General features: G+C 47.5%; 1 protein-coding gene and 1 pseudogene across 2 annotated transcripts; one reads left to right on the forward strand and one right to left on the reverse strand.

The window, feature by feature from the left end:
• Positions 1-2,743: 2,743 nt before the first annotated feature.
• Positions 2,744-41,933, forward strand: ST8SIA2 (ST8 alpha-N-acetyl-neuraminide alpha-2,8-sialyltransferase 2). 2 transcript variants are annotated; one of them, XM_077828540.1, is made up of 6 exons: positions 2,744-2,844; positions 19,239-19,301; positions 21,511-21,636; positions 22,234-22,491; positions 28,889-29,182; positions 41,648-41,933. In XM_077828540.1, the coding sequence occupies exons 1-6, from the start codon at positions 2,744-2,746 to the stop codon at positions 41,931-41,933; spliced, it is 1,128 nt and encodes a 375-aa protein (XP_077684666.1). The 2 variants fall into 2 exon arrangements, with proteins under 2 accessions (XP_077684666.1, XP_077684667.1); XM_077828541.1 differs by lacking the exon at positions 19,239-19,301.
• Positions 41,934-52,266: 10,333 nt separating this feature from the next.
• LOC144271025 (F-actin-capping protein subunit alpha-1 pseudogene) lies at positions 52,267-53,136 on the reverse strand (annotated as a pseudogene).
• Positions 53,137-71,751: the final 18,615 nt, after the last annotated feature.

The following is a 71,751-nucleotide window of genomic DNA, read 5'->3' on the forward strand; positions in this document are numbered from 1 at the left end:
AAGGGACTGAAGCACCATCTGGGGTGGAGCAGGCAGGGACCCTGAGGAGCAGAACTTCTGTACCACTAGAGATTCACATAGCAGGGGAAAGTGCCGATTGTGTGGTGTTCCCAAGAGTCACAGGATGAGAGCGCCACTCCTCTTCCTCCTAGGAATCCCAGATGCCAGCCATCACACTATCCAGCCTCCTTCTCAAAGCCCTTCCTCACCGCACGCTCTACAGCCTATTCGTGAGGCTGGCCACACTGCCCATTTCCTGTGGAGCCTCAAGATGTGGTGGGCAGAGAAGCTGAGGAAATGGAAATTGGAAGGAAAACAAGCCTTTTTTTCTGGATTACTGCAGAGGGGAAATTATGGAGCTGTTTCCACTTCCACAATATCTAATTAAACCCAAAGCTCTTGCTATGCTCCATTCTGAATACTGTATACAGACTCTAAATCTACTGGATATGCTCTAGTATATACAGAGGCACAGTGTAATTGTACTGGACTGGCCTATGCTGTATTTTAACCTATAAATTCACAGTACCTGATGGTTTGTTTCCCCTATTTACAATTATATTAAATTTCAAAAACCCAGCTCCCACAGGAGGCTATGAAAGGGCAACAGGTACAAAAGACCCCCGCACCTCTTTCATATTGGCATCTAGTACTAGGGGAACACACCACACCACACCCCTGGCTACCCACAAAAAATTGTGCCACTTTAACTATACTGGTGTAGTTATATTGGTACAACTCTCCACATACACTCAGTGTGGGTGCAGTTATAGTGGTAGACGTGTTTTATCAGTGTATCTCAGTCCCATATAACTGCATCCACATCTGGATTTGTACCAGAATATCTATAATAATAAAAAATCACACCCCTACTCAACATAGCTATACCAGTACAAAACTGAGTGTAGAATAGAAAATGGCAGTTCTCCAAGTGGCCCATTTAATAGCCCTGTTTTGCTTAATAGTCCGCCTATTCAGGCTAAAGATGCTGTTTTAAATATGTAAGCAATTAGTCTCTCTCTCTCCCTCCCTTCCCCTCCCATCCCATCTGTGCCTCTCCTATCTGCTGCATTATAATCCACTGCATACCTCTCCAGTTTGGTGGCATGTATAACACCAGATAATTCACTGTTCTGTCCAGCAACCTTTAGCTCAATTGTAACAAGCCTGGGTTTGGACACAGCAGGCCAGCTTGGCCTTGGCTAACCCCATTGCATTATTGGCCCTTTATCTCCATGGCAGGATCCATCCTGGAATCATAGCCTCATCAATGATAAGGCTGGAAGGCAAGAACCTCCTGGGTCATTCTCTGGTCCAACCCCTCCTCCTTTTTCCCTCCTCCCACCCTGTCACACACACACACACACACCATCACAACCCTGCCAGTGAAAGAAATTGCAGCTCTGACCCCAGCAGCCATTTCTCTCCAGCATAGAAACTAAGATTCTGGCTGTAGCTCGCAGCAAGTTACTGGGGCTAGGAGTGTGACAGGTCTCTGGGAAGTAAGACTATTGTGTGCCTTTGCTGGTAAACACAATGGGCCAAATTAATCCCTGATGTAACTCTAGTGAGATTGAGTCACAGCAGGACAATATTTTATTATTACAAAAGCAGCATCCCAATTTTCAAATACTTATTTTCCCCATGTTATATATTAATACTAATAAGGAATGTTAACAATTAATCTTATATTATTTATTTTTATATAGTGCTTTCTACCCCAAAGGACCCCATTTAATGTATACATTATACAAGAAGTGGAAAGGTACAATCACTACTGTAAGCAATGTGATTATAATAATCATCATTATTAAGAGTATGTTTTGTTCGTAGAGGGACAAACCTGCTACCAGCTGGCACTCCCTCCAATACATGCATAAGCAATTGACCTGCAAAAATTCCTCCAACACTTGTATTTACGTGTGCAGATTGTGTACACAGGAAGGCTGGGGCACACATCATTTTGTAGGTGCAAAATACTTCCATGGGCATTTTTGCCAGTACAAATCTAGAGGGCTTGGCTATAAAATTTGGACCCCTGTGCAATGGGGTGCTGGTCCATGACATATAGCGCCTTTCATCTGAGGATCTCCTAGCACTTAGCAGACATTAATAAATGAAGGTTCACCACACCCCCTGGGCAGGGGTAAGTTTTAATCATACTAAGTCCATCTTCTGCACATGGTAGATCTCACATGGGTCCATAAGGAGAGGCCAAAGGTTCTGCCTATGCCAGGGTATAGCACCTCCGATGTCATAGGAGGAGTGTGCCCAGTGCTGGCAATGGATCTGCCCCACACTTGAGAAGGGGGGGATGTTACAAAGCATTTGCCTCTGCCCACCTGCCCTTGTCTGTGTGAGGGGAGTGCAGGCAGGAGCTGCTCCCACTGCTGTCCCCAGGTGCCGGTCTGTGTGTCAGACAAACTTTGAGGGGGGGAGGGAGGGAGGAGGGGGATACATTTCCCAGCCTCTGTCTCCTTCCCTCCCTCCTTCTCTCAGTGTCAGGGAGGGTGGAAAAAGCTCTCTCCTGCTCCTTTGCAAAGAGGGGACCGGGCTCTGCCAGCAGCCCCTGCCCACCCCCGGGCTGCGGGGAAGGGCGAAGAAGGAGCGAACCCGGCGAGTCGGGCAGCGGGTGGGGGCGTTTCTCGGGAGAGCCCCCGAGCTGCTGGCCCTCCCGGGGGGCTCCGCCCAGGACCCCAGCGCGGCTCCCCAGCCAGCCGCCCCCCGCCCCCGGCCAGGAGCCATGCAGCTGCCGTGCCGGAGCTGGGCGCTGGCGCTGCTCACCCTGCTCGTGGGCTTCCTCATCTTCGTGGACATCTCGGAGCTCGAGGAGGAGGAGACCGGGTAAGCAGCTCCGCGCTCTGCCCCGCTCCCCGCCGCCTGCCGCCGGGGAGCGGGCTCCGGGACGGGCGCTCGGGAGGCACGGGTGGGCGCTGGGCTGCTTGCAGGGGGGTCGACTGCCCGGCGGAAAGGGGGTGCTCCTTGCTGGAGGGGACAGGGTGCCGGGGTGGGTGCTAGGAGTGGAGAGGGGTGCCAGGGGTGGGTGGTGGGTGCTGTGGGGAGGAGAGAGGTGGGTGCTGGGGGAGGAGAGGGGTTCCGGGGTGGGTGGTGGGTGCTGTGGGGAGGAGAGAGGTGGGTGCTGGGGGAGGAGAGGGGTGCCGGGGTGGGTGGTGGGTGCTGTGGGGAGGAGAGAGGTGGGTGCTGGGGGAGGAGAGGGGTTCCGGGGTGGGTGGTGGGTGCTGTGGGGAGGAGAGAGGTGGGTGCTGGGGGAGGAGAGGGGTTCCGGGGTGGGTGGTGGGTGCTTTCGGGAGGAGAGAGATGGGTGCTGGGGGAGGAGAGGGGTTCCGGGGTGGGTGGTGGGTGCTGTGGGGAGGAGAGAGGTGGGTGCTGGGGGAGGAGAGGGGTTCCGGGGTGGGTGGTGGGTGCTGTGGGGAGGAGAGAGGTGGGTGCTGGGGGAGGAGAGGGGTGCCGGGGTGGGTGGTGGGTGCTGTGGGGAGGAGAGAGGTGGGTGCTGGGGGAGGAGAGGGGTGCCGGGGTGGGTGGTGGGTGCTGTGGGGAGGAGAGAGGTGGGTGCTGGGGGAGGAGAGGGGTGCCGGGGTGGGTTGGGAGGTGGGTGCCGGGGAGAGGAGATGATGGAGGAGAGAGGAAGGAGGGGCGGGGGGTTCAGGAGAGTTTCTTTGTCTGGCTCTCCGGGTCTCTTGCCTTTGCCGATGTGGGAAGGGGGCGTGTTTCGCTCTCTCCGCTCAGGGGCTGAGCATTGAGCAAGTGGGGAACGAGGGTCTCTGAGAGGCGAACAGGGGGTGCGGGGAGCAGGAACAGGCCCGACTAGCGATGGGGGAAGCCGGCACCGGTCCCGGTCCCGGCGGGATGGGGAGCAGGTACGATCCCGATGTGATGGGAGGAGCAGATGCCGGTCCGGGTGGGGATAGCAGTGGCAGGTACAGGTCCGGATGGGTATGGAGGAGCAGGTTCCGGTCCGGATGGGGATAGAGGGAGCCGGTACCGGCCCGGATGGGGACGGGGAACTCGTACCGGTCCGGGTGGAGACGCGGGGAGCCGGTACCGGTCCGGATGGGATGGGATGGGATGGGATGGGATGGGAGTGGAGAGAGCCCAGTCTGAAATGTGCAGGGGTTTCCACGAGGTGGGGCTGGGGTTCTGTGATTAACTCCCTGTGCGCCCCCTCCGCTCCCCCCCCGTCCCCAGCTCCCCCTTCTGCTGCGCTTGGCCCTCCCTCCTCCCCTGGAGCCCTCTGTGTCTTGCTCCGAAGGCTCCTACCTCCTCTACTCCAGCCCCAGGCTGAGCCAAGCCTAGCAGCTATCTGCGGTGGGGCTGGGCATGACTCCATCCCATAATAACCTACTCCTAGGGGCCGCTTGGCATTAAAAGGCCAAGCATTCTATAGGGGCACAGAGTGGGGATGGACGGGGCACGTTATAAACAGCGCGGGATTTCTGTTAACCTGCGGAACTCACTGCTGCAGGCAGCATGGAGGCAAAAGATCTGACGTTTCTATGAATCAGAGTCGCGCTAACACTATCCAGGCTAAAACGACAAGGGTCCCCTCACTCCTGTTAAGAGCAGGGAAAGATTTCCCCTCCTCCTTCCCAGCACAATGAGTGCCTAGCACACAGCTGGCACCATAAAATAAATTCATTAATCCTCTTCATGGTTTTATTATTACATTATACTGGGTGCATTTCCTGGTGCTGAGGGCAGGAGGGGTTACAGAGGGCAATAACTTTCCTTTGAATCACCAAGAGACAGGGACACTGACCTAGGTGGACCATTGCTCTGGTCTGGTTTGGCAGCTCCTATGAAATAATAAAGCTGTTACAATGTATTTAAAAGGTGGCTTCTCTTCCCTGCCCCATTTCCATCAGTCAGACAGCTCTAATGGCCCTTGGAGGTTCAGCTGCACAGTTGTCCTTAGAGTGTAAATGCTACAGGGCAGGAACCGGCTCTTTGTTACATGTTTGTACAGTGCCTTGTGCAAAGAGGTCCTGATCCCTGATTGTTGCCCCGAGATGCTACCACAATACAAATAAATAGGAATAATAATCTACTCAGGGGTGCCTCCTTGTTAGGGTTAAGGGGCATTGGTGGGGCAATGGAGCCAAGTTGCTACTGTCTTTTCTGCACCTGTTCTGGGGATATAATCTTGGCTTTTTGACTCGGGGCTGTGTGATTCCAGCATCTTTTGGAGACACTATGGGTATTTCTACCTTTCAATTAAACACCCATGGCTGGCCCATGTCAACTGGCTCAGGCTCGCAGGGCTTGGGCTATGGGGCTGTTTAATTATGGTGTAGACCAGGAGTTCTCATCTGGGAGTCGTGACCCTTCTAGGGGGTCACGAGGTTATTACATGTGGGTCATGAGCTGTTAGCCTACACCCCCAACCTCGCTTCGCCTCCAGCATTTACAATAGGGTTAAATATTTAAAAATGTGTTTTTAATTTAGAATGGGGATCATGCTCAGAGGCTTGCTGTGTGAAAGGGGTCACCAGTACAAAAGTTTGAGAACCACTGGTGTAAACATTCAGGCTTCGGCTGTCTACACAGCAATTAAACAGCCCCATAGCCTGAGCCCCACAAGCCTGAGTCAGCTGACATGGGCCAGCTGCAGGTGTTTAATTGCAGTGTAGACATACCCTAAATGCTTATGAACAGGAGAAAGTAGCTGCATAATGTGCAAAAGAGAAGGGGGACAGCATAGAGAAACAGAACTTTTCAAAGTTTTCCAACAGTTCTTAATGTATCTTTGAGAGCAAAGTCGCTCTAAATTAGAGATGGCAGGAAGCTGGATTTGCATCCAGATCTGCATTTCAGCCCCCCAAATTCAAGAATGCTCAGATCCCAGGTTATGTTTCAGCCCCCCTTCTCTGCTCTCAATCCCCTCCTTTCTCTTCGCTCAGCTTTCTTGGCCTATTGAAATGAAAGCACAGTCTGTCATGTGTCCTCTGGAAGGACCAAGTAACCAACCGGGGCTGGGAATCAGGACTGGCTCTATTCCCCTCATGTCTTTCCTTGGCTCAGACATGCCCCTTGGTTATTGTAAGGAGAAGAACAGCTTGCCCGCTTTTACACATGCCCTTCCCCCCAGCTCTGGAGTCGGACGCTGGGGCCATGCATCCTGTCCAGAAGAAGATGGCTCGTATGCGAAGGGCGTTGGGTGGGAGGGGAACAACCTGCTTTTCTCACCCTCAAACACCGGGAAGTCTCAAGCATCCCAGTAAAAGCACAAATGGATAAAATGCTCATTAAATGCAAAGTGAAGGGTGTGAATATAATTGGCCGGGTGTCAAAAACAATCAGGCTGTTTTCAAGGACAATAAGTCCTCAGCATCACAGTCTAAAGAGTGGTTTCAGAGGAGCAGCCGGGTTAGTCTGTATCCGCAAAAACGAAGAGGAGGACTTGTGGCACCTTAGAGACTCACCAATTTATTTGAGCATAAGCTTTGGTGAGCTACAGCTCAGTTCGTCGGATGCATAAAGTGGAAAATGCAGTGAGGATGTTTTATACACACAGACCATGAAAAAATGGGTGTTTATCACTTCAAAAGATTTTCTCTCCCCCCACCCCACTCTGCTGCTGGTAATAGGTTATCCAAAGTGATCACTCTCCTTACAATGTGTATGATAATCAAGGTGGGCCATTTCCAGCACAAATCCAGTGTTTAACAAGAACGTCTAAGGAACAGTGGGGGGAGAGGGGTAGGAAAAAACAAGGGGAAATAGGTTACCTTGCATAATGACTTAGCCACTCCCAGTCTCTATAGTGAGAGCTAAGGAGGCTGTAGCTACTGAAGTGTGACAGATGTTTCAGAGAAAGCCAGTCATTTAGTTTGTTTGTTTCTCAAGCAATCCTTCTTGCTGCTCCACGTATTATTAGCCGCCCCCACTTTGCTGCAGATGGGGGCAAACTGAGGCAAAGAATTAAAACAGAGGCCAGCTTTAGAATTCAAGAACTACTCACCTGCCAGGGCTGTGCTCTGACCTCCACCCCAGCCCTCTCTTTCTGCTCCGCGTGACCTGTGCACTGTTTTTGTAGCTGTATAACTATGTCCATTAGGGGTAGGATTTGTGCCAACAAGTTATTTTGATTCAACCCCTACCGTGGACACCAGATCATCTATTTAGTGAGTTATAATAGTTTCCCTTCTTGTATGTGAATAAGCTACGCCTTTATAGTGTCCACATTAGCTGGGTTGTGCCACTTTGGCTGTATGGGCATCGTAAAAGAAGTGTGGGTAGGCAAGTCCATTCACCTCTCTCTGGTATGTTGCACTGGCATTTCGAATGACATTGGTACTTAGTTTTCAAAGACTCGCCTGATTCCAGGCTACTGAAACTTTAATCTTGTGGAGACTTCCTCTGCGTAGGTCCCTCTATGCTGTGTCCTTTGTTTCCCCTGAAATACTCAGAGCAAAGTTCCCTTGTAAGGCTTCCCTCTAGAACACACCTTAGGGAAGCTGTGACATGAGCGTGGCTGTTTTCTTATTCACCGTAGCCAGTGTAGCGTAATGGGAAATAATTGCCCTGCCCCTCTGCCTCTCACTGCAGGGAGAGACTAAGGCTGCAGTGACTGGGGGAATAACTATTGTCAGTTACTGAGAGTAAAAATGTGGTTCTCTTTGTGAAGTTTAAAGGGACAGCGTCCCCTAGCAAGTTCTGCAGGGATCCCTCCCTACCCTGATGATCCATCACAGACATTAAGGGAGCCCGTGCCCTTGCTGTCACCAGGTGACTTCGTCAATAAGCCATCCTGGTGCACACTTGACATTGAGTCATGCTTAATATGTATTAACGCTTTCTCTGCTGGACTAGACTGCATGCCTCTCAGCCTCCGTTCTAGAGAAAATATATACTGCTCTTTCAAATGAATGGTATTGCCAGTGATTTTTGGCCAGCTTGGAAAACTGGGGATGGCATGCTACCCTTTGCTAGTGTGGCTTAAAAGTCCCATTGAATCCCTCACTTCATCTGGATGTGCACAGAATAACAACAGCCTGTGGTGACCATTTCCAGGAGACTGTGGCCTTTCCTCTCAGGCATAAAGCTGGCCTCTCCCAGCCATGCCTCCTGGCTGGATTATTGTAAACCTGCCGTTGATCCAGCTTCTGAAAGCTGTAGTGGCTGCAGAACACAGTGGCACCTCACCCTTCGAGTGGTGTGGGTTTCTACGGTCACTCACCAGGTCTGTACTCTCTTTTGGCTACTTCTTCAGTTGAAAGTGCAACGCAAGGTGTTGCTGGTGAAAATGTTTGAACCCTGGGACCCCGTTACTGTCTCCTTATAGGCAGACGTGTGTCTGCTGCCACTGTCTAGAACTCAGCTTTCCCTGTTCAGTGGCAGACGGTTCTCAGTTGAGAGTCCCCCTCACAGTGCAACAGATCCTCAGCCTGGCCAGCTTCAGATCCCACTGCAGGGCTGTGTCTGGCTTCTGAGTGCTCACTGAGCATTAGCTGGTGCTTTGTCAGTGCTTTTGCTTTTGTTTCCTGTTTGCGGCTGTGAGGCAGAAGAAACAACAGGGGGTGGCTTCGGGGGTCAGTTATGATGGCTGAATGCTTGTATGCTTTAACTTGATTGTGTTGACAAGTCTGGAGTGACAACTTGAATTTATAACACTTCTGGCCCAGAGGATCTCTCCCTGTGGTCCACGGAGCACTCATGGTCTGCTTACGTCTTTCAGGCACTCTGATCTGCGGCTTCTGTCTCAGAGGTGAAGCACCTGTCAGTTTTAGAGTGATTTTTCTTCCAGTCCTGTCCAAGTCTCTCTTAGGGTTTTCAGGGGATTTTTTTACCCAAGTAAACTAAAAAAAACCCAAAATAACCCGAGTCTCTCTCTGAACTCTGTGTGGTTGCTTCTTGTCTTCCTTTGCTGGGTGTTTCATTAGTGTAAATTCAGCTGGGATGAAGTAAGAGCAAATCGGGGGGGGGGGGGGGGGGCAGGCAGAAGTGTTCTGTGCCAAAAGGAGCCAATGCTACCATTGAAAGAGCTGCTGTGGGATAAATGAGGAATACCCCTTTGGCTGTACACATAGATGCATGGTGATGTGAAATGTGTGGATAATCCCACTTCCTGACGCATGCTACTGTTTTTACTGTAAAACAAGAGTAATAATGACTGATAAATCATGCCCCATTGCCGTTATATTGGGCGTGTGTGGATCTGAAACCTGACACTTCAGAGATGCCTCCTTTTTTATCCATCTATCTCATTGTTTTAAGACAAGTTAAAGAGACAGTAAGATAGTTTTAGAAAGAGAAAGAGTCAAAAACCTAGAACCAAGATCACCTGGGGCTGGGTGCTCAATAAACAGGGTGACCATCCATCCCATTTTTAAAGGGACAATCCTGGTTTTTGGGACTTTTTCTTATATTGGCACCTTTTTACGCCCACTCCCTGTCCCATTTTTTCACAGTTGCTACCTGGTAACCTTACCCATAAACAGCAAGACAGATACCAAAGGAGACTGAGATAACACATGACAAGTGCTGATCTGGTTGCACCAAGTGCCATTTTCCCATCTGTTGGTTCTTTGGGTTGCATGTTTGAAAGCAACGGAAAGGGGTTTCCCATCACCATCAGTGAAAATAGATCCCAGCATCATGTCCTTGTGAAAGGCAGTTTGACAATTCCCTCTCATTGCCTCACTTTAGGCTACCTCAGAAGGCTACTTCTGTGTTTAGATTTGTTCCTTTCATACTGATTCTTCACTGATTTTCCCATGTCAGCACTCCAACGTAATTCGCTTTTCCTCTCCCAGGCACTAGGCTAGGGTCTCGGTTCCTGTGTCTTCAGGTTACACTTGCAATGAGACAAACACGTATTTGTGACAAGGCATAAAACTGAGGGCCAAATTCTGCTCTCGTTTACACTGAGGCAGACCTGGAGTGGCTCCACTGAAGTCAGTATCTGAATGACGTAGCCATGTCTGCATGGAGACTTGTAGAGCATTCTCCCACCACTGGTCTAGCACCAGTGCACCTCCATTGATGCAAGCAAAGTTGGGAGATATAGCACAGTTCAGAAGTCAGCATTTTTACCACTGTGTCTTGTAGACCTGCTCTAGACCTCATCAGTGGCTCATCTCCACCAGCACTCCCCTTGGTGCTAGCCCTGTTGGAGCTGCATCAGCCCTACAGCAAGGGTGAGGGAATTTCCCTGAAATGCTCAGCATGGACGCGGTCTCTAGAATTCAGTCTCATGACATTAGCAGGAATTAAGCTCACAGCTATAAAAATAGCATCTGATATTTAGGAAGGTTTTAACACTGAGGCTGTCAAGCTGTGACAACGCAAACAAGTGAGATTTTAAACATTTGTAAGCGAGATTTCAAATGTTTCATTGAGACACATTGCCAGGTCCTTCATCCCAGCAGAGAAATGCATTCACAATTTCCTAATCCCAAAAGAGAGAACCTCACTTGCCATGAGAGTGGGAGTTGACAGGTCTCTCTAATGGCCCCCACTCCAATGTCCTCTCAATCTTGGTCTTTTTCATACCCTGCAGTGACAAGTGCACCCCCTGTCCCGATTTTTCACATTTGCTGTCTGGTCACCCTATGAGAACCAGGCATACTGCAGGCCAGCACCCAACAAGCTCTGCAAATCACCTCAACCAGCCTGACCTGCAGAACCCGCTGCTGTCCCAGTCCTAGGCTACGCACAATTCTGCCGGTGCACCTCACTTCACTTCTGATGCCCACTGCTAGTCCATTCCTGGCTCCCCCGTTGTTCTGTCCATTCGGTTCACTCCTCATGCACAGCACCCACTGCTGTTCCACAGCTCGCCTTGTCTTGAGCCAGCTGTGCTGTATTGCAATATGCTCCAATGGAGAACAGGGTGAGACAAACCAAATTAATTTTCAAGCCAGAATCACATGTCCAGAAGAAAGGTTCATGTATAAACTGAAGCCCAGCTGAACCATCCACAGTCAGGCTTGCTGGACTCAGGCCAAACTTTCACCAAACAGCATCACACCTGGGCATTGTCCCAACGCAAAATCACAGATCCAAGCACCTACACATTTTGGGGTGCAGATGGGGATTTCATACTTTAAACCCAAATCTTACAGTTGGCTCCTATCTCTGTAAAGAGCCAAGCCAAAACCCCAAATCTACAGCTAGTCAGAAAAACATCAGTGAAACATTTTTGGTAGGAATTTGCCAATTCACCAATATCAAAAGGCTTTGCAAAGATGGTCTGATTTCAATGAAAACTTATCAAAGAACCCTGCTATTCATAATGGGGTGTTTACCACTAGTACCAATTCCTGTATGCAATGCCCAGCATCTCAGCTAAATTAATTTCATTCTCTGGGGTAACAGAAAGGCCATTTTTTTTTCTGATGTGGATTCAACCCATTCCAACAGGTGGATCTGATTTGTCATTTGTGATGGGGTATGTCGGGGTGGGGGGTGGTATCTGGTTGTGTTAGCAACTGTGAGCAGGACTGTGTTTGCTGTCTGTATAAAATCTCTGTGTGAACCTGAGCCTGTGTCTGTCTGAGAATCTGTGTGTTTTCTGTTTGTGTGTGTGTCTGTGTGTGTATATCTATGTGTCTGCATATTGAGTCTCTGTGTGTGTGTGTGTATGTAGGTGTGTCTGTGTATGCATGTGTTTGTGTGTCTGTCTGTAAGTCTGTGTATGAGTTTATGGCTCTGTTTGTGTAAATCTGTGCCTGAGTGTTTGTGTGTATAAGTTTCAGAGTAACAGCCGTGTTAGTCTGTATTCGCAGAAAGAAAAGGAGTACTTGTGGCACCTTAGAGACTAACGAATTTATTTGAGCATGAGCTTTCGTGAGCTACAGCTCACTTCATCAGATGCATACCGTGGAAACTGCAGCAGACTTTATATATACACAGAGAATATGAAACAATACCTCCTCCCACCCCACTGTCCTGCTGGTAATAGCTTATCTAAAAGCCATTTCCAGCACAAATCCAGGTTTTCTCACCCTCCACCCCCCCACACAAATTCACTCTCCTGCTGGTGATAGCCCACCCTATACCGGAAACCTACTGACCGCTATTCCTACCTGCATGCCTCCAGCTTTCACCCTGACCACACCACACGATCCATCGTCTACAGCCAAGCTCTGCGATACAACCGCATTTGCTCCAACCCCTCAGACAGAGACAAACACCTACAAGATCTCTGTCAAGCTTTCTTACAACTACAATACCCACCTGCGGAAGTAAAGAAACAGATTGATAGAGCCAGAAGAGTTCCCAGAAGTTACCTACTACAGGACAGGCCTAACAAAGAAAATAACAGAACGCCACTAGCCGTCACCTTCAGCCCCCAACTAAAACCCCTCCAACGCATTATTAAGGATCTACAACCTATCCTAAAGGATGACCCAACACTCTCACAAATCTTGGGAGACAGGCCAGTCCTTGCCTACAGACAGCCCCGCAACCTGAAGCAAATACTCACCAACAACCACATACCACACAACAGAACCACTAACCCAGGAACTTATCCTTGCAACAAAGCCCGTTGCCAATTGTGCCCACATATCTATTCAGGGGACACCATCACAGGGCCTAATAACATCAGCCACACTATCAGAGGCTCGTTCACCTGCACATCCACCAATGTGATTTATGCCATCATGTGCCAGCAATGCCCCTCTGCCATGTACATTGGTCAAACTGGACAGTCTCTACGTAAAAGAATAAATGGACACAAATCAGATGTCAAGAATTATAACATTCATAAACCAGTCGGAGAACACTTCAATCTCTCTGGTCACGCAATCACAGACATGAAGGTCGCTATCTTAAAACAAAAAAACTTCAAATCCAGACTCCAGCGAGAAACTGCTGAATTGGAATTCATTTGCAAATTGGATACTATTAATTTAGGCTTAAATAGAGACTGGGAGTGGCTAAGTCATTATGCAAGGTAGCCTATTTCCTCTTGTTTTTTCCTACCCCCCCCCCCCCGATGTTCTGGTTTAACTTGGATTTAAACTTGGAGAGTGGCCAGTTTGGATGAGCTATTACCAGCAGGAGAGTGAGTTTGTGTGTGTATGGGGGTGGGTTTTTGGAGGGGGGTGAGGGAGTGAGAGAACCTGGATTTGTGCAGGAAATGGCCTAACTTCATTATCATGCACATTGTGTAAAGAGTTGTCACTTTGGATGGGCTATCACCAGCAGGAGAGTGAATTTGTGTGGGGGGGTGGAGGGTGAGAAAACCTGGATTTGTGCTGGAAATGGCTTTTAGATAAGCTATTACCAGCAGGACAGTGGGGTGGGAGGAGGTATTGTTTCATATTCTCTGTGTATATATAGAGTCTGCTGCAGTTTCCACGGTATGCATCTGATGAAGTGAGCTGTAGCTCACGAAAGCTCATGCTCAAATAAATTCGTTAGTCTCTAAGGTGCCACAAGTACTCCTTTTCTTTCTGTGTGTATAAGTGTGTGTGAGTTTCTGTTCCTGCTTCTTACACTGTCTTCTTGGGTGACCATGGCCAAGTCACTTACCTTCCCTGCCCTATCTGTCATAGGGAGATGATCAAATGTACTTGGCTCAAAGGAGGGTGGTGGAACTTAATGAACCAGTATTTGAGATCATCACTTATAACCATGATACATTGTACCTTGATAGAACCTGTTTTCTGGGAATATCAAAGGGCTTGAATTTAGTTTAACAGTCCCCTACCGCCATGGACTATGTAGCTATGATTGTCTCCATTTTCCAAAGGGAAGAAACTGAGGGTCAGAGCTAAAATGACTTGCCCAAGGTCACTCAGGAAGTCTGTGGCAGAACTAGCTATAGAGCCACTAAAACGAGGTGAATATTGCAAAAACGATCATTGAGCTTTGTTTGTAATTTTTCAGCCAGTTCGCTTTTACTGTGCCCTTTTTGTATTCATTTTCCATGAATATTCTAGTGAATGAGCTGACTGGCAAGGATGTTTATGGCAACTGTGAATTGTAAGTGGATATTGGAGTATATTTCAAATTCGTAATCCTGAGAATTTGGTCCAGAAAACTGCCTCCAGAGTTCCACTCATCCTAATGTGCAACGTGACCTAGTTGTCCAATCAAAGCAGACTGGAACTCGCATGTTGAAAACTCACAACACATGGCTTGTGAATAAGCTACAGACTAAGAATGGTTCCCAAAGAAGAGTAAATAAATCATTTCAGAAAAAAAAGTGCCTTTGAGAAAAATCACAGGCTGGTCACAAACAAGTTGTGAATAGAAAATTCTTCAAATAAATTATTCATCGTAAACGATTCATTCTACTCTAGAGTCTGAACTATGGGACAATCTTTCCGCCCCATCCTGTGATATATAAATCATGTCACCTTACATTTGTATACAGCACTTCTTGGCCAACATAACACCTTCCATAGCCCAAATTCAGCTCCACCACCTCAAAGAGAAAATAAAAGGGCCTAGAGTACTCATCCATGATATAGAACTACCATACAGCTATGCTACTTGGTCACTGGGAAACCTCTCCAAACAGAAGTCAAAGGACCTGAGCTATGAGAATGGAATTGGGAAGCAGGTTAGTATGCTGTGGGGCTGACAGTAAGATCAAACTGATAACACTTAGATCAATAAGTGAATACAGCGATGCAGCATTAGGAAGCTTTTTACATCAACGTCTGTCCGTATAACTTTAATAGTGGTTGGTCTTTACCATGTGAGGCTGAGAGATTTAAGTCTGGATCAACTGAGCAAGAGTAAAATGGGCTGAATTTCTGATTATTCCTTTTAATTAGCACTGCCCACCTTTTAGTATTTTCCTCTCTGCAGGGCAGTGAAGTGGAGTGGCCCAGGGGTATTGCCCTGCATGTGTTGTCTGTGAGCATGACAAACCTGGAAAAATCTTTTTCCTGTCAGGATCACGGTGTCTAAACAGTAGATTTGCTTGGACAGTCATCACTGGAGAGCTGCCCAGTGACCCAACTGGGAAGAGACAAGCAGCCCTGCAGACCATGTTCATGCTGCATGATGACTTGAACTGTACACTGAGAGGAGATGTGGGGAAAGTATCCAAATGTTAGAGTGCAAAGAGGAAAAGGTGCAGAGTCCAATCATATTTTTAGTATTTATTCACTGGAGAGAAACAAGATTCCCCAGCTCACACCATTGATCCATCAAGCCTGATGTCATGCCAAACCAGTGGTCAACACCTGAGGCTTCAGATGATGGTGAAGAATAAATGAAATCAGCTCATGGCCTGGCGCAGTCACCCTGGGCAGCATTTCAGCTGCCCACCTAGTTCAAGAGAGTGCTACCCAGAATCCTTTATGCCAGCTGTGTGCCTGCTGCAGTGACCATGACTAGCATTGCAGATGTCCTCAAGTTGGGTACCTGCTGCATGTTTCAGCTGGGGAAATGAAACGTTTGCCTGAACTCCTTCCATCAGGCCACACCTTGTCCCTCATTTGAGATGCCACCAGGTTGGAGACATAGGGCATAGAGTTCTTCTGCGATTCCCTTATGTGAGAGCAGTCACCAGAACTGGTTTAGATACCCTCAGGCTAGAGATGTAAATGGGAGGATTCCTCTCCAACCCTGGATGGGCTTGGATGACTGGCATTCACATACCCTCCAGACTATGAGCTTTAAATCCACCCTCGGGAGAAAAACTTGACAAACGCTGATGAGAAAAAGGGGAAAGCAAGTACAAGAAATATTTACAGGCAGAACCATTGTTTGTTTTCTCCTGAAGTTATTCTCCTATTAGGTTATTAACCAGCGAGCACTGGAAATAGAACTCTGCACAAGTGGCTCGGGGTGATCATCTGCCATGGATCACATTTTACATTCCCTCTTGTCACATGACTGTAGGGTCAATACAGCTTTGTCCTTAGGGAGCTGGGTTCTTCCACTGACATCATTCCCACTGATTAACCATCTTCTCAGCTTGACACAGCCGCAGCCACAAGGGTCTTCTCCCTCTCCTAATTTCTCAGGATTCCCCTTTCCTGTGTGTTGCAGAGATTTTGGGCAACCATTTATTCGTTTCCCTTTCTAAGCCCTTAATCCAGTTCCTATCTGTATTACAGAGAGTGTGAGGGAGCGTGAATCCCATTTGGGTGGTTTCTTCAAAGGACCAAGTGTTTGAAAAGAATGCACAGATTGCACACTAATCTAGACTGCTCTCACACCCTGCGATGAACCCTATTAAAATGGATGCTTGATAAATGCTCTCTGAATGAATCAGCCCTGCCAACCCCTTGACGAGATGAAATAGCAGTTGATTCTCAGACTTGTCAAAGGAATGAAAAAGCTGTTACAGGAGGGATCCCTCCAGTCTGATAATATACAGTGTCCTATGGGAAGCAGGAAACTGCATATGGTGGCATGCTCCAAAGCAACATGTCCCAGATGAGCTGCTCAGAGGATTTGATATTAAGAGGGGGTAAGGATCCAGCTCAGATAAAACAAGGAACCTGTCTCTCAGTTCCCTGAGTTTTCACTCCCAACTTAAATTATTTCTGGAGGTACAGTACACTTTTCTTTTCTGTTGCTTATCCCCTTGGGACTGGTGCAGCTGGGCTGTGGGAGAAAAGAGGCCCGTAAGGGAATTTTTCATTAAAAAAAAATGTCCAGTTGAAAAGCTGAACATTTCAAACAAATCTTTTGAGCAGCTTTAGTACTTATAGAGCACAATCATCTAGTACCTAGGCCATGGGCACAGAAAACTAAGGACAAAAGATGTAAAGCTGTTATTTTGCAATAGGTCTAAGAGAGTTACATGCCCAACTCCTGTTGAGCATCAGTAGGAACTGGGGGCCAATTCCCTGAGAATGCCAGGCTAAAGAAGGAGTGAGCTCGGCAGTCAGCAGATTGGACACTTGTCCTGTTTTTTCCCCCTCTCCCCTGGTAGAATGTTGCATTCGCCTAGGAGCCAGCACGAGAAATGTCTTATCTCCTGCTCCCAAGAGTCTGACTTTGGGAAGATCTAGTTTCTGTGTCTCTGGTGAGTGCAGTGGTCTCAGGATTGTGACTGACAAGGCTTAATTTGGGTAATCTAGTCCAGCCCATAATAGGCTGTACCAAATAGTCCCCATGATTTCACTGAGACTATTTGTGGTAAGGTACCACAGTCTGACCCGAAGGTTTTCATAGACTAATACCAGGACCTTGAATTGGAGCCAGCCTTGGGCACAGGAAGCCAGTGGAGACTGTACTGGTGTGATGTGTTCTCCGTGACTCGCCCAGGAGGTGGGCTGCTGTCTGTTGGACAGGATGGAGATTTTTGGTTGGCCTTAACTGACAGCACAAGATAAAAGCAGTTGCAGGAGTCAAGTCTAGAAGTGGATCTTGTTTGCCACGTCCTCTTCGGAGAGGGAAGCGTGAAGTCTCCTGGCGACCTGGAGATAGAGGAAGGCATTCCTAGCCACCGCTGCTACCTAGTTCTTGAGAAGCAGAGATGTATTTAGTGTGACCCTTAGGCTGTGCACAGCTTTGATGATCTGGGAGCCAGACACCTGTGATGGTGGGTGAGGTTATTATTAATAGAGCTGGTTGGGAATTTTTCTGATGGAAAATGGAGTTTTGGAAAAATCAGAATTTTCTGGGGACAAATTTTGATTTTGCTGCAAATTTTTGATTTTCCATTGGGAAAACTGACATGACATATTTCCTTTCAGGTCAGTTTGAATGGTAATGTAATATTTTGGATTGTTGTACTGACCCAAAACATTTATTTTGAGTCAGTTTAACATTAAACTGCATTTCTCTATTGTGGCATGGTGCCTCATGGGAGCTGAAATTTGCGTTGCTTGATAACACCATTCTGTCCAGTGGGCTGGGCTCTCTGGCCAGACTACAGTTTCCATGATGCAGTGCAGTCCTCCCTCTGACTAAGCTGTGTGGTACATTGTAGGTGCATGATGGGAGGTGTAATCTAGCCAGGGGCCTAGTCAACATGCTGGTAGCAGAGTAGGCCATGGAATCTGACCATTTCTGCTGAAGTGCTCTTCTGTACATTGTAAAGGATGGGGGCCAGGGCTGACCACTGAGGCACTTAGCCTCTGAGGGCTGGGGAGGATAAAGAGCAGTTACTCATCACTCAGCTGGAATCTGCTGGAGAGAAATGATCAGGACCAGGTTGGAGCCATGCTGTCCACCCCAGCCAGGGCTTGTAAATGAGTCAGTGGGCCCTTGGGATCCACTGTCAAAGGCTGAGATTCGGCCTGTATCCATTGCCATGGGATGGTCATCCATCAGGGGCATCAAAGCTATTTTTGTGAATTATTTGTGGCAGTGGCAGACACCATGCAAAAACCTAGTGCTCTGGGCTGTTTTGATGTTAGTTTGAAACTCAGAGTATGAACCCACAGAAACAAACAACCAAAAAAGCACCCTCCTCCATTAAACTAGTCCTTCCCCTCGCCCACGCTGACAACATTCTAGGGACAGGACAGGATGGGATGGGGACTGAGGAAAAAGAGGACTCCAGTGTACGTTCTCAGCCTCTGGATCCCACCTGTAAAACTGGACTAACATGAAGTACTATGAAATCCTCCGGTGAAAGGGGCATCTACAGACACACACTTCTATTTGGAGACTGGCCCAAACCATGATATTCAGATCAGGATTCGGATCCAAATTTCCTCTCTATGAAGCTGTTTGGGTCTGGGATTCCAGCCCATCTGGAGATTTTTTGTTACTACATATGACCATTGGCTGGAAATTTAGCTCCTATGTGACTCTCACTTCTAGTCACTGTTATATGAGCATGGCCAGGTGAAAAAGGGTGTGACTAGGGAATCCTTGCTCCCCTCTGATCCGCAGCTGCCACATTGGGCCAGTCAAGTGTAAGTTAGAGGGGCATGCTGGGAACTGGGCTGGACTGACCCGTGGCCTACCTTAGGATCAGGGTAGCATAAAGGTGGTTTAAAGATCCTGTGCTGCTCATCCCCGTCTTGCTCCACGTGCAGCTTGTCAGCGTGAGAGGATCAGGCACTTTATTTGAAGCCTATGGCACTCTTAAGTGGTTAATGCACATGACTTTTAACTGATTCTTTGGACTACCAGAAGAGGGTTGCTCCCCACTTTTGGTTTAGTCACAATGGGGCACCACTTTGAAGAAGGGCATGAGAACCCCTCCCCAAGCGCCCCTAGATGTTGCCATTTTGGATGGTGTGAAGTGTGAGTGTTGTAGCAGCTTTGAGGATCTCTTGATTGTTGAACAATGCTTTGCAAAGAGGAGCTGGGTTTATAAATAATGCATTTCCTTTGTCTTGCAGGAATTCTGGAGGCAGAGGTACAATCAGATCAGCTGTGAACAGCTTACATAGCAAATCTAATAGGTTTGTAAATTAGATTTTGTGTTCATTTGTTTTTGCTCTAAGGCAGCTATTAATCTTCTTCTTCTTCTTCTTCTTCTTCTTTGCTGCATGGTACTCTTCCTATTTAGCAAATGTATCTGTTTCTTTTCCCTTCTGCTTTACATTTCTTAATCATTCTCCCCCCTCTATTCAATGCAATAATTATTTGCAAATGACCAAGGATCTGCAAGTTGCAGTGATTGAGAATATGGAAGAGAGTTACTTATTGTACAGAATAAGTCAGTGGGAAAGTTGCCACCTTTGCAATTTTCCACCATGGTATTACAAAAGGGATTTCTTTCTATGACATCAGACTGTCATTCTGTTGCATCATAATGGCACTCAATGACACGAGACATCACTCCATCACAAAGTCATTCTGTGACACTACAGGCATTCAGTGCCTTCTAAGTCATTTGCAAGATCATCCCATGTCATCACAATATTGTTATGTGCTATAATTGGGTAGCTTGGGTGTCATTGCACTGCATTGTGACATGGCGATGCCACACACTTCATCAAAATACGAAAAGCATCAAGCACAAAAAAAAATCAGTTATTGCTAGGAAGGTTTTCTCCACTCAGTTAACTTTGGCATTTTTTGCATTTTCTAAATTTGCCTTGCAGGAGATCAGATTATGTGGTGAAGTGCAAGATTGATAGCTAGCCTTGTTGGCAGTCTCCGCAGATCATACTTTGCTATTTTGTATATACACACACAGTGACAACTAGCATCTAGAAATATATTCAGCTTGCCTCCCTAAATATTAAGTAGCAGGAGTCCCAAAATATCCTCACATGTGCCTGAGATCTCCCGTCAATCATTCCCCATCTGTACCTGAAGCAAACAAGCCTCCTCTCAACTGGCAGTGAATTGCCAAGGTGGCCCACAGAGAGCAGCCATCATTCCAGGAGGAATGGAAGCAACACGGCACTGCTGTACCACACATTGCACCATTGTGAATGGACACAGCCTTATGTCATGATGCCCTCAGCAGCCGTAGCTCACTGTCAGGACAGTTTTACATGGTACATTCAAAAGCATCCCTTTCTATTCTCACCCCATGTCTCCTAGAGGTGCTCTCTAGAGGTAATTCCTCTCCCTCTGGGGTGTTTATCTGCCTGGTGTAAATCTCTTTATTTGCCAACTCTCTCCCTGCTGAGAGTGGCCTCTTGCAATGAGGAGGGACATTCTGCTTAGCTGGCAGCAAACACTCTGGCTGTGAATTTTTCAGTGTACTCTGGAGTGTGAAGGGTTTTTCTGGGCTGCACACACATGCTCTGCTTCCTGAGAAGCCTCTCGGTTATTCTTTTTGGAGGGAGGTTCGCAGACATAAAGCATGCAGTGGTTTCCATCATTTATGCCACTTGATGCAAATTGAATTGAAATGTTGGGGCCTTGATTGTTTTGCTGATTCAGTGATTAAATTTGGGGTCTCACAATGATCATCTCCAGAGCTGCAACACCTGGGTACCTGACTGCTCTCTGGCCCTCCCCGACCAGTCATTTGCCAGGGTCTGGTGCCCTAGCACAAAGTAGATGCCATGAAATTTCATTGTTCTCCTCTGAAGGGAACAAAAGTTATCAAAGAGCCCTGCTGTTTGTAATGGGGCATTTGCCAGTAGTACCGATCCCCAGCATCTCAGCTAAATTCATTTCTCTTGCTGGGGTGAAGTAAAGACCACGTTTTTCTGATGTGAATTTAACCCACCACAAGAGATGGATCTGATTTGTCATTTGTGAGACGGGCATGCCTATGGGTGGATGTGTATCTGGTTGTGTCATCGTCTGTAAGCATGACTGTGTTTGCTGTCTGTGTATAGAATCTCCGCGTGTGAATCCATGCCTGTGTCTGTCTAAGTCTCTCTGAGAATCTCTGTGTGTTTTTTGTTTGTGTGAGAGCCTGTGTGTCTGCCTGTTGAGTCTGTGTGTGTATCAGTCTGTCTGTGTTTGTGTGTCTGTCTGTAAATCTGTGTGTATTTGTGTAAGTCTGTGTCTGAGTTTGTGTCTGTGTTTGTATGTGTGTGTGTAGGAGAGAATAAATAGGCTTTCCTTCCCTGCTCAGGTAATAACCGCAATTTTGCTTTTCTACAGAAGTTTGAATCCCAGCCACCTCAGAGCGATTAGAGATGCCATTGGGAAGCTAACGGATCATGTCTCTCCCCCTCTCTCTGTCTCTCTTTTCTCTAGAGCTGAAGTAGTAATAAATGGCTCTTCATCTCCAGCTGTTGTTGACAGAAGTAATGAAAGCATTAAGCACATTAAACCAGCTTCATTCCGATGGAGACACAACCAGACACTCTCTTTGAAGATCAGGTACTGGTAATTACCTATAGGACAAGAGACAGATTTGGTCCTCCCCAGTGCAAGCTGGCAAATTGCCTCTGTATATCATCTAAAGAAGTCAAGAAAGAAATAAAATGTTTATCTCCTGCTGGGCTAGCCTTCATACCTGTAAGCGATCACTTGGAAACGAATTCCCAGCTCAGCCACGTGGCCTCGCGTTAACAGAGCAACACACGCTTGAGCCTCCGCTCTTGGAGACAAGCAGAGGCCAGAGGGCGCTGCAGATTCACCATGATCAGCCACTCATGGGGGGAAGGAAATCTGCCACCTTGTGCATAAATACAGTGACCCCTGCTGGCGGAGAGGAGACCGGCAGTGATGGACTTGTTAAGGACCTCCTCCGATGGAAAGGGGGGCATGGGAGATGCAGACATTAAGATGGGGCACCATTTTATAGCACACATGCGGTAGCAGGTGGGAAAAGGTGCCAAAGTCTGAGTTGCTCCTGAAGGCTGTCAGTCTCTCTGCAGCCAGGCTGTGGAGCATAAACAGGCAGGAGGAGGGAGCTTTGCAGTCATAGGCCGTGCTGCAAGCTTTCCCTATATCTGTTTTATTTCCTTTCCCAAGGAAACAGATCTTGAAGTTCCTGGATGCGGAGAAAGACATCTCGGTGCTGAAGGGGACCCTGAAGCCCGGGGACGTCATCCACTACGTCTTTGACCGGGACAGCACCATGAATGTCTCACAGAACCTCTATGAGCTGCTGCCAAGGACCTCGCCCCTGAAGGGCAAGCACTTCCGGACCTGCGCCATAGTGGGCAACTCAGGGATCCTGTTGAACAGTGGCTGCGGGAGAGAAATCGATGCTCACAGCTTCGTAATCAGGTAGTGAGGGGTCAGAGAGGCCAAGCCTTCCATACAGCAGGGCTCCTACTCCCTCCCACAAAACACACAGGGATCCAGGGATGGGACCCCCAGGCTCCAAGCCAGGCAACTGGGCCAGAGCCTTTCCTGTCACTGGGGGACCGACAAAGTGCTGCGTATTCCAACCCCCGCTCCTCCACCCTCGCTTCCCCTTTCTACGGTGTGCCCTAAGGAGTGCAGGGAGCCCCCTTGTCAGGACGGGAAGGATGGGCACTGAACAAAATCCAACGGGGAGTGTTTAATATGAGTTCAAAGAGCTGGAAACAGTCGGCAAAGGAGCCAGAGCTGTGATGTACCCAGAGTACTTCAGAAGGGGGCCTTGCACAACATCACAAGCCTGCCCGCCACAACCTGACGCACTCCACAAGCACGCACTGTCACACACACACTCCATCCACATAAACGCCCTTCAAGTCATGAACACCTCCACCATCACCCTCCCATACCCCCACAGACACACACGTCCTTCTCACACACCCACCACTCACACCCTACACACACTGTGCTCCGGCCACCCTACAAACCCACACATCTTCTCATATACACCACTCTCTTCCCACAACACGCTCTGCCCCCACACCTTGGCAGAGCACTGATGACACACACCCCAGCCAAACCGCCTGGATGCAAGCAAACCCTATCCTACACACCCCTACAGACACATACATAATTCCTATACAAACACCCTCTACCTTCTCCAGCTGTCACCTTCACACTCTCCACAGACACCTCAACTCAATCCTCCCTCACATGCATCACTCCCACCCCAATACACACTCTGTTCTTACGCATAAACACACTCACACATACACAAGCTACCATGCGCACACAGATGTACCACTCCCTCTGCCCCTCCAGAAACTCAGACCATCCCTACACAAACCAAACATTTACCATACCCTTGCCTCTCACACACACACACTAAATTGTCAAAATAATACCTGCAGTAGCAAAGAGAGAGAAGGAAAAGATCCTGCCTCTTTATCCCTCAAGCCTATGCAGATGTGTTAGCTGAGGAGCTGTGCATGTCTGCTGGTGATTTATGTCTGTGCAGACATTTGCTTTCTGGCAAGTCTATTATGGAGACAGCCCAATCTGTCAGTGGCTTATAAAGGCGTGGGAATGAAGATAATGCCACCTCTGCCCTCTGGATGAACACAGCCAACCCAACCTTTCTGTGGGTCAGAGTGGAACCCAGGGCCTCTCTCTGATCTTTGGGGAATGGTCCCCGGGTAGTTTGCTTGCAGCTTGAAATGAAACAAAAGCCAGCCTAGAAAACAAAGGCCGTCGTGGCCACAGTAAGGGTTAGGCCAGTGGTCTTATGGCAGTGACGGGGACAACTGTCTTAGGCAAGGTCTACACTAGGAACAAGTATAGTAAGGTTGACTGATGGGTTGATTTTTTTGCAACATTTCTATGACTAAAGTCCTAGTGTAGATGCAGTTACATAAAAGTGCTTTTGCCGTATAACTTATTTTGCTCAGGGAACCAGAATAAACTCTACTGGCAAAAGCTCTTTTCGCTGGAACAAACTGAATGTACACTAGGAGGGTTTGCCGGTACAACTAAACCGGCATAACCATGCCAGCCAGCCGTTTTCAATGTAGACTAGGCGTCAGCAGAGATGGTGACAAGGAGAGCTGGCTCCTGCATTCCTGGGCACACAGATTGCCAAGATCTTTGGCTTTCAGTCCCTGTATTTCCTTTGAGTTTATTAGCCATTAAGGCAGCATGTCCTAACGATTAGAGCAAGGACCTAGGAATCAGGACCCTTGTATCCTATTTCTCACTATGCATACCCTTGAGTAAGTCACTTAGACTGATAGACTTTAAGGTCAGAAGGGACCATTGTGATCATCTAGTCTGACCTCCTGCACATTGCAGGCCACAGAACCTCGCTCACCTACTCCTGTAATAGACCCCTAACCTCTGGCTGAGTTAGTGCAGTCCTCAAATCATGGTTTAAAGACCTTAAGTTACAGAGAATTCACCACTTACACTAGTTTAAACTGGAAGTGACTTGTACCCCATGCTGCAGAGGAAAGCAACAAAAACACAGGGTCTCTGCCAATCTGACCCAGGGAGAAATTCCTTACCAAGCCCAAATCTAGTGATCAGTTAGATAGGGAGCACGTGGGTAAGACCCACCAGGCAGATACCTGGGAAAGAATTCTCTGTAGTAACTCAGAGCCCTCCCCATCTAGTGTCCTGTCTTCAGCCATTGGGGATTTTTGCTACTGGTAGTTGCTGATGGGACACATGCCATTGTAGGCAGTTCCATCATTCCAGTCTCTCCATGAATTTATCAAGCTCATTCTTGAAGCCAGTTAGGTTTTTTGCCCCACTGCTCCCCTTGGAAACCTGTTCCAGAACTTCACTCCTCTGATTTGTTCTTGTGTCCACATTGGCACTTAACTTAAATAACTCCTCTCCCTCCCTTGTATTTATCCTGCTGATATATTTATAGAGAGCAATAATTTCTCCCCTCAGCCTCCTTTTGGTTAGGCTAAACAACAAGCTCATTGAGTCTCCTTTCATAAGGTAGGTTTCCAATTCCTCAGATCATCCTAGTAGCCCTTCTCTGCACCTGTTCCAGTTTGAATTCATCTTTCTTAAACATAGATTAGAATTGCACACAGTATTCCAGATGAGGTCTCACCAATGCCTTGGATAATGGTACTAACATTTCACTATCTCTTCTGGAAATACTTCACCTGATGCATCCTAGGACTATATAGCCTTTTTCACGGCCACATCACATTGACAGCTCATAGTCATCCTGTGATCAATCAATACACCCAGGTCTTTCTCCTCCTCTGTCACTCCCAACTGATAAGTCCCTAGGTTATAGTAAAATTCTTGTTGTTAATCCCTAAATGCATGACCTTGCACTTTGCACTATTAAATTTCATCCCATTTCTATTACTCTAGTTTACAAGGTCATTCAGATCTTCTTGTATGATATTCCGGTCCTCTTCCGTACTGGCAATATCTCCCAACTTTGTGTCATGCGCAAATTTTATTAGCACACTCCAACTTTATGTGCCAAGGTCAGTAATAAAAATGTTAAATAAGACTGGTCCCAAGACCCATCCCTCAGGAACTCCACTAGTAACCTCTCTCCAGCCAGACAGTTCACCTTTCAAGTCAACCTGTTGTAGTCTCCCCTTTAACCAATTCTTTATCCACCTTTCAATTCTCATAGTAATCCCCATCTTCTCCAATTTAACTAATTTTCCATGTGGAACTGTATCAAATGCCTTACTGAAATCCAAGTAGATTAGATGTACTGCATTTCCTTTGTCCAAAAATATCAATCTTCTCAAAGAAGGAGATCAGGTTGGTCTGGCATGATCTACCTTTTGTAAAACCATGTTGTATTTTATCCCAGTTACCGTGCACCTCTATGTCCTTAACTACTTTCTCTTTCAAAATTTGTTCCAAGACCTTGCATACAATTGAGGTCAAACTAACAGGCCTGTGGTTTCCTTGATCACTTTTTTCCCCTTTCTTAAAAATAGGAACTATATTAGCAATTCTCCAGGCATAGGGTACAACCGCCGTGTTTACAGCTTCATTAAAAATCCATGCTACTTGGCTTGCAATTTCATGTGCCAGTTCCTTTAATATTCTAGGATGGAGATTATCTGCCTCCCCACCCCCAATTTAGTCCCATTGAGCTGTTTGAGTTTGACTTCCACCTCGGATGTGGTAATTTCTACCTCTATATCTTCGTTGCCATTAGCTACCCTGCCACTACCCCTAAGTTCTTCATTAGCTTCGTGAAAAACTGAGGCAAAGTATTTGTTTAGGTGTTGGGCCATGCCTAGATAATCCTTAATCTCCACCCCATCCTCAGAGTTTAGTGGTCCCACTTCTTCTTTCCTTGCTTTCTTCTTATTGATACGGCTATAGAATTCTTTACTGTTGGTTTTAATTCCCTTTGCAAGATCCAACTCTGCTTGGCTTTTGGCAGTTCTCACTTTATCCCTACACCGTCTGACCTCCAAAAGATAGCATTCCTTGCTGATCCCTGCCGGCTTCCATTCCTTGCAGGCTTTCTGCTTTCACCTAATCTATCCGTGCCTCAGTTTCCCCCTCTGTAAAATGGGGATAATGATAATGATGTGCTGTAGGGATAGTTGGGAGGATTAATTCATCTATGTTCAGTACGTGCTTTGAGACCTTCAGTTGACAGGCAGACAGAAATGCATGTGATAGGCAGCGTAGGGTGCTCTGGGGTTTTCGGCACATTGTCAGGAGCATAGCAACCTTTCAGGGCCCTGTGAGGCCACATCAGTTGCTCACACACTCCATTCTGCCAGCACCAGGCTCTGGTGCACAGTATGGGTAAGTAGAGTCATCTGTCCAACACCCAAAGCGACAGAAATAAGTGACTTGGATTCCACCATCAGGAGCAACAGGGAAAGGGGGTGATCTTGTCCCAGCTCAATGCAAATGCAGCCCTCAGTCACAGTGCCTCACGGCTTTCCTTGCCCTTGCACGTGGGCTGGAATCACAGACAGAGTGAGTGTGAGGAGTTTCCAGAGCACCAGGAGTGAATTCCTTTTGTGTGTGCGCACGTGCATACGTCCCATTCTTGCATTGCACAAAGGTTTCCCAAAGTCGCAGCCCATAAGCAGCCTGGCCCTCTGGAGCCCACAATCGCAGATATCCCTGGCTTCCACCTCCTGCTGCTATCGCTATCATTGCTGGTACTGTGGGGTCTGCTGTTTAACACACAGTTGCCGGGCAGGGAAGAAGGGACTCGGGATAATATTACTCCAGCCAGGCTAGACTTAAGGACCGCAGGTGTCACACTGTCATTCCGGGCGAGACGGAAACTCTCTCACAGGATATCACTAGCCCTTCCAATTAGAGCAGCTCTCTGCATGCTCCGGTGCGGTAAGTTCCTTGGCGTGACTTGCCCAGTCACTAGAGATGGGTGTCTCAATGCACACACTCACAAGCATGCCCAGCCCCCTGGTGCACCCTCTGTTTTCGGTCAGGTTCTGCTCCAGCAGGAGGGCTCACTGGAAAGAGCCAGCCTTGGCCCACTCTGCTCCTCAGCCACTGCGGCTTTCCTGAGGCTACACGACCAGCTCTTCTCTCCCCCCCATGGGTGCTGCTCCTGCAAGCTGCAGGCTTTGTGTGTCTCCCCTTCCCCCTGGTGCACATACCATCATGAGAGGTAACAGTGGACTCTGTGCCCCTCACACCACTTGACAGTCAGAACCGGCTGTTGTGATACTGGTACAATGAGACACACAAGACCTCTATTGCAGAGCCAGTTTCCCGGCTCTGGAAGAATCACTTTGATTCAAATTTGTCATAGCAGTAACCATAGGTATTTTGTTACCTTGTGTTTGTTAACTGTGCACAAGTACAGATACATGTCGGTACAAGCATACATGTGTACCAAAAATTCATGCCCTGGGACATTTCTGAACATCCACGCAGAGACACGCATGCAAACTGACGGACATACTCACACACACATTCGCACATTCAAAAGCCAATGTAGGCCTGTATATGCAGATGTAGCCGTTCACCCAGCTGTGCAAACGTCTTTCTGAGTTTGCTCTGATCATAGCGTTTTTTTCTGTATTAAAACCATCGCCTTGACCTGAATGGCTACTATAACATTCTAGTACTGTGTGCTCTGAAGTCACATTCGCAACATAGTTAGGTGCCCAGGGGCCATTAGTTAGTCACTAATATTCCTAGCAGGCTCTTGATAAGTCATGTTCTAGGGAATTGGTAATGGGATGCAGAAGGTCTTTCCTCAAAGTATCTGCTATGAGTCTGACCTGGGGTTGTAGTGACTGAAAGGCATTTCATGTAGCTCGCTGAACAGACTCCGCCAATAGGCAGGTGTCCTCATCACATTAACATTCCCCTGTTCTTTATAAAACATTAAGCAATCCTCATAACATCCCTCTGGGATTGCTATCCCGACGTTCAGGCAGGGGACACCGTCTACGGGATTTGCCCAGGGTCACACAGGAAGTCAGTGGCAGAGCCAGGAGTCAAAGTGAGGCATTCCTGGTCCCTAGAACTGTGTTCCGCCACCACCCGAGACTGCCGCGTCACCACCACGCTGTTTGGCCCCTTTGCTGGTGGTCGCTGCGAAGAGAGGGCAAAGGCTGACGGAGCTCCGCTTTCGTCCTTCCGGGGCAGGATGGCAGCACGCTGCCACGGGGCGTTGCAAGGGAGCTTGCCCTGGCATTGCCTGTGCCATAGCTGTGCAGCCCCAGGCCTGGCAATCAGGCACCTTTCCCCAGTGCTAACATTCACCGACTAATGTGTGTCCTTCCCCTTCCCTGGAGCACCCTGTGATGCTCTCTCCTGTTTGCAGGTGTAATCTGGCCCCAGTTCAGGACTATGCCTGGGACGTGGGGATGAAGACGGACCTTGTGACTATGAATCCGTCTGTCATCCAGCGGGCCTTCGAGGACCTGGTGAACGAGACCTGGCGGGAGAAGCTGCTACAGCGCCTCCACAGCCTGAATGGCAGCATCCTCTGGATCCCGGCATTCATGGCCAAAGGGGGCAAGGAGCGCGTGGAGTGGGTCAACGAGCTCATCCTCAAGCACCGCGTCAACGTCCGCACCGCCTACCCCTCGCTGCGCTTGCTGCACGCCGTCCGAGGGTGAGAATTCCTGCCTGGCTCCCCATCCCTCTTGCTGGGCCGGGACACTGTGCTGGGGACTAGGCAGGCGCGTCTCAGTGACAAGGATGGGTTATGGGGACCTGTGGGGTTTTTTTTGGCTAATCTACTACCAGTTTTTGGCAGTTGGACACAGATGGGCTGCAGGCCCAACAAAGCAGAATGTTCCTGATATTGTTTTAGTAGCGGGTATCTCATGAACCTCTCGAGTGAGATGCTTTGTGCTGGAGCTGGCTTGAGCCAAACCCACTACAAGTCTCCCGGTGTTTCATTCTGCAGACCACCAGGAAGGGCTGGGTGTGCAATGGATGGTCCATAGACCAGAGATGGAGAACCCTCGCTTTAGATCATTTGCAAGCTGAGGCTCCCAGCTCTGGTCCCATTGCAGGAAGTGTTTGTGTATAGCCCTGGAATTTGGGGTGATAGCAAACCTTACACCGTGTCCCTGGTCCCTCAGGCTGTGAATGCTTTGTTGGCTCTAGGCTTGGATTTCCGATCAGCGTAACTTTCAGACCTGCAGTTTGACTGGTGTATTTGTTGTTTCCCTGTGAGGAATTTGTGCTGTGGTCAGCTTAGCTAGTGATTAATCTTCTTGCTCCTTCCCCATTCTTCTGTCTCAGTCACAGGCATGGTCCTTGCGGAGCTAGTTGGATCAGGAGATTGGGAATGGGCTACAAAGCCTTTCATTGATTCCAATCTAGCCTGGGTCAGGAATGAAGGAAAGTTGCTACCATCTGATGGCTGTGCCAGAGTAGCCCGTGTGAAATGACTTTGGTGGTTTCAGCCCCCTTCTTGGTGGGTATGCATTCACCTCATAAAACCCCATCACCGTAAGTGGCAACTTCATTGCTTGAGACTAGCTTTATGGGCTTTAACTTCCTTTTATGCCTCAGGGGGTTACGTCTAGGTGAGGGGAGCTTCTGGTCTACCTTCTCTGTGACTAGAGAGACTCGCAGGCTGTCAGTCTGGTTCTTCTCCCCAGGGTTAACAATACAGAATCCTTCTCCCCTTTTATTTCTGACTCTCTCTATTACATCCTCCTCCCCCTGGAAACACTGCTGGCTTAAGAGTGGTGAGGATGCGATGAAGTTCTTCTGCTCCCTGTTTTAATTGCATCAGATCCAAAACTGAAGTTGAAAGTCTGAGGGCTTCTACTAAAGCCTCCTGAGATCACAGGCTCACAGGAGATAAACAAGAACTTCCCTAGAACTGGCTTTCTTCTTCACAGAACCAGGAGGGAGCTGGCGTAACAGCTGAGGACTGTCCTCGTCTACCATTGTAACACTGCATGGAGATGCAACATCGTCAGGTTGTGGCAACGCTGAGGAATTGGTAATTGTCCTGCAGGCTGGGACGGGGTGGTTGGTCGTTGGCACGGCTATGAAATTCAGCACTGTTGTGTGGACTTGGCGTTGATCCTACTGCTCTGGCAGAGGAAGCCAAAGAGAAGGCTGGAGATGGTCAGTCGCGTCGTTTGTACAAGGTGCTCCGGTGCTGAGGGCCAGGTGTATAGATTAGCTTAATGATGGATGGATGGATGGATGGATGGATGGATGGATGGATGGATGGATGGATGGATGGAATGGAATGGAGGAGAAGGTGTTGCCCACTTTGACAGCGGAGCCTCAGGTGAGTGGGGGTTAGCCGTGAGATGTATGTGTTGTTCAGGTCAGATGAGTAGTGGTTTAGGCACCAAGAGAAAGGGGTTTATTAATGCAGGGTTGAGGTGTCCATGTAAACCAAAGAGGGAGAAAAGGAGAATCCACAGGGTAATGGGCAGCTGAGCCATGATCTGTCAGCTTGGACTATTAGAGATGATCCAAGCTTTGCTCTCTGAAGGGAGGTCAGCAGCAACCCCTTCCTTGCAGAGGTGTTTTTCCCCTGGGATGTGAATTGTGCACACACCTGTCTGCACGTGCACTCCCCTCCCACTGCCGCTTTGTGGCTTTGCCTCCCCCACGAACGTTGTTTTTCCTCCCAGAGCATTGTTGTCAGTTTCTGTACATTTGATCCATTGATCTGCGCTGCGTAGAGCCTTATCCCAGCCTGGGCGGGGCAGAACGGTCACCACCAAGTGTACACTCAGGGCAGCTCCTGGGAACACACCTGAGGGCCGGTGTGTATGTGAAGGGAGCAGGGGCTGGTTTTCAGCAGAAACAAACCCAAAGGACTATTGAGCACACGTTTGCACAAGTGTCTGACTCAGAGCACGGCCACCTGAGCAGACAGCAGCCTCCGAGGGGCCCTTTGGCCCGACAACACGGAGAGGGGGATCCTGTTGTCTGGACGAACCAGAAATTGGGCTCAAAATTAATACCTGTTTTCCCTTGGCAGGGTGGTGGTTTCCTTTGGGTCAGAGGACTCTCAGGCAGGAGAGTCACTATCCAAGGAAGTGGGGGAAGGATCCTACAGGACACAGGAAGCACAAAATATAGCCCAAACCTTGAGCTATTTCCAGCTGTAATTGACTTACTTTCATCTGTCAAAATAAAATTAAGCTCCTGTAATAAGCCCTTTAAATCAACAGGCTGCTAATCCTATGATTGCAGCACGTCCCTGTGCAAGAAACTCCCCACAGGAGACGCTGCATGAGATATTGGCAAGGTCCTCGTGATGTCTCCCGGTGGGAGGAGAGCAGGGCGAAGGAGGGGCTCCATGGGCCAGTCTGGTAATGGATCGTGCCTACTGATGCTGCAGCTCCTTCTCTGATTGGCCGGGCCCTGCAGAACGGCTCCCTGCGGCAGCAACCCATCAAGCCAGGCTGGAGGCCTCCGGCACACAGAGCAAGCCAAATGGAGGCCTGTCAGGGCTTGACAGGGAGCTGATGGATATTGTACTCTCCCGAGTGTCTCCCGAAATAAACCAGATGCAAGGCTGGCAAGAGGAGCTGCATGCGGCCTGTATGGTGCAGCTGCTAGAGAAGCGGGGCTGGCGATCCTGAGTGAATGAGGGGATGGAGGAGCCACAAAGCGTGAACGTCCCAGAACCCTGGGGCCTTGGAAGTGCCAGGCTCAGAAGTGCTACGGGCAGCCCCTAGGTGGCGTCTCTCGGTGCAATTGGGGATGCATTCCCAGGGCCTCTTTCCCTGCATGCTCCCTTGCTCTGGAATCGAGTTCCCTATCAGCAGATCTCGGTGACTATTCAGGACACGGAAAGTGACAGTGTAAAGAATCTGATGGGATCTGCTGGCAAGGGGGAACCACACTGGGACGCTAGGAAGGGACATCCTTCTCTCAGCCTTCTGACAATGTTTCCTGTGAGCGAGGGTGCCCAGCCAGACAGCACCAGTCAAACCAGGAGGCAGGTACACTGCCCAGTGTGAGGACAGATGCCCAGTAAGGCCATGGCACTGGTGCACTGCCCGGTGCTAGGATGGGTGCCCAGTAAGGCCATGGCACTGATGCATTGCCCAGAGCTAGGATGGGTGCCCAAGAAGGCCAGAGCACTGGTGCACAGGAGCCTTACAAATGGAAGCTGGATATATGTTGACCAGGCATAGACTACAGATCCTAAGTACCACGTTGGCTCCCATTCAGTGAGGCTCTGGGCTGCCATTAAACTCAAGGCAGACTGGTCTCCCCTTCCAGTTTCAGGCAGGCTCATGTGGCATGACTGGTCACAGCTACAGCAGAGGCCGCTGAGCTAGTTAAAGGCTTCAGGGGCCAGGACACGCAGCCAGTGAAGTGAGCGGCACAAGGGCAGAAACGCTGGCTCTTCCCGAGACTAGTCACGTCTGTAATGAGCATGGCAGCGAGGAGAGGGGACGAGGAGAGCTGGCAGCTGGTACAGAACAGAGCTAATTCAATTACAGGCACAGAGTGAGCTCGACCCCACCAAGAGGATCAGCCCTGCAGCCATGAAGGCGACAGACTGACCTGCCCTCCCGCTCTGGCTCTCGTCCCTATCAGTCCAGTGGCAGGAGAACAAGCTCACAAACTGAGAGCTAATGAATGACTAGTGGTGCATCATTGCAATCCTGACTCCCGGTCACCCTCAGGGACACAGGGCTGGGTATGGGCACTTCGGAGGGTTAGCCACTAGCTGGCTTGGAGAGCATCTGGAGAGAAGCTGGCGGGTGAATTTCCAGTATGACGACAATCGCTGCACTGAGGCTGGGTGAGAGGTGAGCTGCTTATGCAGCTGCACTAGCCCAGAAGCACGGCTGAGACTGCGCTCGTGATTAAACCTTCGCAGGGCCGGGGTCTGCGCACGATAGCAGGAATGTAGTGACCGTTCTGGAGGAATGTTCAGAACTGGCTGTTAGGGGGAAATATCTTTGGACTTGTGAGCTTTAAGCCATCTTGAGCTGAATGTCATCAAGACAGGGCCGGGGATTGTCTGCCAGCCAAGTAGCCCTGACGCTTGGAGTTACTAAAGATTCCACAGCACTCTTTGGAGAGAGAAAGTTGTGTCTTACAAGCTGTTTAGCTGTGCACTGGGTAGGATCGGAAGTGAGGATCTGGTGGAACCAGAGTAGGAATTTATTTACCATCGCTAGAATGTGGCTGTCTTCCACCCAGAGACGGCTGCATTTCAGTGGTGGCTGGAACAAGATCTCACCGGGTTGTTCAGAAAGCACTTTGGAATCCTTTGGAAGGAAAGGCGCTGTTGTAAATGTAAAATATTGGTTATTATTGTCCACCCTGATGGCAGCCGAAACATCGCTTCTCTGGCTAGGAATGCGCTTTAAATAGGCACCCTGAGGGCCATGCTGTGGAGTAGGGTATCGGAAATTCCAGATGATTTGTGGAACAGGCAAAGAGGGCGTCTTTATGCAGTCAGACACGACAAGCTGTGCATCCCTATGGTGTGGATGGGATTCCTTAGGGTGACCAGACAGCAAGTGTGAAAAATCGGGATGGGGGTTGGGGGGTAATAGGAGCCTATATAAGAAAAAGACCGAAAAATTGGGACTGTCCCTATAAAATCGGGACGTCTGGTCATCCTATTCTAAGGCAGGAGGCCAAAGGAGCATGAACATCTTGACATGAGGGACACAGGGAAGGGGAGGGGGAGACTATCGCAGTTCTAAAATGGTATTTCTACCTAGGAATAAGAATAGCCGCACCTAAAAACATGGGGTTTAATATTTCATCACACCTGCAGCCAGCACTCCAGGGCAGCCCTGGGGCCATGAGGTTCCTGGAATGCACAAGCACTTCTGAGTGATTCTGTAAAATGCCCCCTGAACAAGCTGGCAAGGGGCTTGCAGAATTGAGAGGTTCTCTCACAGGCTGGAAAGCAAGCAAGCCACCTGACAAGGCAGCTGTGAGTGGCTCCTAAGAGCCCTGTAATCTCATTGCCAAGCAGCTTGTGTTAGAGACGTACATTTGCAGGAGGTAGGAGAAAAGAATGGGGGGTGAAATTTAAATGTCTGTGTATGTGGAGGTTTGAGTGTAAGTGTTTGTATAGAAAGTTCATGCACACGTTTCAGTCTGCCTTCCATTGTCTATTCTGGCATTGTCACTATACCCCTCACCATGGCCTCCAGGCGCTGGACCATTTCTAATTTTATTGGCTTTTTATTAACACCCTCTGTTAAAAAAATGGATAAATCAATGTTAGCCTGAACCTACTGGACAGGGTCTCTTTTTGCGTTCAGCATCAGAATAGTGAGTACGAGTCATGTGAGCTCTCTGGGGCAGGGACTGGTCCCTGTGTTCTGCATTTGTACAGACGTAGCACCTAGGGGGCCTGGCCCAGGGCTGGAGCTGCTTGCACTACAGCAGCACAAATAATAATTAAACACTTGATCTTAGCCAAAAGGCCGAGCAATAATAATGGGTGACATTCATCCCTGTGAAGAGGGGGCCCTGCGCAAAGTCTGTGCACCACTGATGTCCTCAAAATAAGACTTAAAGTGGGATTGAAGTGGGGCCTAGGGTTTGCGCTGTCCCACCCGTAGCCTGGGGCTTTACAGGTGAGGTCCCAGCTTACAAGGTGAAGATAGAGTCAACAAATGACAAAAGAAACAGACAGGTGGGGGGGAGTGGAGAGGCAAAGGAAAGTAATAGGAGGGGGATATGCCCAGAGGGACATGTCTCCCCGCTTGGAGTGCGAGGAAAAGGCAGGCAGGCATATAGCTCTCTTGAGAGTCACTTTCACGCTCTCTCCTCTTTATGTTGTGAAAAGTACACAGCTGTCACTGCAAAGGGCTAAGGTGAGTTTCAAAGGAGAAGTTAGACCACAAGGAGTGAGCTGTAAGAAAGGATCTGAATTGGGAATGAAGAGAGAGCGGCTGATTGGCACATAACAGCTTCTGTGTACAGTAAAGGCTGCGCTGTTTACTTTCAAAGCAAGAGACACTGGTGATGTGTGAAGGCTTCTCTCCCCTCAACTTGATTTTATGTCTGATCGTTAGAGATGGGCCTAAGCCACACACTTTGAATGCCGTTGTGGATTCCAAACTCTGCACAGTGCAGGGGTTTGATCTGGCTTGTTATACAGTAAGGGCCAACTGTAAAATTCAGATCTTGATCCAGCTTTGGAATCTAAATTCCTGCCAAAGTTAAAGGGGCGTTAAGGTGATCTGGTCCCATTTCTACATTGACTAATGCAAGTTTGATTGTTTTATATGGCGTTCAGTTATTACATAGTTAAGCGTGGTAGATTAAGAACCTAGATTGACCGACAGAATAGGTCTGCCAGATGCTAGCCTGGTGGAAGGACGATCGTCCCTATATTTTAGGTGCATTCTGATTATGTATAGCAGCCACAGCATGCTAGGCGCTTAACAGATAATGGGCCAGATTCTGTTCTCAGCTACACCAACGTCAATCTGAAGTAACTGCAATAGATTTACTCCAGATTTCTACTAATGTAACTGGGAGTAGAATTTGACCCACTGATCTGACTGCTGTATAGAGGGCAGGCCTATAGCATGTTTCTGCCAGTGAGGGACCAGCTTCTCCAGAAGAGTGTGTTTGATTTTTTATCTCACTTTTATGAATAAGTTGGTTTAAAAAAGCCTGGAGTTACATACATACATACATAAATACATTTATTTATTGTGACGTTCATCACTGAAAAACAGCAGCTGATGCTTCTATAACCTAATTTCTTGGCTGACCTGGGTTTCTTATACTCACACTAGTGGCATTCTCCTATTACAGGATTTTTCTGTTCAACTCAAAGGGTACATGCAATCCAACCCAGGCTTTTGTAGGACCCATCAGCATGGGGATCAGACGTGATGTTTAGCTGAAAATCAGCTCTCTCTGTTATTGAAACGAACAGCTGGCAGTCCCACAATGTTGTCTGGCTGTGCAGAACTTTTCCGCACACTGAACTTTTCCACACAAATTATGGACAGGCTCTATGCAGAGTGATGCTAAGCAGAGATGAGTGGAAGGGAGACTTGTGAATCTTATTGATGTGCAGGGTGGAGGAACCGCCACCATCCTCAGTGGAGGCTACAGTTTCACGAAGGAGAATGACAGAGTGTTTTTCATCCTGGAGGCTCACAGGACTTACTTTACAATACAGAGGTACTGCACAGAGATCACTTCCTCCAGGATTAGGATACAACCACTTCTGGAGTGGAACATACCAAGCGTTGAACAGCACACACTAATGCTATGCAACACTTTAAGAGACAAGGTGAAAAGGAATACTGAGCCACTGGGAATTGTATTGGAAATTGACATCAGCCCAGTGTCCTGGTCAGCTTCTAACTGGGGCAGTTATATCTGGTCTACTTTTAGGGAAAAACCAGTTCCATGGGACCTTCCAGTGACCACGGGGCTCAGGATCTCTGTTTTAAGTCATCTACGAAAGATAGTCCCTCTAGCAATGCTACACAGGAACAATGTGTCCCAAGCAGCACAAGATTGCTGGGGCTTTATTTCTTGAAGCTATTGCCTTTTTTATTACAATCAAGTATCCGTTTAATAGGGAACAGGTCCATCATAAGCAGCTGCATCCTGTCCTTACAGGGGACAGACATGATGATCTAACTGGGTTTTTCATTGGTAACTATTGTGGATCCTGTACAAGAATTGCTTCAGACAGCTTTTGCCTGATGGTATTACAGTTTCTATTACTCACCCAGGCCCACCTAGACATCAGCCCGTTTCTCTGTGGCTGCTTCAGCCTCCGACGATTTATTTACATAAATGCCATACAGCTACCTTCTGAAGAAGGTCCAGACTGCCAGAATAGCTCAGGAAAGGGGCGTCTCAAGTTGCAGAGTTTCCTCTTAACTGTCTCCTTTAATTGCTGTCTGCTTCCGTAAAACATTACACTTAATAGTTATGGTGATTGGAGTAGCCAATTTGAAAAATAATTACTGCCTTCCTCAAGATTACCTTGCCTCCTAATTAAAATCCCGGACCTTGCATAGTAAAGGTGTGCTATTGACACAGCATCCCATGTGCGCCCAGACAGCCTCATTTGGGTTTGCAAAATTAATTAGTGTTTGTTTCAGTCCCCAGCTGTTCTCCCGAATTGGGAACAGCACATGCGCTGGCAATGTGGATGCTGTCTAAATTGACCAGAGCAGCGAAAGCGACAAGAGAGTGATTTGTTCCTGCATAACTCATGTGGCCGCTATGACAAGCTGCCCATTAAATAGCGCCCCCTGTGTCCTTTCCAGACATCACCGGAGGAGCTCTCGGTTCCCGCAAAGCAAGGACGAGATGCATTCAGCACAGTCGAGCCGGCGCCATAGCTCGAGCGCTTTACAATCCTTGAGCTCTTTCCTTTCACACATCCATCTTCTCTGTCTCCAGAAGGGCCCAGAGTTGGAGCCTCCCTCCCTCCCACCTCATCCCAAGTCTTCAGCACTAAGGCAGGAGGCACCTTTGCCAGCTGGCACTAGCAGATCCCTGGATGTTGAGAAGGGAAAATGTTTTGCTCATGTGCCGCCCAGAAGTACTTCAGGCTCAGTGTTCGGTGTCAGAATTTCGTATCTGCAATACAAGGAAATACAGGAGAAAGATGCATGGATTTTTATTGTAGGGTTACTCGTGAATATTGGGCTGCATGCATAAGTTTGTTTTTGTAGGGTTGCTCCTCTTGCTGGCACTGGGGTTTTTTTCTACCATTAAAACATTTTTTAAAATGACATGAAACATCAAGCATTACTCAGACTTTGTACATAGATGCAAGGAGGGACTGCAAGAGAGTGGCCGTATCTGTCTGGCATCCAGGTGGAGCCATGTCTTTCCCCCATTTCAGTACCTCCATTTCCTAGCAGTTGGGCAATTTGGCTTGCCAGCCAAATCAAAAGCTCTCCCTTTCCAGGGTACCCAAAAGTGCAAACCAGAAACCACACCTGCCAGGCCTTCTCCCCTCAGGGCAGGGGCTTTACAAATAGTCGTTCACCCCTTGCCTGCAGGGTTGTCCGATCTCCCCTTCCAGGAAATGCAGCTGAAGTGCAGGGGAGCTCATGCCCTCCTGCTACTGGGTACTCCAGCCCTAAGGCCCCAATTACTAAAACCCTTATGGTATAGCCACAATGCAAAAAGAACCTCAAAGCAGCAAGTCTCCAAGCCTAGGGTCAACTGGCTCCAGCTTGTGGGGACTCAAGCTATAGGGCTGAAAATAGAGCATAGACGTTCCCTGGCGCTGGAGCCCAGGCTCCAAAACCCAGCAAGGGGGAAGGTCTCAGACCCCAGGCTCCAGCCTGAGTGAGAACATCTGCACTGCTAATTTTAGCTCAGTAGCATGAGCCCCACATACCCAAGTCAGTTGACCTGGGCACTCAGATGTGCTGCCGTGGGGTTTGTTTTGCAGCGGAGACAGATCGAGTCTGTCTACTCTGCAGTCAGAAGTGGGACTTCCACACGTGTCCATTTACCTGTGCTAGCATGCATCTAGCTAGCTCACCTAACAGCAGTGAAGACATGGCAGCTCTGACTAGCTGCTGGAGGACATACCCAGGGTCCTGGGTGGGCTTGGACAGCCCATGCTGCCATGGGTTCACTGCTGTTGTCATTCGAGCTACCTAGATCAAAGCAAGCTCAGCTACATCTCCATGTATTGCGGTCACATCTCTGACTGCAATGTAGACTTACCGTTAACGGTTCAGCTGTCTCTATGACTGGGACATTGGGTATCCTTTCGGGCCTCCCATTCTTTGCAGTGGAACTTGAACAAGGCTGTGGTCCATACATAGGTTTCCTGGTATCTATAAACAAACAACCCCTGAAAAAAATACCTCTGATAGGTTGTGATGCAGCCAGTGTTCTGCTTTGTGGGGTTGTATGACGGCCCAAGGTGTGGCACAATATAAGATACTGTTAAAATGCCAGTGCTAGACTGGCAGCGGTAGCAGAGGGAATTTTGAGGCTGTTAAACTTTATGGGATAAATTCATCCCTGGTGTAACTCCACCAGCACGAACGAATGAATTTGGCTTTACAGGTATCTCCAGTGCAGCTGGATTACAGTAACTTCCCTGCTGAAGGACTTTCCCTGGCTTCTCAGTATTAAATGGCTGTAATAATAGCCCATGTCTCTCGTTGGCTGTATCGGTCTAATGGCTGTCCTCTGGGCTGCCGTGTGACATACACAGGCACAGCTGTTTCGCGGCCACCTGTGGGATAACCCTGTGCGGCTTTACAATAGCAAAGTTTGCTTTTCTCTTACGACAACATATGGGGCCGGGCTGAAGCTGCAGGGATAATGCCTCTGAGCAGGGATTTTCAGAGGCAGCTGCACATCACCATGTTTCTTTCCCTGGCAGACCCTGGAGCATCACCCCTCTCAAATGCTGTCTGGCGAGCAGGTGAGCCATTCGAAGGAGCACCATCTTACCAAGACATTCCTTCCAGAAAGGTCACAGCAGAGTGCTTTGCCGTAGCCACAGGCGTTCAGATAGCAGGTGATGTGAATGCTTAGCAGCCAGCAGTCACCACCACTAACCTACAGGAAAGCAGGACTGTGTTCCTAGCATGTCCTGAGAGTTCTACTCCAACTTAGCTACACTTACAAACTTCTACTCACCAGCTCACTCGGGGAGTGTCATTTTCCCCCCATCTAATCGAAGGCAGACAAGTAGGTTTTATACCTGGGCTACTAAATGTTCATGGCTCCTCGGCAAAGCTAATTTGCAGGGTTGAGGCTCAGCTCCTGCACAGGGATTCCGCTGAGTGGACACCTGCAAGGAGTCCCACAGAAGTCAGTGGGAATGCACGCAAGTGTAAAGGCCTGCACTGTGGAGTGGGACCTGTGAGGGCAAAATCAAAGTTCAGAATGCTGAGCAACCTCCCAGAAATGCTGCACAGAGCCGCCAAACCCTGCTCTGCATTTCCTATTGAAAGCCCAGTCAGCCTTGCAGAGTCTGAAACTAGGCTCTTTGAAATCCCAATTAACCATAATAATAATAACCATGGGCATCTAACGTGAACATACCCCATGGCAGGCGTTTGAACAGGCTGACTCTGGGGAAGTGCAAGCCAAGCATGATCACAGGCAAGCGGCAGCTGCGGGCACTACAGGCAGTTCGGTCTACAGCCAGGGATGTCAGGTGTAGAACATGGACAATATCAAATGTGATTCGGTAGGGAAAGGATACACCTGGGGGAGATTTTCCACCCTCCCCCCATTACAGTGCTCTCTGCTCAGGAAGGCAGACAGATGCTCCGTGCTGTCAAACTCCAGGAGCTAGTAACATTCTTTGTGACAATACAATATTACTGCAGTATTTTCTAGTCACAGCCCAAAACACCCCCACTTTCAACAGGGCTTCTGTTGTATCTTGACCCATTGCAACAGGATGCAACTTCCACCCATCTTCTCTGTCATCCTTCATGAAAAATAATATAGTATTTACCAGTGCTGGCCCCAAACCATCTCAGTAACACTAGTGCTTGCTCCTGCTCTATGCACGGTTACTCCAAAATGCTGTGGTATGTTCTGACAAGGGACCGCAGAGGTGAGCACTGGCTTTAATAGTCTGCAGTTCGGTGTTTCTCCAGCTTTTCAACTCAGCAACCCCTTATTCAAAGTCAAAAATGTTCACAACCCCATTACAGTTACTAGAGAGTCAAGACATCATGCATCAGTGATAACAATGAGCTGCTTATATAATGTACGTGGGAGTGTGTGTTTTGAGAGGTTGACAGAGACTACTTGACCTGTCTCTAGCGTTGGTCTTCTCTGCTGTAAGGAAGATGTTTATGGACTGAAATACTGTGGGCCACTACTGTAGGAGTTTTTTTTCATAAGGGATTGAAGAACGATAAAGCACTCAGATACCTCAGTGACAAGTGTGCTGTAAATTCCTAGACAGAGAGACAGCTGCTCAGTCATGAACCAAATGCAGCAGTAGATATTTCTTGGCCAGCAGAACTGCTACATCAATCAGCCATCTCTCACTACTGAATCTGTCTTTGATGTAGCGAGGGCAGAGGAAGGGAAGGGGACAGTATGTGACATGAAGGCTGCGCATGGCAAGTCTTGCTATGGCATGAATAACAGGATTTGGTTTTCTCCCCCTTTCCAGGTACTGGCTAACAAACAAAGTGCACATAAAACGACCAACCACCGGCCTGCTCATGTACACCCTGGCCACCCGCTTCTGCAACAGGATCTATCTCTATGGCTTCTGGCCTTTTCCCCGGGATCAGAACCAGAACCCCGTCAAATACCACTACTATGACAGCCTGAAGTACGGCTACACCTCCCAGGCCAGCCCCCACACCATGCCATTGGAGTTCAAAGCCCTAAAGACGCTGCACCAGGAAGGAGCCTTGAAACTGACTGTCGGAGAGTGCGATGGGGCCACGTAAGACAGGCTTCTGTGGCTCATGTTCCTGCAGGCTACACGCCATGGGAGGATGGGGGAGCGGGGGAAAAGGCTGAGCAGTGGCTAGTGGGGTTGGTTTTCTTTGTTAACGTGCAGAACAGTGACAAAAACATATATATACATGGTGCCTATATATATTGGCCTGAGTAGTATAACTATTTGGTGTTCCCCAAGGGAAGGACAGACGAGTTGCAGAAGAGTCTGAAGCTGCTGCCCGGGCTCGAGGCTTTGCCTTGGGCTGGTTAGGCTCAGAAAGAAGTTAGTTCTACAACGTCAAAAATGCTTGAAGGTCACCTTGGTTTTTCAGAGTACTTTAGGGTGACAGGTAAATGTTAGGCCATGTGTGTGACTGGTCCAAGGTGGGTAGTTAGGGTCTGTTTGGCCAAGAACACACGTGCTGGCACTTCCCAGTATATAGCGTTCTTGGCTTACTGCTAATAATGGGGTTGTGGGGGGAGCGGAGAGGGAGCCTTTGTTTGTGGCTAAAGAGCTGAGAGGTTGCCTGAATGACTGGACAGGAACTGAGAAACGCAGCAGGACCTAGCTGAGCACCGTGGTCCCTTCTCCGCAGCAGGACAACCATACTCTCTCCCGGTGAATGGCACGCAACATCGTCCAGATGGTTACCAGTTCAGAGCTATCCCACGTGGTTTGGTGAGAAGGGTGCCACCGTCAGAGCAGCCTGTTTGGAAAGGCCGCCGGACTCTGGACAGAGCCCTTGAGATGCAGCGTGAGACTCACCCTAGTGACTGTGACTCCAGGAGACACCGGACAGGGCCCTCAAAAGCAGGCTGATTTGAATGAAGTTTGCTGTCAAAGGAGACACAGGACCTTCCGGGAGCGGGAGACAACACAGGGGCTAGTGAAGATCAGACTGGGCTGACGGTCTCAGAAGGACGCTGTGTTTATGTTTTTTTATTCCTCTCCTAAAGAACTAACAGAAAAAGCAAAAACACTGGAACGTAGCAGGTGGGCTGCTGAAACCAATGCAGTCAGTGCTAAGTCTTACACTGTCAAAGGCACTCAGCATCTGCCAGAGCTTATGAAAACCATAAGCACATTGTAACTCCTGCTTCCCGATCACTGCCTGCTAAACAGCCCTTTCTTCTCCCTACTCCAAAATTAGTAACGGGCCTAAGTCTCAGCTAAGCAGAAATCTCAAAAGTGAGGGTGTAACAGGACCCTGTCAAAATTAAATCATACAGGTGACATTCACGTCTGAGCAGAGAACCACCATGAGGCCTGTGCACTACTTAAGACCTAGCTAATCTTTATGTTGAAGACTTAGGTAGGACTTAAGTGGTACTGTATATAGATATCAAGCTGGCCCTCCACACACGGGTGAATTTCACTCAGAGTTTAAATAAATCAGTCCCTTCCCTGCATTACTATTACTACTTACAGTAAAAAGAGTGAAGTCGTTCTTAAAAAAACAAATTTGCTTTCCACTTTTCTTGTTTGTTTGTCAGTGAGACTAGATTGATCTGGTTAGTCAATTTCACTTCCTGTTTCTATTCCAGTTTCCTTTCCTAACTCTCATTTGTCAGCAGAACGCAGTTGGGTTTGGGTTACAAAGAGTGCAGAAAGTTTAATTTAAACTACAACCGCAACAAATGGCATTACAGAATTTTGTCTTTAATTGTGAAAGAGGTCCTGTTAGTATTAGTTTTTTGTTATCTACATGCCTACATTGTGGGGTTAAACTACTTGAGACTGATCCTTTGAAATCTGAGTGCCGGCCTCCATAACTTTTAAAAGGTAAAACTGTATGTCATGTTTATGAACAAAAAATTGCCATGCCTGTAAGACCGTCTAATCTAATAATTAGCGTTCAACCTGATTCACATTAAGGAGCAGGTAACCATTATGGATTAACCTGCCTGTAGGAGAAGTTTCTTCCTAACCCAAGGAAATTATATCCCTTATTTTATTTTTTAGCCCAAGTTTTTAAATTCATCTTGATTTTCTGAGTATACATCCTACCTTGGACCTTGATATAATTACTTGTAATTTTTGAGAGATGGGAAGAGATTAAAAAGAAAGAAGCATCAAAAACCAAATCTGTTTTATGATCATGAGAGGCTTTACTCAATTGAGTAATGAATGGTCATTCAAGACAGACCATCTTCTCCGCCATTCATGCCCAGCTAGGAGGCGGTGGTGGCTAAAGGTGAAGCCACTGGATTCTTGACCTCAACTCCTTACCTTTAGCGAGTGGCCCTAGGCCAGGGAGCGATTTCTATGACCATAACTTTTTTCAGAAATAAAATAAATGGTGTGACTTTTATTTGTAAACCGATTAGAAAATAAAAAGCTACTACAGGGCCATAGCTGGTACCCTTGCACGTTCCATGTCCGTGGCAGGAGCACAGCCTAGTTTCCTTGCGGCGGAGATTGGGGGCCTCAGAAGAGAAAGCGATTGCTTGCCTTGCTAAAAGGGAGGTGTGGCTATTACTTAAAGGTCTTCCTGCAAGATATTTTAAAACACCTGCAAAGCCTCATGAGTTCTAGCCAAGGGCATTACGTAACAGGCAGCTTTTTCCCTTAAAAAAAAATGCATTTTTGTTTCCCTGGTTCACATGTGCCAGCTCCTGGGCTTGCTGTTTGATTGAATCAAAACACATGCCAGCTGTACACAAAGCAACTCAGCAGGCAGAGTATCCCAGTGACACTGCTGCTCCTGGAATGGACCCCAGGCATTCACTCTTGAAACAAAATGCATTAAACCAGGGATGATTTACTCAATGGCAAATCCCTCCATTCTCTTCAGTGGGATCAGGTTTGGTGGTTTAAAACAATGACTCTGCTTTACACAATAATCACCTGCAAAAATCATATTTAGGATCTGCCAGTTATAAGTTATTTGTGTGCACAAAAGCATCTGGAAAGAATCCCATTAGCTTTACTAGGTTTGGCCCTAAAGCCCCATCCTGTGAAACATTACTCAGCATGTTGCCACCTCTAGGCAGCTCTCACATGACATCTGGACAGCTGCCAGGCCTGCTCCAATGGACAGCGGTAGCCAATGAGTTGAAAAACTCACTGAAAACCTACATTACCATCCCTGCTTTACCTAAAGGGCTAGGCCAACTGGCACAATACACCCCAGCACTAACCCAGCATCTGAGCTTAGACAAGCCAATACAGCGGGTTGGCTTTTTGTTAGAGGATACGGGAGCCGCTGAATTTCACATTTTCCTTCCCCTCTGTAATGGCTGCTATTAGATGGATGCAGTTTGGATTTCTCAGTCAAATGGAGGTGGGGGGGAGGGTCTTAATAAATTCTTGCTGCTGCTGTCTGGAACTGTGCAGGAAGCCATCACACCAGATGTCACTGGGACCGACCTGCTCCAGGAGGCTGCTGCTTGATACATTTCTTCATGCCTAATTAAGGCTCCTCTTCCAAAGAGAATGAAACACAAAGTTTATTGATGCTGCTCAAATGGGAATTCAAGCACATGTGTTGCACTATGAATGTCTTTAATAACCCCCCAACTGACAGCAGCAGCTTCCCACACAGGCTGGCACACGCTCTCATTCTACTCCTGCCTGTCTTTTCCCTTTTTCTCTCTTCCTCTCTTGCTCTCCATCTCTGTCTGGTTCCATATGTGGGTCTGGCCCCCTTTTATCTCCCCCTCCCCCCCACATTAAAAAGGACATTTCAAACCTCACTGCAACTTATACCAGCATTTCCTATAGCAGCGACTGGCAACCTTTGGCATGCAGCCTGTCAGGGAAAGCCACTGACAGGCCGGGCTGGTTTGTTTACCTGCCGAGTCTGCAGGTTCGGTCGATCGCAGATCCCACTGGCCGCGGTTCACCATCCCAGGCCAATCGGGGCTGTGGGAAGGGCAGCCAGCACATCCCTCGGCCCATGCCACTTCCTACAGTCTCCATTGGCCTGGGACAGCGAACCACGGCCAGTGGGAGACGCGATCGGCTGAACCTGCAGATGCCGCAGATAAACAAACTGTCCCAGCCCGCCAGCAGCTTTCCCTGATGGGCCACATGCCAAAGGTTGCCGATCCCTGCCCTATAGTAACCTGGAGTGGGCTTCTTACTATTGCTAGTGTAAAACCGAACATGCTTTCTATGGACCAAAATAAAAAATGCAGAACAGCTGTTAAAATGGAACGGAAATGGCAGATGCAGAGTGGAGAGTTTGTTACTCTTTCTCTATGCTGGGAAATGGAACTGGTGGCTCGCCTTGAACTGGTGCTGAAGCATTAAGAACATAAGAATGGTCATACTGGGTCAGACCAAAGATCCATCTAGCCCAGTTTCCTGTCTTCTGACAGTGGTCAATGCCAGGTGCCCCAGAGGGAATGAACAGAACAGATAATCATCATGTGATCTATCCCCTGTTGCCCATTCCCAGCTTCTGGCAAACACAGGCTAGGGACACCATCCCCGCCCAACCTGGCTAATAGCCATTGATGGACCTATGCTCCCTGAATTTATCTAGATCTTTTTTGAACCCTGTTATAGTCTTGGCCTTCACAACATCCTCTGGCAAGGAGTTCCACAGGTTGACTGTGCGTTGTGTGAAAAAATACTTCCTTTTGTTTGTTTTAAACCTGCTGCCTATTAATTTCATTTGGTGGCCCCTAGTTCTTGTGTTATGAGAAGGCGTAAATAACACTTTCTTATTTACTTTCTCCACTCGAGTCATGATTTTATAGACCTCTATGATAGCCTATAAAAGCAATTTCACACACTGCTTGTGTAGCCAGGACTAAATCATTTTCAGCACTGTTACAGAAAGCTCAGCTGAGTGTTGGTTCCACCTGCACTAGAAACATTTCTCAGCCTCGGGGTGAATTGCTGAGATCAGCTCTTAGTAATGAGCTAGTCTCCCAGTGTAGATGGAGCGGGGCCTTAATGGTACAGAAGAGATACTCTCACACGTATCAGTGAATGGTGCCAGCCTCCGAGTGCTGGAACAGGAAGTTCTCAGTCACCGCGAGAGTGCAGCAACACAAGGCCAGAACTATCCTAGCCCTAACCTCTAGCAATGAGAGGAGACTTCGTTCTCTATAGTCGTTCCAGTCCTTGGTGTCTGAGTTGATGCCCCACAAGACAGCCAATCAGAGCCAGCTGTGGTGGTACGAGGAATTGAACTCACACCATCAAAATGGTTTTACATAGACTGCCAAAAGGCCAGCAAATGGTAACAACTTTTGGGCACTCCTGATCTAGGCTGGATTTGAACTTGTGATATAGAGGTGAAAGGTTCCATATCATTTAACTACACGCTTGAGTCATCCAGGCACCCTTAAAGAGGACTCTGGCATGCCAGCTGTGCAGGCTTCCATCTAACACTGCACCCCATGCTAGTCACTGCAAGATGTGGGAGCCGTGGAACATGCACTGGTCTACAAGAGAGACTGTGCAGCCAGCCCATTTCATGGTCTGATGGTGTGTCACCATCCAAAGCAACGGTTCCTTCTGGGAACTGCAAAACCAACCATGTGGATGGGTGTTGTATCATGAACATTATTGTGTGTCTTGCTGATTTTTCCTCTTGTTCCATACTTCGTGGTTCCCGTTTCCTCTGTCATCTGCGTCTCAGACAAGGACTGAAGGGATTTGGAAGCGGGACCACAAAGACCTTTTCCCTCTCCACATATTTGTCTTTCAGGCCTGTTGGTCCCTATCACAGGCTGCCTGGGCCTTTAAGGCAAGCTAGGCTCAGCCTGGCCTGTGACCTAGCAACCAAGTGATAATTGACCCTAGCTGGTGTTTCAGGGGAAAGAGTTAAGGAAGGACTATATAAGCAGAGCTGAGAATTCACTGCAGAGGTGGGGAAAGTTTGCAAGCCTTAGCAGAAGGCCAAGCCAAATACCTGTCCCCACCAAGTGGGAGACGGGCTGGGGAGACAGGTGTTTTGGAGGGCTGAAGGCAAAAATAGGCTGAATAGTACAGAAGTCACTCTGGACAATGAGGGAGAAGAAGCTAGGAATGAAGAATGGCTGCAAAGTTGGGAAAAGATGAGAAATATCAGAAGAAGCAGCAGGGGAGGGGAACAAAGAGTAGGATGGAATGCCAAAATATTGCAATTGTCAAATTGCTGGGTGAGGAAGTGAAGATAAGCATCATTAATCCTTTGCAAATAGCTACATGGATTAGGGAAAATGTTAGGGCTATATCAAGAGCTAGACTATTACGGGGTGGAGATTTATTGGTGGAGTGTATGGGTGAAGAACAGGCTGAGACACTGCTTAAAACTAAAATTCTTGGGAAAATAAAAATGGCTTGCCAGCCCCCCAAATTTCTGACAGAAACAACCGGGGTAATATATGGGATCCCACTGGAAATGATTGAGGATAAAATTTAAAAAGGTATAGGTAGGCCCAGGTGCTATTCATCAAGCAATTAATTAGAGGGGGAGAAAACAAACCATCAACAGGTGTGCAAACAACACTTAGAGGAAGGGTTTTACCTGACTGGGTAAAGCTAGGATACCCTATATTTTGGACTAACCCATACATTCCTCACCCTTTGAGATGTTACAAGTGCCAAAAATTTGGCCATGTGACAGATGTGTATAAAGGGGAAACACAAGATGTGGTAAATGTGTAGAGGAGCATTCATATGAAACCTGTGGGGATAAGAACAGTAGCTACCATGAATCCTCCATAAGCTAAACAGGCTAGGGAAATAAAAAGAACCAGGATTACCAACAAGCTATCTTATGCAGAAGCTGCTAAAAGGCATTCAAAGCGACAGGTGGGGAAGAAGGAGAAAACCAGTAAGGGAAAGGAACCATTGCTACAACACAGTGTTATAAAGGATATGGTAAATAATATAAGAGCAGTAGGGGAAGCCATATTTGCAGAGAAGATGGCATTTGTAGCATTTAGGGTAGAAGTAATAAACTGCGCTTCACAAACAGAAAGGAACAGAAAGAATACAGATAATAAAAGCTGCAGAAAAGTATTTGCATGTTAATGCAATTTTGTGTGAGGGCAATGCTGCAGTTTAACTAATATGGTGCTTAAATAAATTGTGGGAATGCACAACGCTTAATACCACATGGTCAGGAACTAAAGAAGACTATTTTTGAAATGTAATATGATGCTTTCTCGAATACTGACCTGCAGGGAGTTTCAGGATTTTATTAAAATTATATAATAGTATATAAGAAAAGGAGTAATTCCAGTAGAATGGAAGCATCTGGGGACAGTACCAATAAGGAAGCCAGCCAAGTTACTTATGAGAATTGATGCTTATAGACCAATTGTTATCATATCTTGTGTGGGTAAAGTTATGAGAAGAGAATGATAAATGAGAGGCTAGTTGCATAGTTGGAAAAAATGACATCTTAAATAATGTGCAAAGTGGTTTTAGGGGAGGGAGATCCATGATTGATCATATTGTCAAATTAGAAACAGAAATACAAAAAAGTATGAGGAACAAAGAGAGTATATAACTGTGTGGGTTTTGTGTGGACATTGAAAAAGCATGTGATATGTCATGAAGAGAGGGTTTGTTGTATAAGTTGGTCAAGGTAGGGATAAAAGGAAGAATATTTTGGTGAATAAGGTTTTTTGTTGTTGTTGTTGTGTTGGTTTTTTGGTTGGTTGGTTGGGTTTTTTGAGTGAGAGGACCCTACAGGTTAGAGTAAAGAAAGTCTTATCAGGTATCTATAGTATTGCCAATGGCACCGCTCAGTAGAGTGTTGCCAACCCTACCTTGCTTAACATTATGATAAATGATCTCCCAAAAAATGTAAGGCAGGAATGGGTATTATCTTATTTGTAGACGATTGTGCTATATGGTTAAACAGGAGAATTAAAGTGACTGGAGAAAGAATCCAATGAAGCCCTCAGGGAGGTCTCAAGCTGGGGAGATGCTTGGGGATTTAAAATTACAATCATTAAAACAAAGGGAATGATCTTTTCTAGAAGAAAAATGAAAGATGAGTGTAATTTATATTTTATGAAGGCGCATGTAGTTAACCATTGAAGTTTATGGATGTACTGTTAGTTTATCATCAAACTTGGGAGGGCCATATAGAAAATGTTACAAACAAACAAAAGGTAGGATTAATCTACTTTAAAGTATTGCTGGGATTAATTGGGGAGCAGATAAGGCAGTGGTGGCTATGCTGTATAGAGTGATTATAAGATCAGTCATAGATTGTGGATGTCGAGCCGTAAACTCTGCATACGTGTTGAAGCTTAAAAAGTTAGAATCAGTTCAAGCTCAAGCACTGTAAATCTGCATGTGGTGCTTATGATATGTCCTGTGTCACTCGTGGAGAAATACCTATCAATTTAAGAATGAAATGTTAGATCTGATATTTTGGGCTAAAGTCAAGGGAAACCGCACACAAAAGATAACTGGGCAATTGAATGTTGGGATTTAAGCAGACAAAATGTAGCCTGACACAATAAATTCCCTTATACTTTTAGGGTTAAAATGTGGGTAGAAGAGTTAGGTGAAAAGGAAGGGCTAGAAGAGATTAAAATCAATAGTTATTCAACAGTAAAGCATATCAGGAAAAATCATCTCTCTGGATGTGGATTTAGAATTATATAATAAAATAAAGAGAAAGTCTTCCTGTATGACTGATAAAGTCTGACTTACACTCAAAGTGGGGTCACCATTGCCGAATATATACACTGACGGATCTAAAGATGGGAAAAAACAGAGTGGGAATAGCCTTTTGAATCCCTGAGACTGGAGCTAAGAAATCTAAAAAACTATCTAATTTTGTAGCCATGATGACAGTTGAATTGATGATGATGATGATTGATGATGATAGCAATACTAACATAAGGGACATATGACCTACCACTGCTGTTATCTTTTCAGATGCATTATCAGGTATACTGGCAATTAAAAGGGGTGTCTCAGAAAGCAGAAGTGAGATAATAAATGAAATGTTGTTGACAACAATGCTAGCATGCTTGAGTGTGAACATAATACTAGCATGGATTCCAGCACACGCTGGGATACCTGGCAATGAAATGGAAGAGAAAAAATGCTTTAAAAATTGAGAAATTGATCTAAAGATTCCTTTGAGTAAGCAGGAATTTAAAAGTTTAGTTAAAAAAGGAATAGCAAGAATTGTGGACCAAGGAGAAAAGAGAAAGATTTTATGAAGTATGCCCCAAAACAGAGGATAATGTGCTACTCCAAAGGACTAAAAGGAAGAATGTGGTTTGATGATGATTTATAGTTACTGACTAGACACAAAAAGGTGTTATATAACATATGGAATGTTAAAGAAACAGTTGATCACCAGATAGGGGAATGCAGGGCGTGTTCCCAGAAAAGGATTTTGACGAAGAATTTAAATGCTTTAAGGTGACAGAATACACTATGAAGGGGTTAGGGAGAGTGCTGGGACACGGGGTAACATTAAAAAAGCCCAACTAATGTCTATGGATATAGAGCAGGGTTAGGGTGTATGAGGAATATAGTAGGTGGAGAATGTATATATGAGTGTATAAGGAATATAATAGATAGTGATTATAGACTCAGAAGTTAAGTCTGCTTCACCAGGAGGAAGACGTGAGAACTGGCAGTCAGGAGCAGCCGGGGGAGTGAGCTGGGACCGAGATCCTGAGTGAAGGCTTACCAACCTGCTTCTAGGAGCAGCCTGAAAAAAGTCCTGGGAAACTCCATGACTCTCTAAAGGGACAAGAGTTGGGAGACTAGCTGGAGAGCCTGAGGTTGTATGTTTGACTGTGGATGACTGAAGACCAGACTTTGTGAAGGAGGAATTGTGTTTGTCTAATGGGAGACTGAGAAACTGTATTTGTCCGGAAGGAGGCTGAGAAGAGAAAGATGGCTTGAAAGGGCAAAGCAGCCAGACCACAGAAAGGAAGAACCATGTCCCACTAGGGATTGGGAAGAGAGATTGTTTAAGTTATGATATGCTAATAAGCTAGTCACTGAAAATGGGTGTACTATATAACTATGGTCTTATGTACTGAAGAGGCCTGAGAGGTGGGGAGACAGAGCACTGGACAGCACCTACCCGCTATCATTAAATCACACTCTGTCTACAGCCCACTCATAAATTTGGTCACTCCACTTTATCAACAAGCTGACACACAATGTGACTGTTTATTGATCTGTGTGAGCGCTTATCCTGTGCTCAGCACTGGTCAGCAAAACACCTCCACTTGGCTGTCCCAACCCCCAGGAGAGCGCCCCATATACTGACACCACGGAACTCTTCCTGTCCTTCATTTTCTCTGATTTTTTTTCAATTTTTCTTTTCTCTATTTATTTTATTGGGTATTTAGTACTTTCTTCCTTCCCTGGACACTTTATTCAGACATCCCATACAAACTGGCCTTTCATTGGACAGCAGGCGTTGCCACTATCTTAGCTGTCACTATTTTCCCCCAGTCAATCGTGTTGTGGGTGATGGGCAGCTGTCTTCGGAAAGCCTTCAAGTGGGTATTGCTCATCCTCTGGTATTCTTCCATCAGCCCATCCTGGAACTGGTTGTCTGCCTGCTCCAGCAGTTTCACAAAGTCCTGGGAGGTCTGGGTCTCAGTGGTGACAGGCAGACTCTCTGCCACATCCTTGCACACTGTCAAGTGGATGTTGCCGTCCTCAAAGTAGTGAGCCTGGACCATGATGGTCCCGGCCACCTGGGTGGAAGTGGAAGTGGGAGTCAGGGTGAAAGTCCACTCTGATTTCCACAGGCCATTCCAGAAGGCGGAGGGCCGGTGCAGACGACCCGCAATGCAGGCGATGAGGATTTTCCGGATGGCTGTATCCTTGATGAAGACACTGCAAATCCCCCCAGTATAGTGGCTGCTGACGTATGCTTTCAGGCCCTCATAGAGGGCCCTTCTCCATGCCTCACCTTTCTCATCTTCCTGTGGGTGAGCCTGAAACTCGCTTGCCTCTTTCCTCATGTGGTCAAATTTGAAAGAGACTTGTCTCTGGGAGTCAAGGAAGTGTTTTTCCTCCAGCTCATTGTGGCGGGTCAGGAGCACCTCACACTCCTTCCTCATGACCGGGGTGAAGTAGAGCTTGTTGTGCAGGGCACAGAGGGAGGCAGCTTCCTGGCACATCAGGCTGTCATCGCCCACCAGCAGGCGCAGATCACTGAAGGCCTCGCAGAATTCATCAGGCAGGGCCTGCTTCAAGAGACTGCTCACAATCTTCAACTTCTCTTGTCTGGTCAGGGGTCGTTCCCTAGTCATTATGTCCATGGTTGCAGGGCTCGAGGATACTGGATCCACCTCACCTGAAGGAAAAGTAAAAGGACATGACAATTATTAGCTTTCCAGGCAATACACCAAGGGCATCCAAATTTTGCCCAGCTGAAGGCTACACAGGCAATTTGCCACACATAATGGAGCAGGCTACAGCCATCCTTACCTCAGGTACAGCCCACAGGTCGCGACATGGCCTACAATTCCCATCTCCAGCCCATACTGAAGATCTCTTATCTACAGCAAAGAGACCTGGGCTTCCACAATTCCAGTAGGCTCACAAGGGAGTCTCATGAATCCAGCCGTCCTCAATCAGTTTTTCACTGTGGATCCCACCATATCTTGAGATGCGGGCTTAGGAAATCTCTGCAACAGTTACAGATGTATCCTGAGGGCCACCCACTGAGTGGGGTTATTCCATTGGGGGAGCCCAAATAACCATACTTGCATCTGCCTTCTCCTCTCTGATAGCACATATCACAACCCTATGCTACCAGCAACAGTGCCCAACAATGGAGGGAGGCTGTGGTCAGAAGCAGCCCTTCTTTTTCAGGAGCCCCCAAATTGTAACCAAAAAAAGTGATGTAATCCCTGACCAGGATGAACTGGGGCAATCATGACATTTAATGATTCCAAAAATAAGCTCCTTTTCCACCTGAGAATAACTGCTGGTCAGATCGATCTCATTTTAAGAGTTATTTTGGTCCCTGACCCAATAGCTGAGCCATAAGATGCCAATATAACTGCAATATAGGGCCTTAAGAAGTGAAGACTGGGGTGGAAAACCGTGTTTAGCTGCTTAACTGGCTACTAGAGATGTCTGCAGTAGCTTGCTCCCAAGAAAGTCCCTTTCCACAATGATTCTCACATGGACTGCAGCAAGAGCACTGACTGAGTGCAAAACTAGTGTAATTTATCAGGAACAAAAATGCTTTAGCTTTATTAAGGTGTGAGGGGGACCTGGAGCACTGCTCCTTGGTACCCTCCCTTAATATTTTTGATGATAGTGTAATACCTTATGCCATCAGGCAATGACTAAAGTAATGCAGCACCCTGAAGGAAATGCCGATTTTTGGATGAAACTGAAGCCAGTACAGGACTGTGTGGAGGGTTCTTTGAATTTGCAGTCACCTGTATTTATCCTGTATTTATCCTGCTCCCTGGCAGCTCCAATAGGCTTTAACCATGTGTCCTAGGCAGTTCTACAAAGCAGCCACTACCGGCACTGTACATGGCAGGTTTCAGGCCAGAAACAACATAATACAGGGCACCACCTGTAAAAACCCACCAGGGTTCACAGTCATTCCAAGGATTTGACCCTGTTCCTAGGAAGCCTGCACAGAGCCCTGGGTTCATGGACATGAGGCAAAACCAGTTCCTTACAGAATTGGCCCTGTGCTCCTGGCACAGCCCTGCTTCCTCCACCAACCGGCGTGTCCAAATATTGGCTGCAGTTCACTGGAAGCTGTACCAATCCTCTAGGTTGCTGAACCTGTTTCTTGTCTGTGGACCCTCCCAGGCTTTGGTCAAGTGACCACATATTCTGCTCCAATAACACTCACAGTGATCATGTGGCCTCCAATGCTTGAAACCATTTTCTATGGGCTTTGGTTTCTGGCTGTTCTTGGCTGCTGTTAGGTGACAAAGTTGTTTCTGTGACTGTATCGCCAGCAGGTCCTGGTAGCAAGCAGCCGGGTTGCATTCATTCCCAACGAGCTTCTCTAGCTGGCGATAAATGTGTGACTGACAGAAGTGAGCTTATCCTTACAGCCAACATTGAACATCTTGCTTCTGAAGTCTGGGTTCTGTACATGCCACACCAACCATTCATGAAACTCTCTCCCCGCTGCTGCCTTTTCCAGCATTGCCACAGCTTTGAGTGAGGGTTTTCTCCGTGGTTTGTTTGCCCATCTAGTAACTGCAGCACTCCAAAGCTTTGTTACTCATAGAACACGGTACCAGTACCTTGTACCATGTAGGGTCAAAGAAGGTGCAGCAGAAGGGCAAATCATCTGCACTTGTCTCTGGCCAAACATGGCAGGATTCCCCAGTAATCTCACCCTCCTTCCCCCCCCGCACCATGAAATCTTGTTTTTCAATCTTGTTTTCTCACCTTGGGAACTTCTCAGTGGCTACCTTACCCTAATGGCCTTCCTGTCGCTTAGCTTCCCATAGGACACTGCAGGGCCACAGTACTGAGAGATCTTCTCTGGGCATCATCTCCACCTTGGCCCTTCCCAAGGGTGACAATAATAAAGCTCACCTTGTGGAAGATAAGAGTGAGCTTTGACTGAGCTCCTTCCCGAGCGCACGGCCAGCCAGGAAACAGCAGCAGCACCCTCCAGGCCTCCCAACTGCCCCCGCCTTCCCAGCTAGTGCTAACCCCCGCAATACAGAACAAAGGACAACAGGGCAAGAAATCCTCCGTTCCCTAAACCATCCCCTTCTCCACAGACTGGCTACGGTGACCCTGACCCGCAGGCCGCCCCCTTCCCACCCTGGCGCGGGGCAGCAGGGTGCGGCAGAACGGGGGGGCGCAGCCTGAACCGTTACCTGCTCAGCTCCTGCTGCTGCCCCTCTGGAAGCCGGATTTCAAAACAGCAGGTTCCCATGGCAACGGGGAGACACCAGCCTGCGCTCTATGAGGGAAACAGGATGACATCATCCAGAGCATGCACCCTGGGAGTGAGCCTGCAGGGAGTGTGAGCAACCCAGTCTCATCCCTACCCCTGCCCCCTCGCAGCCCATACACCCAGCCAGCATGGAAGGAGTTTTCCACCACCACCGTGGTTCCTGGGGGCTGGTTAGACCAGCGGGCTTCTTGGTCCTTGTTTCATGAAGGCAGGTACCTGGGAGCAATTTCACTATTAGACACATCTTTAGGGTAACACTTCCTGGACCCTAATGTACAGTGCAGCATATGAGTGAATGGGCCACATGCAGCAATCCTTACTTGGTGTCAGTGGGAGCAGAGTTTTGGCTGAGCACAGTCATAAGGGTTTTCATGCCCTGAGATTAAAATACTGTACTCGTTAAAACTCGTCTGCAGAAACCTCCACCTCTTCCTTTTCCATAAACCGTACAGTAACAGACACAATTCAGTCACTGCATTCAGCAAAAAAGAACAGTGTATGGACCAGATTCTCAGCTGGTGCAACCAGACATAGCACCAGTGAATTCACACCAGCTCAGGAGCTGGCCCTATCATTTGAAGTGATCATGAATAATAAGGCCTGATAGAGCTAGGTACAGACAGGGAATGGACAGACATGCAACACCCCCTGCTATGCCAGTTCTGAGTCTCCAGTGACTAAAGCCTGCTGGTCACGGTGGTGTGTATCCAGCTGCAGGGTTGTTTGGAGAAGGTCCCACTCGAGATGGGGCTGAAATAACACTCTATGTTCCTATGTGGCCTCTGGCTGATTTGAACCCCTGGCTCAGGAGTGGGCAAACTACAGCCTGGGGGCCGCATCCGGCCCTTCAGACATTTTAATCCAGTCCTCAAGCTCCCGCTGGGGAATGGGATCTGGGGCTCGCTCTACTCTGCGAATGGCATGGCTCCACGTGGCTCCCAGAAACAGCGGCATGTCCCCTCTCTAGCTCCTACACATAGGGGCAGCCAAGGGGCTCCGCACGCTGCCCCTACCCCAAGCACCACCCTTGCAGCTCCCATTGGCTGGGAACAGAGGCCCATGGGAGCTGCAGGGATGGCGCCTGCAGACGGGTCAGAGTGCAGAGCCACCTCGCCGCGCCTCCGCATAGGAGTCGGAGAGGGAATGTGCCGGTGCTTCAAGAGCACCCTCCTGCACCCCCAACCCCACCCCAGAGCCGACACCCCCAGCCGGAGCCCTCACACACACACCCCCCAGCCTGGAGCCCCCTCCTGCACCCTGAACTCCTCATTTCTGGTCCCACCCCAGAGCTCGCACCCCCTAGCTGGAGCCCTCACTCCCTCCCGCACCCCAACCACCTATTTCATGAGCATTCATGGCCCGCCATACAATTGCCATACCCAGATGTGGCCCTCGGGCCAAAAAGTTTGCCCACCCCTGCCCTGTTATAGCTTTTCAAATGGCACGATCAAAACCTGAGATGCTGTGTTCAAGGAAGTGTTGCAATTTAGGCTTCCAGTTTAATATCAACTACAAAAAAGAAAAATATGATGCCTGAACCCTCAATCTTGCAGCATCCTGCTGTACAAGGTCCAGATGAACTTGCTTGACTTGAAAGAGCCTTTGGATTGGCGGTTGCTAGGAAGAGAAGAAATAACACATTCTATTCCTGGACTGCATATTAGTCTTCCATATGGGTGCAATGCCAAAACATGAGGGCCTCCATCTGCTAGACGGGCCTGGCCAGGCCCCATGAGTGGCTTTTAATGCTAATACATTCATCTAGCTTTGGTATTCCTCCAAAACAAGAGGGGAGAGCCAATGATTTAAATATTGTGTAAAACTATTGAAAGTAATGGCACTAAACACCCATTGTTTGTACCCTATTTGATTTTAGAGGCACCCGCTTGGCACATAATAATGAATTAGTTATGGGGGTGGCTGGATGTTGTATGTTCAACAGCACCCTTGAAGGAATAGAACATTTAAAAAATAAAAATCTAGGTGGTCTCTATCAAATTATTTCACTCTATTATTCCCCAGAAACTAAGCTGTGACCTTCAACTTCAATAATGTGGCATGTCAGCTCCATCTGTGATCAGAGTTACAGAGGCTTTCAAGCACCAGTCGGGAAGGCTTCAATCGCAAATTCAAGAGGAGAGTTGAGCAGGGCATTCTTGAAGCTCCTCTGTTTCTGGACATACTCGAGGGCAGACAAATTTTGTTCAACTGAGGAGCCTGCTGGCCAGGAGCCTTACAGGTATGCCCAGTGTGCAAAACAGTGGACCAGGTTGCAGCCACTCTTATCTTTAATGCAGAGGCTACAAAGACTACAGGTCCCAGCATGCAGTGCAGCATCTTGCACTGAGAAGCCAGTCCATACTGGGACACAGGGTGAAATCCTCGCCCGATCAAACTCAGTGATAAAGCTCCCATTGATTACAATGGAGCGTGGATTTCACCCACAGTCTGTGAAGATTGCACCGCCACTTGAAAGACTGGGGGGGCATTTGGAGCCTGATTTTTAGAAATCCAGGTTGGAAAATTTTCATTGAAGGGGTCTTTGTAGAATTGCAGGGGACAACTGATTGAAGTCCATGGGCGGCCATCTGGGCCACCCCTAGGTGTGAGGACTGTTGTGCCAGCCCCCACGCACTTTCATAGCCAGCTGGTAAACCTCAATCCACCTAATTCATTGTCATGTATGTTAGCTCTTTAGTTTGGGGAAATTACTCTGGTCTGATTTCCTCCAGCACCCTTATTTCTGGCTTGAGACCCGATGAATTGTTGAGGTTGCTGATTTAAGGCACCACAACAAATGCTTAATGACTGAGCAAGCATCATGGTTTGTGACCATTGTGTCTCTCAAGCTCCCGGTTTTCTAGCTCTTTTTCTAGGACTGTATTGATGGGGAAGAATCACAAGTGCTTTGGCCTGCACCTGACCTTGCCAAGAGAGAGCTGAAAGGCATAGATTTCTTGGCTGAAAACAACCCTAATGCTGAGAAGCGAGGCAGCTCTGAATACCCCACCGTTTATTTTTGGAAGAAGTCATTTCAGTAATTATGTGTGTTTAAACGAAACGCAATTAGGGATAGAGACGGGGAAGAGAAGGTGTTACATGGGTGTCAGAACAGAAACCATTTCTTGGCTAATGGATTTATTAACACTGTGGGTCCTTTATTAGCCTGTGTGAGGGAGGGGGCAAAGGAGGCTGATCGGGAGTAGGGGGTCTGTTCTATTTATCGGTGGGTTTTTAATTGTGAAATAGGTAATGGAAACAATTGCATCTGTGATGTGTTTTTTTTATGGCACTCTTGAGATTGCAATTAAAAAAATGCAATAAAAAGCTGGTTTGGAAAACCAGAATGTTTTTAAAAAATCATCTGCTGTCCGTTTTTTTAGGCAAGAACATCAAAGAGGGCTCATTTATACAGCACTTGATATTATTTCATACGGAGACAGACACCATTTCTGAGAGGTCTTTCTGTTACAAACCATTTGGTGCACAATGGAGTGGCATGCAGGATCCTGTCTGTACAGCCCATCAGAGACAATAATTTGAGGGCTTTATAACCAATTACATTCTGGGTCCGTCTATACCAGCAACGTAATGCAGGTTGTGCTATGTGCTGGAGGGAGGATCTGGGATTGAGATGGGGCTGAGACAGCCAGCAATGCAGTGGATATGTCTGATGGACAACAGGGGGTATGATTTGGGTTGGGTTGGTTTATGGATTGCTCAGCTCTGATTTCTGAAATGAAATGACATTTAATGTTTGTCTGTGGCCACCTCTGCATTTAAACCATGTTCTTCTGCACCCATTCTCAGCCACAGATACTTCCCAGAGCGTAGACATGGGAGTTAGAAGTTGTCCCAGTCCCGAGGGAAGAGAGAGGGTTTGATTGAAATCAGGAAGCTAATGAGGCCCAGAGAGGCTGTTTCAGAAAGCAGAGGAGGGATCTTTGCCCATTTGGAAGAGACAAGGAGAGTTGTACAGCATGGTGAGGTTGCCAGGTCTTTGCCATTTATTAACAACTATTATATTACTGTGATTGTTGCAGACTCCGGCTCTCTTATAACAATGGCATAGTAAATATTGCAGCAGGGTAAATAGCTGCTGCCCATCTGGGAATGACCCTTTTATCTTCACCTTTCCCTCGTGATGGCCAAATACTTTACCGATGGGAGTCTTAGAAATATGCATCGGATGCCTGATGTGCATGGCATGTTCTGTGCTCCAGGGTCTCGTGAGAGGGCGCCTTCCTCCTGACCATCCACCATCTCTCCCCACTGCCATACCTACCCTGTTGGCCTTGACGATGGGACCAAACCTTAGCTTTGACTTTGAGTACTCAGAAATCACTTTCCATTCCCTCTCAATGAAATGAATACAAAACATGGCAGCATCACATGCATTTATGCTCTGCAGGCGGTAGAGTCAGGACTGCAATTTGCTTCTTCAGAGAGGTTTGGTTTGGTTTGGTTTCCCTGTGATATTTAGACTTCCCTTTAGTAGCGAGAGCCCTGGATACAGACAGAAATTGCATTCATTGCTCCTGCTGAGATCCTGCCTGTGGATCTGCTCTCTAACTGCAGGGGGAATTCAAAGAGCTATCATGCAAGGCACCAGTCGCTGGTGTGCCTCTGAGCAGCTCCTGAGGAGCGAGGGGCACTAAGGTGGTACTTTAAAAGAAGATTAAATTTTCAAAGCTAATGAGAATCGCTGCGAAAACAGAGTCCCGAGGATATAACAACAACCAACCCACCCACCCACCCCCCGCATTGAATACCCATCCAATTAGGGCTTCTGACAGATCCTCATTATACAGCCACTTCTGACATTGGACAGCACAGTTTAGATTAGCACTGCAAAAAAATCCCTTGGGCAAGGCCGACTGACATTTTGCAGAGAGGTGTTTTTAATACTGCTACCACCACTAACACCTGGCCATTTTACCTGGGCATAAAGGGCGCAGTGAAGGGGGAAGGAGAAACAAGGAAGCAGCATGAGTTGGCAGATGGCCCTCAGACAACCGAACTGTCTTGGGGACACAGACCTGCCTCGCTGAATGTGGGTGACCCCTGGCCTTGGCTGGCCTCGCATTGGGTCCTTTAAAAGGAACACTTAATAAGATACAGCAGCTGGAATTTATTTGTTTATTGAGCGGGGCGGCTGAGCTGAATCTCAGATCACTATGGAAACCTTTCTGCCGAAGCGATCCAAGTCAGGTAGCGACAGAACAGATGAGCAAAAGGGCAGCCCTGCAGAGAAAGAGGGGCATCGATGAAGTATTTTAACAAGTCCCGGAGGACCTAGCATTTGAAAGCTACCTGACAGGCTCAGCCGGCTCCTTGAAGGGAAAGGAAACGGAACAAGGCACTCTGTTGGGATGTTCCTTGAAGAGAAGCCAGCGGGATCCGCCACTCACCTCCGCACAGAAATGAGTTCAATCAGCCACTCACGTGATAGGATGCCCTCCCCGAAGTCATGCTAATTCTGGAAGAGAGAATCACCCTGCCTTATGCATGGAGAGCACTGGAGCTGAGGGAGGCCAAGTTTCATTGGCAGCTTGCAGCCTGGGCTGGAGAACTCCTGCTTATTTACTGATTGGGGGGAGCGTCAGGCTGGCATCCCAGCAAAGCGCTCTCACTGCTGCTATGGCAATGAGGTACAAGGCCTGAAACTAGTCTCTTTAGAGACTTTCAAAAGCACCTCAGGCATTTAATAGTGGAAGTCCTACTGACCGTCCATGGGACTTGGGCTCCTAAATGCCATATACACTACCCTTGGAACGTGCATGGTGCTTCTCAGACATAGATTTCCGAGCACTCTACGGGGGGGGACGGTCAATCGCATTACCCTCATTGTGCAGCTGGAAGACGCTGAGGCCCAGCGGGGTTTTAGCCAAAATTTTCATTCCTAAAGCACCCAAATCCATATAGAGAGGCCTAAATATAGAGCCTGATTTTCAGTGGGAGCTACAGGTGCTCTGCACCTCTGAGAACGACTTATTTAAGTGTCAAAATACTGAGTTGGGTGCCTAAAGTCCGGCACCCGAGTTTGAACATTTCATCCTAAGTGACTGGCCCCAGGTCACACAGCAAGTTAGTGGCCGAGCCAGAAATTGAACCCAGGCCTGCTGGCTCCCCTACCTGTGCCCTACTCCCTGGCCTATGTTACGACCACTGCTGGCCCTTTCCCATGGTAGAGAGAGGGTGATATTCATGGAACGCCCAATGCTGAGAGCAGCTGGGCTCAGCCCCAAGCTAGCTGTAGCATTGCAGTGAACAGCGGAGATTGGCCCAAGCTACACAATCCACAAACCAGCTCAAATTAAAAGCACTAAACACAGGAGCTTAGGAGTGGTCATCGACCATTGGGATGTCCAGACTGGCATCCTGCCTTCCACAGCAGCCAATACTTCACATGACGTATCAGCTGAAGACAAATCCTCCCCCACTCCTAGTCCTAGTCCAAGTGGGGAGGACTCAGCTAGGCACAAAAATTGCACTGATACAGCTTACATCAATGTAACCCAGCCCATTGTGTGTGCTCTAAGCTATGTCTTGCATCAACTGTAATGTGGACAGGTATCCCAGAACTCCTGGCTCTGCTTCCAGGCTCCTGGCATGCGAGCCAGTTTTCCCAGTGGATTGTGGGATACATCCCAGAGGCTAGAGGAAAGATCAAAATCCCATGGTCCCTCCCACTGTATCCCAGAATGCACCTGTTGCCCAAACCATTTCAGAGCTCCTCTCAATCAGCAGGGAAGATGACCAGGGGAAAGCTGCACATCTGTCCCTTATTAAGACTGTGGTATTGCCAACCCCACGCATTCAAAAGCCAGGAGTCTGACCCCACCCCCCAAAATCATAAGAGTGGCTTAAAAATCATGAGATTTTTTTTTTTAAATGTTGGTTCTTTTTCACCTTTCAGAGCCAGATTTTCAAGCCTTTTCCTGCAACCATGAGGAACTTACTTTGTCAGCTTTTTTGACACCCCCCCAAAAAGTCTCACATAATCACATGGCTCCAGGAGCTGGGGCTTTAAGAAACACACCCAAAATAAAAGTAGTATATCTCAACTTTAGTAAGGCGTTTGATAATCTCACATGACCTTCTCATAAACAAACTAGGGAAAATGGCCTAGACTAACCTAGCATAAGGTGGGTGCATGATTGGTTGGAAAACCGGACACAGAGTAATCATCAATGATTCTCAGTCAAGCTGGAAGGGCATATCAAGTGGGGATGTGCAGGGATCTGGCCTGGGTCCAATTCTATTCAATATCTTCAGAAATTGTGTATAATGGCATAGAAAGTACACTGTTTGCAGAGGATACCAAGCTGGGAGAGGATGCAAGCTGGAGGACATGATTAGAATTCAAAGTGGTCTTAGCAGACTGGAGAAATTCAATAAGGACAAATGCAAAGTACTACACATCACTTACAAAGGATTAATCAATTGTACAAATACAAAGTGGGAAAGGACGGCCTCGGAAGGCATACTGCAGAAAAGGATCTGGGGGTTATAGTGGATCATAAACTAACGATGAGTCAACAGTGTAACACTGGTGCAAAGAAAGCAAACATCAATCTGGGATGTAGTAGCAGGAGTGTTGTAAGCAACCCAGGAGAAGTAATTCTTCCGCTCAACTCCGTGCTGGTAAGGCCTCAGCTGGGATGTGGTGCCCAGTTCTGGACACCAGACTTCAGGAAAAGAGGTACACAGACTGGAGGAAGTCCAGAGGACAGCAACAAAAATGATTAAAGGTCTAGAAAACATGACCTATGAGAGAAGATTGGGAAAAAATGGGTTTGTTTAGTCTGGAGATGAGCCCTGATAATAGTATTTAAGTACGTAAAAGGTTGTTATAAAGAAGAGGGTGATAAATTGTTCTCCTTAACCACTGAGGATAGGACAAGAAGGAATGGGCTTAAACTGCAGCAAGGGAGATTTAGATTAGACATTAAGGAGAACTTTCTGTCAGGGTAGTTAAGCACTGGAACAAATTACTTAGAGAAATATCTATTATTGGAGGTTTTTAAAAACAGGTTAGACAAACACCTGTCAGGGATGGTCTAGAACAGTGGTTCTCAAACTTTAGCAACCAGAGGACCCTCATTTTGATTTAAAATTTGTTGTGGACCCCTCAACCCTCCCACTCAGCTCCAGGCCCTGCCCCCACTCCACCCTTTTCCCCTAAGGCTCCACTCCCCACTCCAGCCCTGCCCCTCCTCTTCCCTGCCTCTTTCCACCCTCTCCCCCAAGCGCACCCCATCCTCACTTCTCCCCCTCCCTGCCAGCACCTCCTGCAGGCCGCTGAACAGCTGTTCCCCAGCATGCAGGAGGCACTGGGAGGGAGGGGGAGGAGTTGATCAGCAGGGCCCATGGACCCCCGGGGCATACCCTGGGAGACCCCAGTTTGAGAAACGCTGGTCTAGGAGATAATACTTCATCCTGTCTCAATGCAGGAGGCAGGGCTAGACGACCTATCAAGGTCCCTTCCAGTCCTACATTTCCATGATTCCAGGAGACTGACAATACAATTGTGAGAATTGGCAACATTGCTGGGCCTTCCTGATCACTGCTGAGCTCTGCTTATGACTCAGACTATCTGCATGGCGTAAGAGAAGGAGCCTCCTGAAGGCATGGGTGAGGCCGTATGTCTTCTCCCTCCCCCACAAAACAAATCCTCTGACACAGCTCCTGGCTCTGGGCCCTCACCCTCCGAAACCATTTCAGCATGGGAAAGTGAGACGCCTCTCAGGGGAAAAGTACCTGGCTTGGGGGAAAATTGCTGTCCTAATGAGTTGCAGCTTGGCTGGCTGCTATTCCCTTTGCCCCATTGTTCTCATCAGTTCTGCCTCTTCATGTTTGCCTGCAGTGATGAGGAGAAACTGGGAGTCCTACGATCAAGGTGGTGTCATGAAGCGATGGGTCTGAAATGAAGGGGAACAGCGGTGAAATGGCCGCAGCTGCCAAGTGCTGATGCCAGGTAACTTCTACGTGGGATGAAAGATGGAGAAACAATGGTGTGAAAAGGGAGGGAGAGAGCAAGCTCTGCAAGGGCTGACAGGTCTCGTCAGAGACACCTGCTGCTTTCCCAACAAGAGCCTTTTAATTGCTTCTAGCCCCTCATGTTCCCTGGACCAATATGACGTTTTGCTTTGCGTTTCCGACACTAAGTTTTGTTTGCTGCTGTTGACTCAGTCCCCTGACTCCCACGTTTCTGGTGAAACTGTGTCAACAATGGAGCCAGTGATCCCGAACACCCACTGCACCAAGCCCAAGTGGAGCAAAAGAAATGGCTGGGACCCGCACAAAGAGAGCAGTGTCTAGGATTTAAGGTGCGACACATGGCTCAAGAGAGCAAAAGGCTAAAGAAAGTCAAGGTGATTTAAAATATCACTATATTCCATCAATAGGAAGCTGTAGATCCAAATGAAAAGAACATTCTCTGATTGCAAAAGACACAGTCACATGGAGTTGATACTGTTATGTAACTGTTCTGTCTCTGGATCGCTTTCCGAAAAATATGAATAAAGTGAACCACTGTTCTGACTGCATCAAGGGTCAGACTGAAACTTTCTCCACAGCCAGGTGTCACCATTCTCTGTGTCATCAGGGCCTCACTAATTTGAACTAACAACTGGGAAACTCGTTGCCAATTACTCGACACTGTAAGTTGCTGAGTAGTATGCAATACACAATAATAAACAAACCACAAGACCAGAAGGATAACGTTTCACAGCATTGCCAAAGTGGACTTGGGCCATTTGTTTTGACAGCAGTCATTTTAATTATTTATTATAATATTTCATAATGCACTGAGAAAAAATAATGAAGTCTTGGACGGGTCTCATCTCATTAAGTAGGCTTGGCAGAATTCAATTTTTTTATAATTTCAACATAATATCAATGTTTATTTAAGCTTCCCCCCCCCCCCCTTTTCCAGTTTTCAATTTTCACTGTTGCACAAAATGAAGCAGTTAAAGGGTGGTGGGTTTTTTTCCCAGTTGATTTAAATTTTCATAGTTGTGGGAAATTTATGGAGGGGACCAGCAATGCGGATGTGGATGAGTCAATAATTATCAAAATATACAAAAGTAAACAGCCTTAAACCAAACTCTCATAAGTTCTCAAGCAGCATTTCCCTTACTTTGCCTATCTGTACATTTCAATTATGGACAGAAATATGGTTTTCACCAGTTTGTGTGTACACACAGTGAAATTGATTTTTATCAGCAAGCATTTGTAAATATCAAAGCCTTCCAAGCCTACTACTAAGCCATAGGTGAGGAGCGGGGAGACAGTTTGAGATTCAGGCAAAATGACAGTTTGCATTAGCAAGCATCTACCACACATGCCCTGTAAGAAAATCTGTATCCTCCTGTGAATCCAACCAGTAGTCATTAGGCTGCATAGTTTGGCCACTCAGAATTTCAGGGCAACAGTGGAGACCTTACTGCTGAAAGAGCCACTGGAGAGACAGGAGTTGTTAGCAGTACACAGCATGTGTGCAGTTCCAATTCCACCCAGTAGAAGGCTGTGCAACACCTAGTCTGGCCAGTAGAGCTCCTCAAAAATCAGAATTGCCATCCTGCAGGAAAATCTGATGTTTCAACATGTGCTTTCAGGACAAAATTGGATTTTTCATCCTACAGGAAATTCTGCTCTTTTAACATCTCTTAATCCAGAATCAGGACAAAAGTATCAATTTTTCATACAACAGAAAAGTTCCAAAAAATATTCCAGAAATGTCAGAATGCTTTATTTTGGCTAGGTTTGACGCTAATTTATGTCCCTTCGAGTTGGTGTGATGCCTCATGGGATTTGTAGTTCAGATGCCTCATGTTCCAATTCTCCTCTATTGGCCAGGTTCCCCAGCTGGACTACATCTCCCAAGATACACTGTGGTCATGTGACTCCCATGATGCACTTCTGTGGTTCAACCCCCCCACCCAAAAGCCATGGGCACATGGCGTCTCAGCTGAACACACCTGAAACAAAACATTTGAATTTGAGTCAACCTGACTTGAAATAAAATACTTTTATTTTCTTGATGGACAGTCAGAAAATTTTGGCCAACCCGAAAGTCTTCTTGCAGACAATGTCAATTTTGCAAAAACTGCGTTTTTCCATAGAAAAAAAATTTGATGGCAAATTCCTGACCGCCTCTATTAGCTGGTCCTTAAATACACATCACGTAACCTTGGGCAGATAACATCTCGGTGCTGCTGTTCCACTGTGTGTTAAATGGGGACAGCGTGATGCTCGTCTAGTTTTTTAATGCACTTGAAATCAATGGCTGGAAAGCACAAAATAAGAACTAGCTCTTATTCTTTTACAGGTAATTGTACCAGAATCTTGCAGGTTCCCTTGTGGCATTAAAGATGCACTCTAATTTATCTGATTAAATCAGTGCTGTACCAAAGACACGGTGATAATCACGTGAGTGTTAATCTGCAGGGGGTTCAGTGTTTTAAAACTGATTTTAATGCTGGGAGCTAGGAATTCACCCCGAACAGCAAGAGAGGAGGCATTTGCAAAGTAAATGAATAACCCAGGCAGGGGATAAATCACGTGCAGGTTGTGTTTGTTTGAGTCTGGTGTTTTAACAGAATAGCTGGACTAGATTGCACAAATATTAATACAAACCTGTGGTATAGGAATCATTAAGGCACGGGGCCAGGGTCGATTCCTAGTCTAGTAATTATTCTGCCTACATTGATTGCCCTTCTATAGTGTCAACTGCATGCATTAGTCTTCCCTTCTTTGCCTACAGACCCTGGTCTGTAGAGTCCAGGCTGAAAAAAATAGCACCCGAGTTCCACCCCAGAGGTGACTGCATTTCAGTGGCTGGTAAAGTGATCCCTGTACAGGGTGGACTGATTCTCCATTGCCCTTCCCTTGCCTGGTCATTTACATCTGTGCAAAAATGCCAGCCCATCAGAATGGTTGCATTTGACACCCGCTGTGTTCTTGTGTAAATGACTTCACAAGATGCAGGGCAGAGGGGATTCAGGCCCAAACTCTATAAAGCACTTTACACTAAGGAGTACAAAATGTGATTGAATTATTATCACTAGTCACTCAGATAACATCAGTGGAGGCAAATGGAGTTTTTAGCACTGGTTCCCCCTTACAATCTCGGCAACTTTAAGGAGACCCCACAAGAGACTACATGGTCACCCTGAAGCAGCAGCACTGCATTGGTTGGACATTTAAAATGGATGCTAATTGCACAGGCATCCGATAAAGCAGTACATGCCCTGATATTAAACCTCTATGCAGCTTGAAAACAGAGTTAATAATCCCACCCTGAACTCTCTCTTCAATATTCAAATTGCCGTAAACTTGCCCCAGAAAGAGATGCTCACTCTGGGAATTGGCACCTTCAGGAGCAGAGACTGAATGGGGCCATCTATAGAGCTGCTTGAATCGAGTGGCTGTCCTGCAGCTGCACAACTTACTCCTGGACTTCTGTGTGAATAGCAGATCCAGGAAGGCAGAAGCACTGAGCTTAAAGCTAAGTGTAACAGTCAGCAGAAGCTAGGCAGCACTGCCAAATCTCGCAGTTTTTTTGTGAGTCTCATGCTCTTGGATGGGTTTTTCCCCCTACAGCCCCACCCAGCTACTGGAGTCAAGTGATTATGAGAGAATCTCAGGTTTCTTTGAAGTAGGCGTCTAGCCCTCATGGCTGCAGAGAAACGTCTGAAAATGCGACCCCCACCCCCCACCCCAAGTGCTCCAAAAACAGTTGCCAAATTAAAAAAAAATCCCAAATGCATTTATTGTTAAAACACGTTTATTTTTTTAAGGCAATATCATAATCTTTGAATACTTGGGGCTGGCAATACTGAGGAGTTGGGGCAGTGTGATACTGGCAAGACCCAGGCATGGTACTGTCTCCTTTTCAACTCATCACCCACACAGGACATCCTCCACTACCTCTGTGCATTCACACTCAACCGGGGCGGGGGGAGCACAGAGGAGCTACAGAACTGCAGCAGGAGAAATTCATCATTTTTCACTAGCCAGTTAAACACATCCCAATATGCCCACTAAGTCATACCTTTAAGACTGATTTCCCCCACTCCCATCCCTGCTTAGGGACATTAGTAGAAGAGTCTCGGAGCACGGCAATTGCTACATTAGCCTGCAGTCCCAAACCTGGGAAATGTAGGTCACTGATCTTAGAGGTGGCCTAGTTTCACAGCCTCAAATAGAAACTTTCCCAGATCGAGGTTCTCTCGGTCCAAAAATAATCTGAAGCACACGCTTGAAAGTTCCAGCTTCCCTTTATATTCAAATAGATGGACATGACCATCTCCTTAACGAGACACTGTACAGATATTTCTATAAAGCGCTGTGTGCTTACACATTACTTTGACAGACACAAACACGACCTTGATCTATAGATATGAGATACGCACAGGGAGTTCTATTTGCATGTGCATATTTTTTCATAATAAAATCGGGATAGAATTGAAATGCTACAGTGGATGGATTTTTTATAATGAGTGCTGGCTCTTTCTAAAAGTAGCCTAAGCGGAGGGCATGGACAAAGGTAGGGCAGATGGGTGACCCCATCATGGCAGCTCAGTAATGCCAACAGCTCAGGTTTCCTGGAGTGCCTTCTTTGGCGGCAATGGAGTATTCGGTGAGCTCAGGAATCAGACACACAAACGCAGCTCCCTGGATGGGGAAAGACCCAGCTCCATGCTTTGGACCAATTGGCAGTCGTGGAAGGGATAGCCATCTGGCTACTGGTGCATCAATCTAGAAGAGGTGTGAGCATGCTAGTATCAGAGGCTCCAGGGGTGACATTCTGGTTCCATCCAAGTCAATGGGAGTTTTGCCATGGACTTCAGTGGAGCGAGGATTTCATTCCGCACTGGGGCACAGGGCGAGCAGGCTGGTTTCCTTGAAGACCATGCTTGCTATGCCACGCTGCTTTGTTCTTCTGCCACCCGTGATGCCAGCCACACCACTCCCTTCAGTCTACCCACCACCTCTTGTCTCCACACCTACCTCCATGCCACCCCAACTCCTGGAACAGCTTTTGTTGTTCAGAATGGTTCAAATATGCAAGCCCAGTCAAACACCCTCAAGAAGAGAACGCAGGCCGGCAGCCCCTCTCAGAATTAGCAGGATGTCTGAAATGACACTAGTACATTGATTATAAACATCACCGCCCAGGAGTTAAGCAGAAAGAAGGAGAAGATGAAGAGGAAAAAATATTCTGTACCTTCAAACAGCACCATCAGAGAAGAAATGGAGAAGCCACATCCCTTTGGATTGAATGTTATGCAAATATTCCGAGTGCTCAGATACCACGGTGATGTGCACACAGCAGATCAGAGCAGCCAGATCAGGTCATCCAGCTTGTTAAGTTACTCCTCTAGAGCCATGCTATGATCAAAACCAGGGCTTCTAAAATTCTCCTCTGAGTATTTGGTAGTGTAGCAGGAGATAGCAAAGCCTCAGGGACAGGCTACTGACGTCAGTATTATTCCTGCTTGCACAGCTGGGCGAAATCAAAATGACAAGCTCTGTTCTGACCAGCGATTCAGGACTGAGGATCCAAAAGAGAGAAATCACATCACGGATAAAGCCAGGCACGCTTGTTGGGGAGGTCTCCTCCCAACGCAGAGTTCTTTCCTCTTTGTACAAGTTGTAATTAGCTCCCTCTTTCCATCAGCTGAAGGAAAATGGTTCAATCCAGCTTCAGTTTGCCTCAGTGAAGAATGCTCTTGGTGAGCCAGTCCGGCATAAGGGTCCCGTTCACCCTTTAGGGGTCAGACTTGGACAGACAGAGGTGCCTTGACATGACAGCTAGCTTGAAATTCTGCACAGCTTCTCCCAGGACACAGTTTTGGTCCCATATTGTCTGTTTATGTAGGTCACTGCAGGAACCATGTCCTAACAGATCATGAAATGTCACTTTAGCCTCTTGTTTGATGTAAAAGAGGGTTTTTCTCACCTCCTACAGCTCCAGGCTGCTGCTGCGAGATCTAGTTCCTCTCAATGAGTCCACTTTCCCCAAAGCAACTGTAAACACTGACTTTGGAGTGACAAGCCCATGCTGCAGAACTCTGCAGAAGGTCACGGGACCTTTACATGAACCCCTCTTTCTGGTAGGGAAGGAAGTTGATCCATCACCGTCTATGTAGCCCACAAAGTATGTCCATGAGCCTCCTGTCTGATCTGTTCAGGGAGGACCTCATGCAGTCCCGTTTTTGGAGGCTTGATGCCAGTTTTTTTGTTTTGTTTTTTTTAAAGTCAGCTGGAGCATGTTATATAAGCTCTCAGTCTCTAAGGTTCTTATATGGCCCCCATTACTGTACTGGGCCTCTTCATTGTAATTACTTTGAAAACATCCCTAGTTGGTAGGCAAGTGCTATCCCTAGTTTACACGTGGGAAACAGAGGTTAAATGACTTTCCCAAGGTCCCCCAGGAAATCTGTGACAGAGCTGGGAACTAAGTCCTGAGCCTGAGTACTCGATTGCTGGACCATCCTTCCTACAGTTGGCAGCGTGGTGTCTGTTTATAGTCTCGTGTACAGCTGTATGAAAAGATGACTAGATTGTGTTTTATCCAGGCATAGAAAATACAGACCAGGGTCTTGCTGTCACTGAAATCAATGGAATAACTCCACATTTACACCAGCGTAGCAAAGCAGGATCTGGCCCAATGATTTTTATTCCCACTCAGGCAAACGGGGAAAAGCAATTAGCACAGTAAGTATGAAGAACACCTTGTGCATCTTAAGGATTCATTGGCCAGAAATTAATAGAATGTTAAATCTAACATCCCCACGCATGCCATCTGCTCGTTCAGCAGCACCTCCGCTAGACTGCCTGTTTCTGGCAAATGTTCCACCAAGAAGTAGACTTATTTTGCCCAGGCACAGCCAGTATCCACTGCCTTTCAGACAAATCCAGACCTCACTAGACCTATGTTTACTCAAACGAAGCGCCCAGTGAAATA

This window comes from Eretmochelys imbricata, chromosome 10, assembly GCF_965152235.1.
Source record: "Eretmochelys imbricata isolate rEreImb1 chromosome 10, rEreImb1.hap1, whole genome shotgun sequence".
NCBI lineage: Eukaryota > Metazoa > Chordata > Testudines > Cheloniidae > Eretmochelys > Eretmochelys imbricata.

What these genes read in the sequence shown, in the direction of transcription:
- ST8SIA2 (XM_077828540.1), top strand. Translation starts at nt 2,744, where the DNA reads ATGCAGCTGCCGTGCCGGAGCTGGGCGCTGGCGCTGCTCACCCTGCTC. An exon ending in CTCGAGGAGGAGGAGACCGG is followed by an intron (nt 2,845 to 19,238) that starts GTAAGCAGCTCC and finishes TTTGTCTTGCAG; the next exon opens with GAATTCTGGAGGCAGAGGTA. An exon ending in ACACTCTCTTTGAAGATCAG is followed by an intron (nt 21,637 to 22,233) that starts GTACTGGTAATT and finishes TCCTTTCCCAAG; the next exon opens with GAAACAGATCTTGAAGTTCC.